General features: G+C 44.0%; 1 protein-coding gene across 1 annotated transcript; it reads right to left on the bottom strand.

Annotated features, from left to right (window-relative positions):
- Window positions 1-29,089: 29,089 nt before the first annotated feature.
- On the bottom strand, window positions 29,090-63,922 carry LOC132820926 (histamine H2 receptor-like). Its single transcript, XM_060833299.1, has 4 exons — window positions 63,918-63,922; window positions 62,462-62,749; window positions 32,279-32,455; window positions 29,090-29,771 (listed from the first exon to the last, which is right to left on the bottom strand). Exons 1-4 carry the CDS (start codon window positions 63,920-63,922, stop codon window positions 29,090-29,092), a joined length of 1,152 nt encoding a protein of 383 aa, XP_060689282.1.
- Between the last annotated feature and the right edge of the window lie 8,167 nt (window positions 63,923-72,089).

The raw sequence follows: 72,089 nt of genomic DNA, 5'->3' as shown, positions 1-72,089 counted from the left end.
AGTTTGAGATTATTTTCAACATGGACTTGTTAGACCAAAGATCTGTTTCTATGCTTATGATTCTATGACTCTATAACCTTAGTCAACCGAGAGGCGAACTGCCAAGAGTTGGGGCTAGTGTCGGTCTGTGTGGTATGGAGTGAGTGAGATTAAGTTTTCAGATGAGTTTTTTTGAGGACAATATCTGTGACAATTGAAATGTTTTGTTGACCGTCGGCAGTGAAGTTCTTTGAGATGGATGTTTCCCTTGTGATCATCGGAGGTTCAATGCATGCTAGCACTGAAAGCCACCTTGAGCTAGGTCAGGAACAATATTTCAGAAATAATCCTTACACTTTTCTGGAGTTGGAAGTTCCAGAGCTGAAAGTTTTCATTAGTATAGTGTAGAGTTTGGGATGACCTTAAGAAGGTAACACTGGGAGGCACTGAGACAGATGCCTAACTTGAATTGGAGATATATAACTACTTTAATTCATCAAAGACTGAGAGGGAGGCCTTTCCATTCCATTTTGCTGGTGTATTAAATCACCTAAGGATGGTGTAAGGAGGAAAATGGATCTCTAAAGCTGCATCTTTCTCTCCTCTCTCCATAATTTTCTTCATATCTCTAAAATCCAAAAAAGGCAGCCACACAAGTGGAGAAATTTGTGGTATTCTTCTCTGTGGAAATTAGGAATTGCCAAGAAATTCTTGCACTCCATGAACAAAAACCAATGTTAAAAATAGTTGAACTGCTCTGGAAGACCCAATTGCAGTTTGCAGCCTGTTAGGCTTTCCCAGCCACAAATTCCTCTGTGGCCATTGCAGCTGCAAACAGTGATGGTCTGCTTCAAGTGGCAAGGCCCTGGATTCAACCAGTCTGGGTCAGCGGCGGCTTCAGCACTGAGGTGGTTTCTGCCTGGCATCCGACTGCCTGGGATTCCCTGAGGCAGCTTCTGCAACGGTTTCTGGCCCAGAATCTGCAAGTAAGTGGATCCTTGGGTCAGCTTCAGGATTCTGTGGAGTCTTCTGGCCTGGTATTCCAGCAGCCAGCGTCTATGGCCTGTTCCGGCGATGACTTCTTCACCAGCTTTCTGCACTATGTTTTCCCAAACCCAGGAGCCACAAATTAAATTAAGATAGAATTTGTCTTAATAATGATTTGTTTTTTTCTCTATATCAATGTTATTAATGTAGGTGCCCTGAAATGGCGACTTAAACACTTTTTTCTATTTCTTTTTGTAAAAAAATGCAAGTGATAGTAAATTACTGTTCTGTTCTATTCACTTTGTTGCCAGGTATTAATTTCAAATCCCATGGTCTCCAGAAAGTATAATAAGGGCGATGTGTTTAAAATGCTGAAGGCAAACCAATTATGTTCTGACTGCAATCTAAGGAGACAGCCTGTGTTATTATTAATAAACCTGACTCATTGTGTTTATAATCTCAATGTTATTAACCTGCCAGTCAGAGAGAGCATGCATTTTATACTCGTAATGAAGGGCTTAGCAAATGTCCGTTATTGGTAAAACCTTTTGAGATGTTTTGAGAGCTAGGATGATCCAGATTCGAATGCTTCTGGTATTATTTCATCAACCAAAGACGTGGGCATGAGTTTTCCTTGCCCATGTTTAACCTGCCAGTATGAGACTTCTTGCGATTCTGAGTTAGTGTTGAGGACTCACAGGACAATGCTCTCTTGACCATTTGGCACTGTGTTACTGCCGATAAATGGTGATTGAGTTGTTGGGACAGTGCAATTTATAGTTCCACAATGTATTATGACAGACTGTTGCTTGACTAGACTTGGGACAGTTCCTAGTTTTGGCACAGGCCTCACATATTAGTAAGGAGGCTTTGCAGGGTCAACAGGGCTGTTTTCAATTGTCATTTTTAGTGCCTTGGTCAGTGCCTGGTGGTCCTTTCCTCAGACTTCATAGGGGTTTCACACAACTGAATAGTTTTCCAGACCATTTCAGAAGGGATTTTAAGATTCAATCACATTGCTGTGGGTCTGGAGTCACACATAGGTCAGATCAGGTAAGGATGGCAGGTTTCCTTCTATAAAGTAAATTAATGAACCAGATGGTCTTTTATTGCAGTCAGCAATGACTTTGTGGTCACCATTGGATTAGTTTTTCATTCTATATTTACTTTTGAATTAATGCTTGTGATGGGATATTCCCAGAGTCAAAGAGTGAGGTGCTGGAAAAGCATAGCCAGTTAGGCAGAATATGAGGAGCAGGAAAATCAATGGTTCAAGAATGAGCTGTTCATCAGGAATGAGGGGGTGGCCCAAGGGGGCTGAGAGATGAATGGGAGGGGGTGGGTCAGGGGGGAAGGGAGCTGAGAATGAAATTGGTAGATGAGGTTGGGGGTGAAGGTGATAGGCGGATAGGTGGGAATGAAGATGGACAGGTTGGACAGGTCAAGAGGGCGGTGTTGAGTTAGAAATTGAACATTACAGTGCAGTCCAGGCTCTTCGGCCCTAGATGTTGCCCCAACCTGTGGAACCCATCCAGTCTGCACTACTCCATTCTCATCCATATGCCTATCCAATGACCATTTAAATGCCCTTAAAATTGGTGAATCCACTACTGTGGCAGCAGTGCGTTTCATGCACCTACTACTCTCTGAGTAAAGAAACTACATCTGACATCTGTCCTATATCTATCACCCCTCAATTTAAAACTATGTCCTCTTGTGCTAGCCATCACCATCTGAGGAAAAAGGCACTCACTGTCCACCCTATCTAACCCTCTGATTATCTTATATGTCTCAATTAGGTCTCCTCTCAACCTTCTTTCCAACGAAAATGGCCTCAAGTCCCTTAGCCTTTCCTTGTAAGACCTTCCCTCCATACCAGGGAACATCCGATGAAATCTTCTCTGAACCTTGCCAAAGCTTCCACATCCCTCCTATAATGTGGTGAGCAGTACTGTACGCAATACTCCAAATATGGCCGCACCAGAGTTTTATACAGCGGCAGCATGATCTCATGGTTCTGAAACTCAGTTCCTCTACCAATAAAATATAACACACTATATACCTTCTTAACAACCCTATCAACCTGGTAGCAATTTTCAAGGATCTATGTACCTGGACACTGAGATCTCACTGCTCATCGACACCCCCAAGAATTTTACTATCAGCCCAGTACTCTGCATTCCTGGCATTACTTCGAAAGTGAATCACCTCACATTTTTCCGCATTAAACTCCATTTGCCACCTCTCAGCCCAGCTCTGCATCTTATCTATGTTTCTATGTACATTGCTCATCTACACTACTAAGAATCTTACCATTCGCCCAGTACTCTGCATTCCTGTTACTCCTTCTAAAGTGAATCACCTCACATTTTTCCACAGTAAACTCCATTTGCCACCTCTCAGCCCAGCTCTACAGCTTATCTATGTCCACTGCAACCTACAACAATCTACGTCACTATCCACAACTCTACCAACCTCAGAGTCATCCGCAAACTTACTAACCCATCCTTCTATGCCCTAATCAGGTCATTTATATAAATGACAAACAACAGTTACCCCAAAACAGATCCTTGTGGTACACCACTCATAAATGAACTCCAGGATGAATATTTCCCATCAACCACTACCCTTTGTCTTCTTTCAGCTAGCCAATTTCTGATCCAAACTGCTAAATCATCCTCAATCCCATGCCTCTATATTTTGTGTAATAGCCTACCACTGGGAACCTTATCAAACACCCTACTGAAATCCAGGCACATCACATAAACCACTTTACTCTCATCCACTTGTTTGGTCACCTCCTCAAAGAACTCAATAAGGGTTGTGAGGCATGACCTACCCTTCACAATTCATGTTGACTATCCCTAATCAACTTATTCCCCTTTAGATGATTATAAATTCTATCTCCTTATAACCCTTTCCAACACTTTACCCATAACCGAAGTAAGGCTCACTGCTTTATAATTTCCAGGATTGTGTCTATTCCCCTTGAGCAAGGGAGCAAAATTTGCTATCTTCCAGTTTTCTGGCACTACTACTGTAGACAATGACAACATAAAGATCAAAGCCAAAGGCTCGGTAATCTCCTCCCTGGCTTCCCAGAGAATCTTTGGATAAATCCCATCTGGCAGGGGATGTAGCTATTTTTATACTTTCCAGAGTTGCTAACACCTCCTCGTTATGCACCTCAATCCTGTATAGTCTAGTAGCCTGTATCTCAGTATTCTCCCCAACCACATTGTCTTTTTTTTAGAGGGAATACTGACGAAAAGCTCTTCCTATCTCTTCTGACTCCACACACAACTTTCCACTACTATCCTTGATTGACCCTAATCCTACTCTAGTCATTATGTTTTTCCTAATATACCTATAGAAAGCCTTAGGGTTTTCCTTGATTCTATCCTCCAATGACTTCCTGGCTCTTCTGAGCTCTCTCTTTCGATCTTTCCTGGGTAACTTGTAACTCTCAAGAGCCCTAGCTGAGCCATTACGTCTCATCCTAACATAAGCTGTCTTCTTCCTCTTGAAGAGAGACTCAACCTCTTTAGTAAACCACAACTCCCTCACTCGACAACTTCCTCCCTGCCTGACAGGTACATATTTATCAAGGATCCGCAGTAGCTGTTCCTTGAATAAGCTCCACATTTCAATTGTGCCCATGCCCTGCAGTTTCCTTCCCCACTTTATGCATCCTACATCTTGCCTAATTGCATCCCCCAGCTATAACTCTTGCCCTGCAGTATACCTATCTCTTTCCATCGTTAAAGTAAACATAACCGAATTGTGGTCATTATCACCAAAGTGCTCACCTACCTCCAATTCTAACACCTGGCTGGGTTCATTACCCAGTACCAAATCTAATGTGACCTCGCCCTTGTTGGCCTGACTACATACTGTGTCAGGAAACCCTCTGGCGCACATTGGACAAAAACTGACCCATCTAAAGTACTTGAACTATAGTATTCCCAATCAATATTTGGAAAATTAAAGTCCCCCATAACAACTACCTGTCACTCTTGCTCCTATCGAGGATCATCTTTGCTTTCCTATCCTCTACATCTCTGGAACTGTTCGGGCGCCTTTGAAAAATCCCAACAGGGCAACCTCTCCTTTCCTGTTTCTAATCTCAGCCCATACTACCTCAGTGGATGAGTCCTCAAACGTCCTTTGTGCAACTATAATACTGTCCTTGACGAATAGTGCCACACCTCCCCCTTTTTGACCACCTTCCCTGATCTTACTGAAACATCTAAATCCTGGAACCTGCAATAACCATTCCTGTCCCTGCTGTACCCATGTCTCTGAAATGGCCACAACCTCAAAATTTTAGGAACCGACCCATGATGCAAGTTCACCCACCTTATTCTGGGTGCTCCTGGCATTGAAGTAGACACACTTCAAACCAACTTCTTGCCTGCTGGTGCCTTCCTGCAGTCTTCAAATCTTAGTTCTGACTTCACTATTCTCATCCTCCGTAAACTCTATTTCAGTTCCCATCCCCCTGCTGAATTAGTTTAAACGCACCCAAAGAGCATTAGCAAATTCCACCTTCCCCACCCCCACCCCCAGAGGGTATTGGTACCCTTTTGGTTCAGGTGAAGACCATCCTATTTGTAGAGGTCCTACCTACCCCAGAAAGAGCCCCAATTATCCAGGTATCCAAAACCCTCCCTCTTGCACCATCACTGAGTTCAATTCCTCTCTCTCCCTGTTCCTCGCTTCACTAGCACATGGCATGCGCAACAAACCAGAGATAACAACTCTGTTTGTTCGAGTTCTAAGCTTCCACCCTAGCTCCCTGAATTTCTACCTTAGATCCCCACCTTTCTTCCAACCTGTGTCGTTGGTGCATATGTGGACCACGACTTGGGGCTGCTCCCCTTCCCCCTCAAGGATCCCAAAAACACGATCAGACATCACACCAACTGTGAGTCCCTCTCTCATTCCCGCAGAACCTCCTATCTGTCCCCCAACTATGGAATCCCTAATGACTAAAGCTCTGCTTCTCTTCCCCCTTCCCTTCTGAGCAACAGGGATAGAGTCAGTGCCAGAGATCTGTGCCCCATTACTTACCTCTGGTAATCCATCCCTTCCAGCAGCATCTAAAGCAGTAGCTGAAAATGTGTTGCTGGAAAAGCACAGCAGGTCAGGCAGCATCCAAGGAACAGGAGATTCAACGTTTCGGGCATAAGCCCTTCTTCAGGAAATCTCCTGCTCCTTGGATGCTGCCTGACCTGCTGCACTTTTCCAGCAACACATTTTCAGCTCTGATCTCCAGCATCTGCAGACCTCACTTTCGCATCTAAAGCAGTATACTTGTTGTTGAAGGGAACGGCCACAAGGAATCCCTGCACTGCCTGCCAGTTCCCTTTCTGTTCCTTGACTGTAACCCATCTACCTTCTTCGTTTACCTGAGGTGTAACTACCTCTCCATAATCTCCTCCTCCTTCAGAATGATCCGAAGTTCATCTAGTTCTCTAATGCTGTTTTCAAGGAGCTTGAGTTCGGTGCATTTCCCACAGATGACATCGCAGGGACACTAGAGATGACCCTTACCTCTCACATTCTGCAGGAGGAACATTCAATTGCCCTAACCTCCATTCCTATTATTCTAAATTTCCAATGGGACTACTGATAAACTAAAATTAAGAAACCAGTCACCTCACCAATTGGCGCACAGAACCTTTTTGTTGGTTTGAGGAGGACGACGGCTGGGAGACACTACCTGGGTAATGTATCAGGTAAAGCAACCACCCAAATATAAAGCCTCACTTACCCAGCAGTCCCGTGTCTGCTCCTTCTCAGTGTGCGCTCCGCCTATACACGAGGTAAACCTTTATATCTTTCAAAATTTTATCTTCCCGTCGGGCTTCTGGTCCTCACGGTCACTCCTCCCAATCCAACTGCCACCGAAAAAGTTGGAATGTTGGATCTGGTAAAAGGTTGGGGGAGAAGAAATTTGGAAACAGGTGAAATCCATATGAATTCCGTGTAGTTGGAGAGTCTCAAGGCAGAAGATGAGGCATTCTTTCTCCAGGCGTCAGGTGGTAAGGGTTTGGCAGGGGAGGAGGCCCAGGACTGCATATCCTTGGTGGTCCTGATGTGGTCTCCTCTACACTGGGGAGACAGGTCGCCGACTTTTGGATCACTTCAGAGAACATCTCCAGGACACATATACACACGAAACAACCTCACCACCCTGTGGCCGAACACTTTAACTCCCCCCTCCCAGTCTGTCAAGGACATACAGGTCCTGGGCTTCTCCATCGCCAGACCCTCACCAACTGATGCCTGGAGGAAGAACACCTCATCTTCTGCATCAGGACCCTCCAACCTCATGGCATCAATGTGGATTTCACCAGTTTCCTCATTTCCCCACACCCCACCTTATCCCAGATCCAACCTTCCAACTCAGCACTGCCCTCTTGACCTGTCCTACTTGCCCATCTTCCTTCACTCCCAACTTCATCCACCCCCAACATCATCCAACTTCTTAGTCACCTGTTCCCCTGCCCCACTGCCCCCCCATTTATCTCTCAGCTCCTTTGGGCCAGACCCTCATTCCTAATGATGGGCTTATGCTCAAAACGTCGATTTTCCTGCTCCTTGGATGCTGCCTGATCTGCTGTGCTTGTCCAGCACCACACTCCTCCACTCTGATCTCCAGCATCTCCAGTGTTTACTTCCATCCATATTCCCAGAGTGTCAGCCTGGGCCTCTGGATTGTCAATTCAATGATATTAAGGCTGTGTCACTGCCTCTGAAATTAGGAGGCTGCTGCTGGTCTTGTTGTTGCCGGCTTTGGATTTAGAACCTCTACATAGAACATAGAACATGACAGCGCAGTAAGGCTCTTTGGTTCTCGATGTTGGGCTGACCTGTGAAACCAATCTGAAGCCCATCTAACCTACACTATTCCATTTTGATCCCTATTACTGTTCAATGACCATTTAAATGCCCTTAAAGTTGGCGAGTCTACTATTGTTGCAGGCAGGCCGTTCCACGCCCCTACTACTCCCTGATTTAAAAAAAACCTCTGACATCTGTCCTATATCTACCACCCCTCAAAGTAAAGCTACATCCCCTCGTGCTAGCCATGACCATCTGAGGAAAAAGGCTCTTACTGTCCACCCTATCTAACCCTCTGATTATCTTATACGTCACGATTAAGTCTCCTCTCAACCTTCTTCTCTCTGATGAAAGCAGCCTCAGTGCCCTCAGCCTTTCCTCATAAGATCTTCCTTCCATACCAGGCAACATCCTTGTAAATCTCCTCTGAATCCTTGCCAAAGCTTTCACATCCTTCCTATAATGTGGTGACCAGAACTGTACACAATACTCCAAGTGCAGCCGCACCAGAGTTTTGTACAGCTGCACATGATCTCATGGCTCCAAACCTCAATTCGTCTACCAATGAAAGCTAACACACTGTATGTCTCCTTAATAACTCTATCAACCTGGATGGCAACTTTCAGGGATCTATGTACCTGGACATCGAGCTCTCTCTGCTCATCTACACTACCAAGAATCTTACCCCAGTATTCTTTATTGCTGTTGCTCCTTCCAAAGTGAATCACCTTGCACTTTTCCGCATTAAACTCCATTTGCCACCTCTCAGCCCAGCTCTGCAGCTTACCTCTGTAACCTACAACTTCCTTCGGCACTATTCATAACTACCGACCTTAGTGTCATCCGCAAATTTACTAACCCATCCAAGTCATTTGTAAAAAAAGAGAAACAGCAGTGGACCCAAAATAGATCCTTGCGGTATACCACGAGTAACTGAACTCCAGGATGAACATTTCCCATCAACCACCACCCTCTGTCTTCTTTCAGCGAGCCAACTTCTGATCCAAACTACTAAATCACCCTCAATCCCATGTCTCTGTACAGAGGAACCCCGATTATTCAAATATCAATTATCTGAAAATCGTATTATCCGAAGGTGATCTTAAGGTCCCGATAGAAACCTTACGTCAAAAAGCTGTTTTAACCCTGATTGCGTCTTTTGATTAATGATTAAATGATTAAAAATGATTAAAAATGAACTCGGCTCACTGAAATGCTGCTGAGAACAGTCCTGAACAGTCCGGGCACTGTCTCTAAATGGGTAAAAACAAGGACTGCTGATGCTAGAAACCAGAGTCTAGATTAGAGTGGTGCTGGAAAAGCACAGCAGGTCAGGCAGCATCCGAGGAGCAGGAAAAATCAACGATTTGGGCAAAAGCCCTTCATCAGGAATAGAGGCAGGGTGCCTGAAGGGTGGGGAGATAAATGAGAGGGGGGTGGGGGTTGGGAGAAAGTAGCATAGAGTACAATAGGCGAATGGGGGTGGGGATGAAGGTGATAGGTCAGAGAGGAGGGTGGAATGGAGAGGTGGAAAGGAAGATAGACAGGTAGGACAGGTCATGAGGGCGGTGCTGAGAAGCAAATGTGGCTGTGGTAGCGAGTCTATTTCAGGACATGGTTGAAGATCTTCAGGGCAGAGGAGGTAACCTGGGGGTGCAGTGAGAGAGAGACTCACTGAGATTCTTGTAGAGAGAGGAGGAAAACTTCTTCAATGCAGGCATCCTTGCAAGAGGATTCGCCGTAGGGTTAAAATCAACGAGGTAAAAACAAGGACTGCACATGCTGGAAACCAGAGTCTACATTAGAGTGGTGCTGGAAAAGCACAGCAGGTCAGGCAGCATCCAACATTTCAGGCAAAAGCATTTGGCAGCCTCTTGTGTGGCACTTGTGTGGCACCTTATCAAAGGATTTCTGGTGTAACCTAAACCCCCTTCCCCAGATAATCTCTCCAACATTATCCTATACAGGGCAGAGGTGAACTTATCAAAAAGTTGTGTGTGTGTATATGCACGGGATTTGGGGGGTCGGGTAGGGGGCAGAGTGGGAGCGGCCAGGGTGTGAGCGGACAGGGTTGTGGGTGGGCGGAGGGGTGCGTGGGGTCAGACAGGGTTGGGGGTGTACGGAGGGGTGGGGTGGGGGTTGTTGGGGTTGGGGGGTGGGCAGACGAGGTTTGGGGTGGGGAGGGGGCAGGCAGGGGGTGGAAGCGGATGGGGGTGCGGCATCCCGCGTACAGTGTGCTGCTGCCTAGTCTCCTGAATGGGGAGCAGACATCACAGAAAACTCCAAGCCCCAGAGGAAATCAATTAACCGAATAATCAATTATCTGAGCAAAATAGTGCCTGCCCATCTCGTTTGGATAATCGAGGTTCCTCTGTATTTTGTGCAATAGAGTACAATGGGGAACCTTATCAAATGCCTTACTGAAATCTATATAGACCACATCAAACGCTTTACCCTCATCCGCCTGTATGTTCACCTCATAGAGTCATAAAGCCAGAGAGATGTACAGCATGGAAACAGACCCTTCGGTCTAACCCGTCCACGCCGACCAGATATCCCAACCCAATCTAGTCCCACCTGCCAGCATCCAGCCCATATCCCTCCAAACTCTTCCTATTCATTTACCCATCCAAATACCTCTTAAATGTTGCAATTGCACCAGCCTCCATCACTTCCTCTGGCAGCTCATTCCATACACATACCACCCTCTGCGTGAAAAAGTTGTCCTTCAGGTCTCTTTTATATCTTTCCCCTCTCACCCTAAACCTATGTCCTCTAGTACTGGACTCCCTGACCCCAAGGAAAAGACTTTGCCTATTTACTCTGACAAAAAAATGATAAAAATAGAGGACCCATCACCGATTCTTGTGGCACTCCATTGGTCACAGGCCTCCAGTCTGAAAAACAACTCTCCACCAGCACCCTCTGTCTTTTACCTTTGAGCCAGTTCTGTATCCAAATGGCTAGTTCTCCCTGTATTCCATGAGATCTTGCTAATCAGTCTCCCATGGGGAATCTTGTCGAATGCCTTACTGAAGTCCATATAGATCACATCTACTGCTCTGCCCTCATCAATCCTCTTTGTTAGTTCTTCACAAAACTCAATTAAGTTTGTGAGACATGATTTCCCACACACAAAGCCATGTTGACTATCCCTAATCAGTCCTTGCCTTTCCAAATACATGTACATCCTGTCCCTCAGGATTCCCTCCAACAACTTGCTCACCACTGAGGTCAGGCTCACCAGTCTATAGTTCCCTGGCTTGTCTTTACCGCCCTTCTTAAACAGTGGCACCACGTTTGCCAACCTCCAGTCTTCCGGCACCTCACCTGTGACTATTGATGATACAAATATCTCAGCAAGAGGACCAGCAATCACTTCTCTAGCTTCCCACAGAGTTCTCGGGTACACCTGATTAGGTCCTAGGGATTTATCCACCTTTACCCATTTCAAAACATGCAGCACTTCCTCCTCTGTAATCTGGACATTTTGCAAGATGTCACCATCTATTTCCCGACAGTCTATATCTTCCCTAGCCTTTTCCACAGTAAATACTGATGCAAAATACTAATTTAGTATCTCCCTCATTTTCTGCGGCTCCACACAAAGGCCGCTTTGAGGGGCCTTATTCTCTCCCTAGTTACCATTTTGTCCTTAATGTATTTGTAAAAACCCTTTGGATTCTCCTTAATTCTATTTGCCAAAGCTATCTCATGTCTCTTTTATGCCCTCCTGATTTCCCTCTTAAGTATACTCCTACTTTCTTTATACTCTTCTAAGGATTCACTCGATCTATCCTGTCTATACCTTATATTTGCTTCCTTCTTTTTCTTAACCAAACCCTCAATTTCTTTAGTCATCCAGCATTCCCTTTCACCCTGACAGGAATATACTTTTTCTGGATTCTCGTTATCTCATTTCTGAAGGCTTCCCATTTTTAAAGAACTCAGTAAGGTTTGTAACACATGACCTACCCTTCATAAAATCGTGTTGACTATCCCTAACCAACTTATTCCATTCTAGATGATAATAAATCCTAACTCTTATAACCCTTTCGAACACTTTACCCACAACCGAAGTAAGGCTCACTGGTGTATAATTACCAGAGTTGTCTCTACTCCCCTTCTTGAACAAGGGGACAACATTTGCTATCCTCCAGTCTTCTGGCACTATTCCTGTAGACAATGACGACATTAAGATCAAAGCCAAAGGCTCGGAAATGTCCTCCCTGGCTTCCCAGAGAATCCTAGGATGAATCCTATCCAGCGCAGGAGATTTATCTATTTTCACACATTCTAGAATGGCTAACACCTTCTCCTTGTGCTCCTCAATCCCATCTATTTTAGTAGCCTCTATCTTAGTATTCTGCTTGGCAAACATTGTCTTTTTCCAATGTGATTACTGACTCCATGCACAACTTCCCACTTATCCTTGATTGGCCCTATTCTTACTCTACTCATTCTTTTATTCCTGATATACCTATAGAAATCTTAGGGCTTTCCTTGATCCAATCTGCCAATGATTTCTCATATCCCCTCCTGGCTCTTAGCTCTCTCTTTAGGTCTTTCCTGGCTAACTTGTAACTCTCAAGTGCTTTAAATGAGCCTTCATGTCTCATCCTAACATAAGCCTTCTTCTTCCTCTTGACAAGATTCAACTTCTTTAGTAAACCCCACGGCTCCCTTGCTCAACAACTTCCTCCCTGCCTGACTAGTACATACTTATCAAGGGCACACAGGAGCTGTTCATTGAATAAGCTCCACATTTGAGTTGTGCCCTATTTAGAGATTGGTGTCCAGAAGCCCATGAAGATATCCTGCCTGATTATAATGTTTATCTCTTTAATATTCCCAGGCCAGTGATCCCTTTCATCTATCCTGAAGCTTGTCATTGACCATGACAAACAGAAGCTGTGCCATTAACATTAATAAGAAAACATTCGGCTCTCAGGGAGATTGCTGCACTGGAGAAATTACAGAAATGTTTAAAAGAACTGAGTAGTTTATACTTGTTAGGATTGATAAAACAAGGAAGGCACTTTGTTCTATTTAAGAGAAAACTGAGGAGAGGTCTGATAGAGGTCTTGAAGGTGTTAAAAGTTCATATAAGGTAAATATTGGGAAAATTCTTCCCAATACAAGAAACTGCATCACATGACAGGAAGAATGTGATTGCACTGGAAGGAGTTTAGCCAATGAGAGCATGTAAAAGGATCCGGTTTATAATGGTATGAAATTCCACAGAACTAGAGCACAGGTTTGCAGACATGAACATGAACCAAAGGATATGGGATTGAGGATTGAGTTGCGATTGACAATTCTAAAGTATGTCTCAACATCTGAAAATGTACAGAAGTGTCGGATGATGGCAAGCACAAAGTTGTTGATATCAGTAAGTGCAGCAGAGAAAGCAGACTTGGACTTCACAGAAGAGGTGAAAGCCTTGTGTCAGAAGTCACAAACATTTATTGGCTACAGAAAGATGATGAAGAAATCTGTAAGATGTGATGAGACGAAGAGGGTATGAAGTCAAAAAAATACTGTCTAGAGGGCTGGCCAGACTATAAACCTAGTTACGTACATTCCTGAAGAAGGGCTTATGCATGAAACATGGATTCTCCTGCTCCTTGGATGCTGCCTGACCTGCTGCGCTTTTCCAGCAACACATTTTTCAGCTATAAACCTAGTAATGTCATATTCCAACAATATTTCAAGCATCCTGTACTTCTTAGTATTGGCAAAGACTTGCTAAGAACAGATATCAAGAGGATTTAAACTTGAAATTCTCTTAACTGACACAGAACATGTTTAAACTTGTTATGGACTGGACCAGGCCCCCTCAAAATATTTTAAGGAAGCAGCCTAGACCCTAACCTTTTCTTATTGTAAAGATAGATGTGAAACGCTGTGTTCCAGACGTGATGCAACTGGTCAAACTACTCAATGTTAAGCAAAACACAATTTATTTAAACCTGTAGTTAAAAGAAAGAGGAGTTTAGAATAACTTAACTATGGGAAAGCTTAACTGAATAACAACCTATAACTAATTAATTGTTCCGATATAGTAACATCCCATAACCACACTCCTTGGCAAAAAAGTAAATTCAGACACAGATTCTTACGTACAATTCTCCAATCCAGGTGGAAACAACATCAAGAGAGATTTCAGAGAATATAGCAGCTAAGAATCATTTTACTGAAGCTCCAACCCTTCTGGGACCCAAACAGCTTCTGACTGCTACAGCTAAAAAAAAACTAGAAAGCCTGATCTGTGAGAACTGCCCTTGCCCACCCCCTTCCATTGTTACAACCGTTTTTAAAAAACCCAAAGGCCTCCTAAGTTATTGACTTAAGCTGTCACAAGTAGCCACTTCGGCATTTCTGCCTTTACAACCTCGCTCCAAAAAACACAGGACAATATAACTTTTATAAAGTGACAGCATCATCAGATCAGCATTCGTCAAGGTCTTGTAGGCATCACAAAATGCTGTGTAAGAGCACAACAGTCAGTGTGATAGCCAGGGTTTACAAGCTCTATACCAATTGTTACATTTTGTTTGTGGTGACCAGTCATTTTTTATGGCAAGACTGACATTTAATTCCTTGCTGAGTGGCTTTCTAGATTACGTCCAACCAGCCCACACCGACCCTCTGAAGAGTAACCCACCCAGACCCATTTCCCTCTGAATGATGCACCTAGCACTATGGGCAATTTAGCATGGCCAATTCACCTGATCTGCACATCTTTGGACTGTGGGAGGAAACTGGAGCACACGGAGGAAACCCACGCAGACACGGGGAGAATGTGCAAACTCCACACAGACAGTCGCCTGAGGCTGAAATCGAAACTGGGACCCTGGTGTTGTGAGGCAGCAGTGCTAACCACTAAATCATGGTGCCGTCCCACATGTTCTGTGTCAGTTAAGAGTCAACCTTTGTTTAGGAGAAATGAAATGAATATTGAACTTTCAGGGAGTTCTTCTGTGCTAAAATAAATGTTTTGCTTACTGTCTCTATCAGTGTAACTCTGTTTTGTGCAGCATTAGCTCGGTGGTGTTTCAAATCATTACTTCAGTTCACGTTTCACTGGACTCATCTAGTACTGCGGGATGCTTAATGTCACAAAAAGAATTGATCTCCAGTGAATTCTTATTTATACTGAATTGCCAATAATTGACCCAATGAAGGGAGGGATGAAAATTATTTGAAGTCGAGCAGTTTGTAATTTGTGCTTATTCTCAAAAACCGACCAAGTACTCTGAGCACTTGCCAATGATAATATCTTACTTTAGAACAAAGAACATAGAACAGTCCAGAGTCAAAGAGTGTGCTGCTGGAAAAACACAGCCAGTCAGGCAGCATCTGAGGAGCAGGAACATAGAACATTATAGCACAGTACAGGCCCTTCGGCCCTCAATGTTGTGCCAACCTTTTATCCTATTCTAAAGTCAAATACTTTATTTGATACTCAGATCCAAACTCAAAATATTTAAGGTATAATTGATGATATCTGGGCAAAATCCATTGTATCTTAAGTCGCAAAATAGTTAAGCAAGGAGTATGGTCAGTGTGAGTGAGACTTTGCCTCAGTGGACAGAGGGCAAGCAAGTTTTTCTGGGATTTTGGTTCAAAATGGGAATTTAACTCGTCAAGCTTTTGCTTACTGATACCATGAGTGCCTTTGATTGATTGACATTTGCATGAGGTTGTAAGATACCCTTTAACAATTTGAAAAAAACAAGTTTATTTCCTTATGTTACAAATTTCAGAAGTATTTCAAAAACTTACCAGGCTCTTTTGTTCTGTCCATTGTGTATACTGTTAGAGTGGGTATGGAGGATACATGGAGCATGAGAATAATGGAAGGGGTCAGGGGTATGGAGCAGACATAAAGGGTTAGAGAACAAACGTGGGTTACTTAGAGCTGGCGTGAGGAGATTTTGTGGGTTTAGTGTTAATGTCACGGGACTAGGAATCCAGAGGACAAGACTCTGGGACATGCAATCAAATTCCACCAGGACGACGACTGGAATTCAAATTGTGTTAATAAAATCTTGAGTTGGAAGTTAGTTTAAAGTAATAATGACTGTGACAGTTATCATTAATTGTAATAAAACTCCATCTGGCTCACTGATCCTTGATAGGCAAGAAAATCTGCTATTGTTACCTTGTCTGGCCTACATGTGACTCCAGACCACAGCAATGTGTTGACTCTTAAACACACATACCAACAGATTCAAGAACAGCTTCTCTCCTGCTGTTATTAGAGTAATGAATGAATCTTCACTGTACCTAGAGTTTTCACTGTACCTAGGCACATGATAATAAAAAATCAAATCAAATCTTAACTGCCCTCTGAAATAATCACGCAAGGCACTGATTCAAGGGTAATTAGCAAATTCTCCCAATCCCTGATGAAAATCTGGCATCTACAATAGTTTTAAATGGGGAACTTGTGTTTAGTTGTTTTGGAATACAAACATGACAGCTGAAAGTTTGGAAGATGTGAGTTGTAAACTGGAGTTAAGAGAGCCTGCTGGAATGTCTCAATTAGAGAGGAGGGGACCGAATCTGGGCCAGATTAAGGTGCTTCTCAGAAGATGGAGCTAAAGTAACACATACTGCATTGACACACTCAAATCTTACCCTCTGTAGGGTGGATAAAAGGGTCTGTACAGAAATGTACGGTTTAAGTGTTGTTATTTGCTCTTGGAGCATCGGTGTCTCTGGCTGAGACAGCATTAATTGCCCATCCCTAGTTACCTTGAGACAGTGACAGTGAGGCTGCCTTCTTGAACCACTGCAGTCCATTTGTTGTGGGTTGACTCACAATGCCCATAGGGAGGGAATTTCAGGATTTTGACCCAGCAACAGAGAAGGAACAATGATATATTTCCATGCCAGGACAGTGAGCGACTTGGAGGGGACCTTTCAGGTGGTGGTGTTCCCATGTATCTGCTTTCCTTGTCCTTCTAGATGACAGAAGTTGTGGGTTTGGAAGGTGCTGTCTCAGGATTTTTGGTGAATTATTGCAGAGGATCTTGTAGACAGGACACACTGTTGCTACTGAATACTCCCCACTTCTGACCTCACGATGAAGGGAACAAAGGAAGGGGAGTAGGCCTTTCAGACTATTCCACCGCTCAGTGTAACCCTGGCTGATCTGTATCTCAACCCTTTTTTCCCTGTCTTCTTTTACTGTCGAAATAAATTGTAGAGGAAAACAAAATGAGTTAAATACTCCCTGATAGGAGAGTGTAACAAAAAGATCAAACTCTGAATGGAAATTTGTAAATGAAGAAACTTAGCAAAATTAAATGAATATATCCTTTTCAGGGGTAATGTGTGATGCCAACCTATCACAGGAGGGTTCACTGCCTTAATTCTATACCCACTGGTGCCATTAGCTGACAAAAATTCATTTATCTCCATTTGATAATAAATTTTCAGCTGAATTATAGAAAGTACGTTCATGTGGTGGGAAAGTGGCTGCAGTTTCTCTGCATTCAGTGTGCGTATAATAGTCTGCTATCCATCCTGTTCATCAGATAATCTGAAGGAAAATTTCATTTGAATGAACTAATTACTGAAGTATAAATGAAAGATGTTTTATAGCTTAATTTCCTGGCAATGTAAAAGCCTTTCATTTTTAATCAACATTAATGATCTTACATGGCAAAACAATTCATTAAAGCAGACCAAAGGATGAGTGTTGTGAAGCAAAGAGTACATTTTAGGATCTGTGTTTTTTTCACCCTTCTTGTGTTTGCTTACAGCATGTTGGCGGAGTGTATTCAAACATTTATCAATGCACAGTCCCATGAGAATATGAAAAATTTACACCTTATTTCTTTCATTATCAGTTACTTCAATGTGTTTTTTTTAATCAGGCAGAGGGTGAGAACAGTTTGAAGCAAATTAATAGAGTGTTATTACAGCATAGGATGGCCAAGATATTTCAGTGGATATCTCTAGTTTCTTTTTAAGTCATTTAATCACTTATATAATCATCTGACTTCGACTCCATGAACACATACTGTTAACAGGAGTAGACTATTTAGCCCCTCAAGCAAATAAAAAACAAAGTCAAGAGATGAAATCAGGAGAATTATTTTTACTTTGTTATGATCTGAAATGCAGTAAAAAGATGCCGGCAGCAGATTCAATAGTAACTAAAAGGAAATGGATATATACTTTGAAAGTTTTCAGAAACGATTTACCAGGATGTTGCTATAGGGAGACGTTGAACAGGCTGGGGCTGGTTTTCCTGGAGAGTCGGAGGCTGAGGGGTGACCTTATAGAGTTTATAAAATCATGAGGGTCATGGATAGGATAAATAGACAAGGTCTCTTCCCTGGGGTGGGCGAGTCCAGAACTAGAGGGCATAGGTTTAGGGTGAGAGGGGAAAGATATAAAAGAGACCTGAGGGATAACTTTTTCATGCAGAGGGTGTATGGAATGAGCTGCCAGAGGATGTGGTGGAGGCTGGTACAATTGCAACATTTGACAGGCATCTGGATGGGTATATGAATAGGAAGGGTTTGGAGGGATATGGGCCAGGTGCTGGCAGGTGGGACTAGATTGGGTTGGGATATCTGGTCGGCATGGACGGTTGGACTGAAGGGTCCGTTTCCATGCTGTACATCTCTATGACTATATGACTTCAAAATGGGATTAATTTTACCAGTGTGATGAAGGAAGAGCAGAAGAATGCGACTAATTGGCTTGATCTTTCACAAAGTCAGCACAGGCAGTGTGGGCAGAATGGCCTCTTTCAAATCTGATTCGGTTTGTGGGGGGTGGGAGAGATGTATAGACAACAGAATCATCTAACAATTTGTAGTCAATTGATTTTTCAACAGAGTCTGAACAATGTGATCCTTATTATCCTGTTCTTTTTCATGTTGTCTGAAGAGCCAGCACTTAGATGGTTCATGCTGGGTGGCTACTTTACCCTGTCAGTCTTTGCACATCACAAACAGTATCTGATTTGAAACAAACTGAACTCCATGACAACACAAGCATAGTCAGTCACTTTGTGTTTTTTTTTGGTTAGGTGACAAAATGCAGAATCCAGTCATGATGCATTTGAACCACCCCCTCTTTTCCAACCACATTAACCCCATCACACTTGCACCTCTCTATTCAGTTCTGAAGAGCCATACTGGGCTCAAAATGTAATCTGTGTTTCTCTCTCTCCACATGCTGCCAGGCCTGCTGTATTTGTTCAGAACTTTCTGCTTTCATTCCAGACAATTAAAACATTAGACTAAGTAGGATCACATTAAATTTATAGCTCAAGGAAGAGTCCATTTACTTAACCACTCTATTTATGCTTTTCATCAGCCTCATTCCAGTCTACTTCATCTCATCCCATCTCATCCCTCATGCGCTTATCTAGATTCCCTTTAAACACATCTTTGCATGTAGGTTGTCAGAGTCATTCTTGTGGTACTATTCCCAAAAGTCAATTTCATGCCTGAATCTAATCCGTGGATCAGTAATCACATCTTGGCTCGCTCTTTTACTCGGATCGCAACAGCAGTTCATCATAATATTCTGAAGGAAACCATATAGATTTACTTCGAACACTGCATTTATAATAAGCACCAACAGCTGAATAAATGGTCTGAGATTAAAGGTTTTCTTTTAATCTCGACTCTAAAATGAAGTGAGCCAAGTATCGTGAGCATTATACTTGGCATTTGGTACATGTGATAATGCCCATCTTTGTTCTACAGCATCTGATACACAGCAATGGGATGAGTTGTCATTCAGTTTTGTCTGATTGCACCCCTTGGTATGATTTGTTATATTAAAGATGCTATAAAAACACACATTGCTGTTTTGTCTAGTGTTGGATAAGTACGTGAATCAGAAAGGTTTGGAGGGATATGAGCCAGGAGCAGGCTGGTGGGACTAGTTTGGGATTGGGATTATGTTTGGCATGGACTGGTTGAAGTGAAGGGTCTATTTCCGTGCCGTATGATTGAATGACTTTATGCTCACTGATGAGAGAAATGTTGGTCAGGAATGGCAGCTATTCCATAACTCCAATTATCACACCTCTTCTTTGGCATTCTTTGCCTCCGATACTGAGACATCTGTTAGGGTAGTGCTTGGCCAGTTTACATAAATCTGGATTTTACGCACCTAGACAACCTTAGTCACAACAGTGACGAACCAGCTTTCTTTCAGGAAGGCAAGGATTTTGAGTTTAAATGTTGCTTGTGTCAAGTGATGGCTGGAAGTGAGATCATTAGCATTGTAGTCTCACTATGACCAGGTGAATCTCTGACCTTTGCTTTCGTAAGAAAACAACTACAGTATTTATCAGTCTGCCCAATCACTCCTTCCACTCCACGTTTTCCTTCTACTCACTCTGCCCAACCTGCTCATTCTCCTTGACGTGGCTCCCATTTTCATTCCTTTAAATCTTCTGAACAATTGTGGGACAGCACACCTTAGAAAGTACATATTGCCCATGAAAACAGATTTTCTAGTTTCTGTGGAATCTTTGGCTCTCAGCCATTGGTCAGCTTGGAGTCAGGAGGGGTACTTCATGAATGAGGCAGGGAAGCCTCGGCCTTCCCACCTTCACCCGAACTAACTTCAAGCTTCCTGCCCATTGACAAGTGAGGCCCTGTAGCCATCAGTTGAAGTCCATTAAGGCTCACATCGTGTTGCTGCTGGAATTGACCCTGGTGTGGGCATGGTGGAGCATAGATCCTACCATCAAGACCAATCAATGTCCAAATGAGGGGCTGGGCAGTGAACTGCCACTGGAAGCCACCACCCCTTCCTCGTGCTTCCAAGCTCCCATGCCTCCTTTGACTCTCTGTGACCCCCAATCTGGGAATCTGTCCACTCCATATTCTCTACTGCAAGGAGTACTCTCCCAGCAGTGGCCATGGGTTCCTCTGTGGAACTGCTGAATGTAAGAATCAGGTCTGATTGGGAGGGTTTGTGTGTAACTTCCTCTGGGGATCTTAATTCCAGGGGAAGGCCCACAAATAGTCTCACCATGGCATGTGGTTCTGTTCATCAAGACTGGAAGAGGCAGTGAGTGGGTGCTTCACTGGCCTACCAACTGAATCCAAGACTTGAAGATGCCCAAAGAAGGTTCTGCCCATGGACTCCAATGACTAAAATACAAGGAGAGACTGCATAATCTCAGTTGGAATTCTCAAATGTAAATTGGGTAATTTTGTTAAAGTTATAAAGATATTAGGGGGAGCAGATAGAAAGTTTCTTTTTCTATTGAGCTCTAGGGAGCATAATATAACATAGAGGTAAAAACAATGACTGCAGATGCTGGAAACCAGATTCTGGATTAGTGGTGCTGGAAGAGCACAGCAGTTCAGGCAGCATCCGAGGAGCAGCAAAATCGATGTTTCGGGCAAAAGCCCTTCATCAGGAATAAAGGCAGAGAGCCTGAATTGTGGAGGGATAAGCGAGTGGAGGGTGGGGGTGGGGAGAAAGTAGCTCAGAGTACAATGGGTGATAGGTGATAGGTCAGGGAGGAGAGGGTGGAGTGGATAGGTGGAAAAGGAGATAGGCAGGTAGGACAAGTCCGGACAAGTCATGGGGACAGTGCTGAGCTGGAAGTTTGGAACTAGGGTGAGGTGGGGGAAGGGGAAATGAGGAAACTGTTGAAGTCCACATTGATGCCCTGGGGTGAAGTGTTCCGAGGTGGAAGATGAGGCATTCTTCCTCCATGCATCTGGTGGTGAGGGAGCGGTGGTGAAGGAGGCACAGGACCTCCATGTCCTCGGCAGAGTGGGAGGGGGAGTTGAAATGTTGGGCCACGGGGCGGTGTGGTTGATTAGTGCGGGTGTCCTGGAGATGTTCCCTAAAGCACTCTGCTAGGAGGCGCCCTGTCTCTCCAATGTAGAGGAAACCGCATCGGGAGCAATGGAAACAATAAATGATATTAGTGGATGTGCAGGTAAAACTTTGATGGATTTGGAAGGCTCCTTTAGGGCCTTGGATAGAGGTGAGGGAGGAAGTGTGGGTGCAGGTTTTACAGTTCCTGCAGTGGCAGGGGAAGGTGCCAGGATGGGAGGGTGGGTTGTAGGGGGGTGTGGACCTGACCAGGTAGTCACGGAGGGAACGGTCTTTGCGGAAGGCGGAAAGGGGTGGGGAGGGAAATATATCCCTGGTGGTGGGATCTTTTTGAAGGTGGCGGAAATGTCGGTGGATGATTTGGTTTATGTGAAGGTTTGTAGGGTGGAAGGTGAAAACCGGGGCGTTCTGTCCTTGTTACGGTTGGAGGGGTTGAAGTCTGAGGGCGGAGGTGCAGGATGTGGGCGAGATGCATTGGAGGGCATCTTTAACCACGTGGGAAGGTAAATTGTGGTCTCTAAAGAAGGAGGCCATCTGGTATGTTCTGTGGTGGAACTGGTCCTCCTGGGAGCAGATACGGTAGAGGCGGAGGAATTGGGAATACGGGATGGCATTTTTGCAGGAGGTAGGGTGGGAGAGGTGTAATCCAGGTAGTTGTGAGAGTCGGTGGGCTTGTAAAAAATGTCAGTGTCAAGTCGGTCGTCATTAATGGAGATGGAGAGGTCCAGGAAGGGGAGGGAGGTGTCAGAGATGGTCCAGGTAAATTTAAGGTCAGGGTAGAATGTGTTGGTGAAGTTGATGAATTACTCAACCTCCCCGCGGGAGCACGAGGTAGCGCCAATGCAGTCATCAATATAGCAAAGGAAGAGGTGGGGAGTGGTGCCAGTATAATTACGGAATATCAATTGTTCTACATAGCCAACAAAGAGACAGGCATAGCTGAGGCCCATACGTGTGCCCATGGCTACCCCTTTGGTCTGGAGGAAGTGGGAGGATTCGAAGGAGAAATTGTTAAGGGTGAGGACCAGTTCGGCCAAACGAATGAGAGTGTCGGTGGAAGGGTACTGTTGGGGACGTCTGGAGAGGAAAAAACGGAGGGCTTGGAGGCCCTGGTCATGGCGGATGGAGGTGTAGAGGGATTGGATATCCATGGTGAAGATGAGGCGTTGGGGACCAGGGAAACAGAGGTCTTGGAGGAGGTGGAGAGTGTGGATCGTATCTCGAATGTATGTAGGGAGTTCCTGGACTAGGGGGGATAGGACAGCGTCAAGATAAGTGGAGATGAGTTCAGTGAGGCAGGAGCATGCTGAGACAATGGGTCGGCCAGGGTGGTCAGGCTTGTGGATTTTGAGAAGGAGGTAGGACCGGGCAGTGCGGGATTCCCGGACTATGAGGTGGGAAGCTGTGGGTGGGAGATCTCCTGAGGTGATGAGGTTCTGTATGGTCTAGGAGATGATGGTTTGGTGATGGAGGGTGGTGGGTTCATGGTCAAGGGGGCAGTAGGAAGAGGTGTCCTCGAGTTGGTGTTTGGCTTCAGTGGTGTAGAGGTCAGTGCGCCAGACTACCACTGCACCCCCTTATTCCGCTGGCTTAATGGTGAGGTTGGGATTGGAACAGAGGGATTGGAGGGCTGTGCGTTGTGAGGGTGAAAGGTTGGAGTGGGGGAGGGGGGTAGACAGATTGAGGCGGTTAATGTCCCGGCAGCAGTTGGAAATGAAGAGGTCGAGGGCAGGTAATAGGCCAGCGCGGGGTGTCCAGGTGGATGCAGTGTGTTGGAGGTGGGCGAAGGGGTCCTCAGAAGGTGGGCAGGAATCCTGATTGTGAAAGTAAGCTCGGAGGCTGAGGCGACGGTGTGTATCAAATTCATTGATGTGTGGACGGAGGGGGATGAAGGTGAGTCCTTTGCTGAGGACTGGTCGTTCATCCTCAGTGAGGGGGAGGTCTGGGGGGATGGTGAAAACTCGGCAGGGCTGGGAGCTGGTGTAGGTGTGGAGCTGGTAGTGGGGGCGGAACCAGTAACTGGAGTGGCTGTGATGGTGGGGGGAATGGGGGATGGAATCATGAGCAGGGGTAGTGTTCCCCTTGGGGTTCTGGGGGGTGGGGATAGTGACAGTGGGGTCTGTGGGGGGCGTTTCAGCAGAATGCAGGTGAGTGGCGCTGTTGGGGGCGGAAGTGGTGGTGACCACGGCAGTAGGGGTGGCAGAAGTCACTGAGCGTGTGGCATCAGCGATGATGTGAGGGGCAGAAGTGATGTCACGTGTGATGCATGAGGAATTGTGAGGGGCGGAAGTGATTGTGGGAGTGGCCATGATGGGGCGGAAGTGACATTATCCATCAGCGTGGGAGTGGCAGCTGCATCAGACACATGGCTAATGGCGTCTGAGTAGTTTCCGAGGCCAGGGGAATCTTCTGGAATGTTTGAGGAGCGCTGGTTATGGAGGTGGGTAGATAATAATTTGTTGTACTTATAATATAACAATTGGAACCTCATTTCAGAAATAACATTAGGAAATTTTTCTTCCTTCTTCGGTTGATACAAGTTTGGAACTCATTTCCAAAATTGGCAATAACCGCTCAATCAATTGTTCATTTTAAATCTAAGATTGATAGATTTTTATTAACCATAAGTGTTAAGGGATATGAGGGAAGGATGGGTATATGAAGTTACATCAGAGTTTGGTCTCAATCTCACTGAGTGGCAGAACAGACTCATAGAGTCATCGACACTTACAGCAGAGAGACAGGCCCTTTGGCCCAAACTGGTCCATGCCGACCAAAATGTCCATTCACTCTAACCCCATTTCCCTGCACTTGGCCCATATCCTTCTAAACCTTTCTTATCCATGTATTTGTCCAAATGTCTTTTAAATGTTGTTAATGTACTCACCTCAACCACTTTGAGGGTGGCATGGTGGCTCAGTAGTTAGCACTGCTGCCTCACAGCACCGGGGACCCTGGTTCGATTCCCGCCTCGGGCAATCGTCTATGTGGAGTCTGCACATTCCCCCCGTGTCTGCGTGGATTTGCTCCGGGTGCTCTGGTTTCCAACCACAATCTGAAGATGTGCAGGTCAGGTGAATTGGCCATGCTAAATTGGCCACAGTGTGAGGTGCATTAGTCAGGGGTAAATATAGGGTAGAGGAATGGGTCTGGGTGGGATACTCTTTGGAGGGTTGGTGTGAACTTGTTGGGCCGAAGGGCCTGTTTCTATGCTGTAGGGAACCTAATCCAATCTAATCACTTTCATTGGCAGCTCATTCCATATATGTACCATCCTCTAAGTAAAATTGTTGCCCCTCAGGTTCCCTTTTATTCTTTCCCCTCCAACCATAAACTGATGCCCTTTCATTCTCGATTCCCCAATCCTGAGAAAAAGATTGAGTGCATTCACTCTATCCATGCCTCTCATGATTTTGTATACCTCTACAGAACAATATAGCGCAGAACAGGCCTTTTGGGGTGACCAAAACTATACACAATATTCCAAGTGCGGCCACACTAACGTTTTGTATAGTTGTAGCATGACATTATAGCTCCAGAACACAATTCCCCTACCAATAAAACCGTATGCCTTCTTAACAGCACTATCAACCTGGGTGGCAACTTTCAGGGATCTGTGTACATGGACTCCAAGATTCCTCTGCACATCCACACTACCAAGAATCTTTCCATTGAGTCAATACTCTGTTTTCCTGTTATTCTTCCCAAAATGAATCACCTCACATTTCACTGCATTGAACTCCATTTACCATCTCTCAGCCCAATTCTGCCGTTTATCCAAGTTCCCTTGCACCCTGCAACATTCTTCCCCACTGTCCACTACTCCACATTTGCAGTGTCATCTGCAAATTTACTAATCCATCCACCAGTGCCTGCGTCTAAGTCATTTATAAAAATGACAAATAGCAGTGGTCCCAAAACAGATCCTTGTGGCACACCACTAGTAACCAGACTCCAGGCTGAATATTTTCCATCAACCAACACTTGCTGCCTTCTTACAGAAAGACAGTTTCTAATCCACACTGCTAAATCACCCTCAATCTCATGCCTCTACATTTTCTCCAACAGCCTACCATGTGGAACCTTGTGGCTTTACTGAAGTCCATATATACCACGTCAACTGTCCTACCCTCATCCACATGCTTGGTCACTTTCTCAAAAAACTCAATGAGGTTTGTGAGACATGACCTTCCCTTGATGAAACCATGTTGACTGTCTGAAATCAAATTGTTACTTGCTAGATGATTATAAATCCTATCTCTTATAATCCTTTCCAAAACTTTTCCTACAATAATCGTAAGGCTCACTGGTCTATAATTACCTGAGTCATCTCTACTGCCCTTCTTGAACAAGGGCACAACATTTGCAATCCTCCAGTCCTCTGGTACTAAATCTGTAGACAATGACGACTCAAATATCGAGGCTAAAGGCTCCAACACCTCCTCCGTAGCTTCCCGGAGAATCCTTGGTTAAATCCCATCCCAGGGGATTTGTCTACTTTCACACCTTCTAGAATTTATAACACCTCTTCCTTACTAACCTCCATCCTTTCTAGCCTGATATCCCATATCTCATTCTTCGCCTCTACAATATTCTCTTCTTCCTGAGTAAAAACAGATGAAAAATATTTGTTTAGCACCTCTCCGATCTCCACAGGGTCCACACACAGCTTCCCACTTAAGTCTTTGACTGGCCCTATTCCTAACCTAGTCGTCCTTTTATTCCTCACATAGTTCTGAACCAGATTGGGTGTCAGTCACATGTACTCCACCAGATGTACATTTAACTGGCTCTCTGATGGAATGACTAGGACACAATACCACACTGGTTCATTGGAAATTAATCATCATGGGATTAATCCTTGACCTTAAAGCATGAGTAACCTAAATGAATAACAGGTACAAACTGACAGAAATGAACCTCCAATGGAGTGGTCATAAAAGGTAATGTAATTATTATTATTTGTGCAAAATATATTTATTTAATCTGACAGATTACCATACAGTTAAACCAGAAACATCACTTTTACACTGCAACAAAACAAGAATTTCACTGCTACTTTCATAAACATGAGGGAGAGAGTTGCATGGTGCAGAGGTCTCAACAGGGAACACGTACAGTGACCATGAAAACAGATTCGGAACACCAAAAGCTGTCTACTTGAGGCATTAGAGATGTTCTAGCCATTTAAATAAAGGAAGATAAAGGATTACTGGCACAAAGGATACCTTGTCATCTGCCTAGCCCTGGGTGGGGAGGGAATGAGGAATAAGTGCTTGGAAGAAATGGGTCTGATATCTACATCTATCCCTCAGACTGCAGTAATAGAGAGGGACAGGTGTTGAATGAAGTTTAGACTCTCAGGACTCTTCTGTTGTGCTGCTACAGGTCTGTCATGGGGAGGTAGATCGACCATAAATCTGAGTGTCTTTATACCAAGACTGTCCCAGCTAAAGTTCATATAAACTGAGCCTGTTATGCTAATCTAGGTGAATATAGAAGGGAAAATCTCTATTAAAAGTCACCTTTTGATGTATTCAGTGTAGATAAATGAAACCTTTGTGCACATCAACATCTTGAAGGCAGATGACAGAATCTACTGCTATGGTTTGCCTTGTCATTGGGTAAAGATTTCCAACTGATATACTAGCTGTATTTGTTGGCAATCAGACAAGATCAGCACTGGCTAGTGATTCAACATGATCCTTTTCTATCTGTTCTATATGGCTTAGTTCTACACTGAACTTACCTGTTACCACAATAAGACAGCACGCTATGGCATTCTTATGTCAACCTGAAAATTAAACCCTACAGCAAGCACCACTCTGATTAGGGAAGATGAACAAACTTTCTGAGAAGAATGGTGATCAAGAAGACAAAGCTACCTGGGAACACGTTAGGCAGATAACATCAGCAGATTCAACAGAGAATTGGATGGACAGTTGCCCGTGGAAAGAATTGCAGAATGTGAGAGATAGAGCAAAGTGGAAGTGGGCAGAGGGACATGGGACTTCCCAGTCTATCTTCTTTTGTACAATCTCCCTCTGGTTATTTGACTCCCATTGTCAGATAACTCTTGTCAGACAGTAATGCACAAACAGCATGAGGAGCTAACACAATATTATTTTCACATCATGTTGCCAAGCTGCTTAGAGTCTTACATGAATTGTACTTTAGTCCATGGCATCACTATTCTAATAAAAGAGTGTCTAACATTTAACACACCATCACATGTAATATCCAGAAGTCATAAAATTTGATTTTACAACAGACTGTATATAAATATATTCAGAATGTTTTTCTACCCTCCACGCCCACATCCCACCGAAATATCTTTATTGGAGGAGCCTAAGTTCATGGTGTTGGACATCACAAGACTCAACAAAGCAGCAGAGAATACGAATGAAATCAGGAAATAGTGACAGCAATTTGGGGTTTCAGGAATAATAGCCTGCAGAAAGATGGAAAGGCTTAGGAGCAGAGAACCCACACTTCTGAGGATCCAGGAGAATGATGTGGAGCAAGAAGCGTGCCAAATAATTGCATTACAACACAATAAGAAAGGAAGTAGATAGTGTAGACATTTGGAACTTACAAGGAACAAGGGAGAAATGCCAAGGAATAAAATGGTCACAGTAATATCAATCAAATAGTGGAAAACAGGATATGGTGTAGTCAGACTGATGGTACAGATTTTGGAGTTCATATATTTGCAGTTGGAGACGGAAACTGAAAAGTTGCTCTTGGACCCAGTTTTTGTGCTGGGTTAGCTGTTAGATTCCCTGCAAATGTAAATGTTCTGAGCACTGGATTTAAGGTAATCTTCCACTTTTACGCTATTACTCCCGAAGTAAAAGCTCTTGGAACTGATATATCTGCTTCAAATGAAGAGTAACTGGATTTCCAATTGCCTATTTTATTCAGAATTATTTCTGAATAACCTCTCTGTCACTAACAGTACCACTTTCAGATGTGTGGAATCTCAATTATTTTCAATATGAAAAGAAATTAAATAAAATTAATTTTTAAAGATTGTTTTGTTGTTGAAAATTATGATTTTTCAGCTTCTACTTTAATCCATTGTGTTGAGCCCAATCTCTATTTTGCCATCTATAAAATTATTAAAAATGAAAAATATTCTGTGGTTTTTATTTCCTGTTTTGCTGTCTGTGAGAATTCTTCAATGCGATCAGCTGCTTGATCTCCTTGAAGACATTGCTGCTGCTGAATGCTGGAGATCCTCTTGAGCTGAAGGCAGGATGATAGTAAAAGGTGAAACCAACGGCCACAGAGATCCTATGGACAAAGTTCTTCAAAGCTAATGGCAAAGGACAGGCCATGTTATTTATAGTGCAGAAACAAAACATTTGGTCTAACTGGTTCAGGTCAGTGTGCAGACATCACAGGAGCCTCCTCCACCTGACCTCAACTATTGCTTGGATTTGCTTTTGTTTCCATTGGGAACGTTGGTCACCTTAGTATTGTACTCAGCATCCTGGGCTGTCTTAGAGAAGGTTACAATGGATACCATGTCCTCACCAATGTCCACCTGTGTCCTCCAGCGCCGGCAGATGAGCAGCTTCTTCAGTGCCCGCTGGAAGTCACGATTGAGGAAGGCGTAAAGCATGGGGTTGATGGTGGAATTGCAGTAGCCCAACCATGTTATTACTTTAAAGACATGGGTGATGACATCGCTGGTCGACTCGGCACCATGGACTGCTAGCCAGACATTAAAGACAAAGTAAGGGAGCCAGCACATGACAAAAACGGAAATGATGATGCTCATTGTCCGCGTGGCTTTGTTTTCCAGCTGTAGGTTATTTGGCCGCTTGCTATTGGGGTGGTAATGGAGGTCCAGAGTCTGTGCCATAATCCGGCTGGATTTCAGGCGGGATGCCCGGTAGATGAAGAAGTACATGCTGCACATGATCAGGAAGGGGATGTAGAATGCCAAGGCGGATGCCACGATAGCAAACGCCCAGTTGGTCACAAAGACGCATTCTGTCCCGGCATCAAAATTGACGCCTGGTATCTCGTTCCATCCTTGCATCACGGGTAGAAACGATATTAATGATGAGTAGACCCAAATTGTCACTGCCATTATGATGCATCTGCAAAAATAAAACATTTTTCTTAGCAGCAGGAAAATGCTATTAAACTTGACAAGGCAGCTGGGCATCTCTGAGGCACTTGGGTAAGTTTGAGCATTGGGAAGTGGGAGAAATGATAGAAGGGCATGGGCAGGATCGGGAGAATGCTCTTTTCTTTAGTTACCCACTGTTTGACCTGAAGAGGATTGCAGAGTTGTTCCTTTCTAATAAATCAACATTTAAGCAGAAAGGTCTGTTGATAGTGCGGGAAGGTTTCAGAAAATTCAGTTTTTTTCTGTTGATTTCAATTCTGCCACCAGCTGCTCACATCCCTCAATCTAATCCTCATTCAGAGGCATCGAGTTATTAGATTTCCTAAAGGGTAGAAACAGGCCCTTCGGCCCAACAAGTCCATACTGACCCTCCGAAGAGTAACCCACCCAGACCCATTTCCCTCTGACTAATGCATCTCATACAATGGGCAATTTAGAATGGCCAATTCATCTTTGGATCGTGGGAGGAAACCAGAGCACCCGGAGGAAACCCGCACAGACACGGGAAGAATGTGCAAACCCCACACAGACACCCAAGGCTGGGATCGAACCTGGGACCCTGGTACTGGGAGGCAGCAGTGCTAACCACTGAGCCACCATATCTTTTGAATCCCTCAGATTCATGTCCAGGATTGTAAGGAAAATGCAGACAAGTGGATTTGAGGATGATCAGATTAGCTATGATTTCATTGAATGGCAGAACAGACTGATTGGGCTGAATGGCCTTCCTATGCACCTCCATCTTAAATGCTTTGCATAACTCCCCTTCTGTCTAAGGAAAACCTTCAGTTCTTTACTTATTTTTAAAATTTGCACACCCCACCATTTAAATCTGGTCTGTATTAAATTAGTAAGATGGCTGTCTGTGTTTGTACCCATGAATTTAAAAAAAAGGTCGAATTTTTGAGTCATTAAATGCAGCTAGGCATCACAACAACAACTACTGACATTTAGATAACAGCTTTACTTAAATTCCTCATAAGGAGGGATGTAGTTGTATTGGAGCTGTATTGTTCAGGGTAGGTTCACAAAATTGATTCCAGAGATGTATGGTTTGTTTTACGAAGATGGATTGAGCGGTTTAGGCCTATCCTCTGTGGAGTGTAGACAAATAAGAGAAGACCTTATTTAAAGGTAGAAGATTCTTAGGAGACTTAACAGGATAGATACAGAAAGGTTGTTCCCCCTTGTGAGAGAGTCCAAGACAAGAGGATATAGTCTCGGAATAAAGGTCGCACATATAATCAAAGATGAGCAATTTCTTTTCTCGGGGAGTACTGAATCTATGGAATTCTTTACCACAGAGGGCTGGTATGTGTGTGGGCCATGAAGTACATTCACAGCTGAGAAAGACAGAGTTTTAGTCAATAAGGGAATCAAAGGTTAAAGGGAAAAGGCAGGAGAGTGAAGTTGAGGATCGTGATCTCATTGAACAGTACAGCAGACTCAATGGCCTGGATGGCCTAATTCTGCTCCTATGTCTTATGGTCTTTTGATTTTGATTTGATTTTGATTTGTTGTCACATGAACTGAGACACAGTGACACATTGCAACCATATCTGCCTCCTGAGGCCAGAGCCTGCTCTCTGGGCAACATGACACTTGGCAAAGGGATCAGTGGATGAACTTCAGTAATTGAGGAGAATTAGCTGTTGAGAAATTACACACATAGCTCGCAGCTAAGATTCTGCTGTCATTTTGACAAAATCTTTTGTTCCCCTCCTGATTACCCTTCACCCTAACAGCTATGCTTGTCAGTTCAGGGATGAGGCCAAAAGCATAGATTTTATAAGGGATGTGATCAGAAAGGGACGAAGCGATTTAGGATTTATCCTGGGCTTCCCTGCACTAGAATGCTGAGCCTGTTGATGGCAACAACAACATCAAAGAGTTGTGATGAATTAGCATCTTTGAAATTGTAAAACAACCCCAAGTGATTCACAGCAGGGTTATCAAATCGAATTTGCCACCAGGCCATACAAAGAGATAGCAGGGCCTCTGACCACAAGCGTAGCCAAAGAATTACGTTCTAAAGAGCATCCTAAATGAGCAGAGACGGGGAGGCAGAAGCCTCAGAAGCAAATTCTGGACCTTAAGGATCTAAAATCTGCCAGATCTCAATACTTTCAGTGATTTCGACTCTCTTTCTACAACCCTGGGAGGGAGGACCATCTCACTCCACCCCGCTTCATATTTACAAAAACAGCAACTGCTCCATATTGATGCCAATAGTTAAAAGTAACTGCAATTTCTACATCCTCTTTGACAGAGCAGTGTCTAACAAAGGTACCAGGCCTTTGACAATACACATCAAAACCATGATATTCTACAAGTAATTGGAAGGCACCGTCAGCACTTATGAGACATCATGATTACTATTATTTCAGAGAAAGGATTTGAATGATCAAAAATGCCAAATGCACCGACAATTTTCTCACTGAAAGCCTGAGCAGGGAGTGAAAGAGTTTCACTGACCTTTTGCGGGACATCCTCTTCGGGTAGTGGTAAGGAGTGACGACTGAGCAGTACCGGTCCAAGCTGATGAAACACAGAGTGACGATGGACGCCGTGCAGAACATGACATCGAAGGAGATCCAGACTTTACAGAACTGTCTACCAAACATCCACACTCCAGTTACTTCATAAATAATACTGGAAAAGGAGGGACACGTAGGTTTGACAGTGATACAATGTGGCACTTGAGTACAAGAACTCTGCCTCCATAATATTTCATTTTGATTATTCTTGACTGAACTACCTTTAAAATAGTAAAAGTCTCAAAATGGCTCTTTTTTCCCGATGGGACTCAATAAAGTAGATGCAGTAGAAATGTTTGTATCAAAATCCAAAACTAAGGGCAATAAATGGAAGAGTCACGAATGAATGGAATAAGGAATTTGGAAGATATTTCTTTAATCAGCAATGTTTGAAATGTGGAATTTTCAGATATAGAGAGTCATTTAAGCATTGGTCCATTTAAAGGGAAGTAAGATAAGCAAATGTGCAAAGGACGAGAAGGGGATTTTGATATATTTAGGCAGAGCGTGAGGAATCTATTCCAGAAACTTTCATTGGCCTCCAAAATCACTCGGGCGCCATTAACCACGTGGCCGCTGCAGTGCCCACGGCAGCAACCACCGCCGCGAACCATGACGTCATTTCCGCCCCCACCGATCTTGCAGCCTCCCCGATCGCTGCCCAGACAACCGCTTCCACAATCGCCAGGAAGACCATCGCCGACAGATTCGCGGCCTCCGCGGGGTCCATGGCCATCGGGAACAACACCGTTTCTGCCGTCGCCACAGCCACTTCCTCCCCAGTGACATCACTCACCTGCACAACGACCACGCCGCATGTGTCTCCGCCCCCATGCCGATCTCCGTCACCACGCCTAACCTCGCCCCCACCCCAATCTCCGTCACCACGCCTAACCCCGCCCCCCACGCCGATCACCATCCGCACGCCTAACCCGACCCCCACGCCAAACCCCATCCCTGCCCCGATCTCCGTCCCCGCCCCGATTCCTGCCCCCACGTCTAACCCCGCCCCCACTCTCAGCTCCAGCCTCACACCAGGTCCAAGCTCCCAGCCCTGCCGTGTTTTCACCATCCCTCCAGAACTACCGCTCTCTGAGGATGAAAGATCAGTCCTCGGCAGAGGCCTCACCTTCATTCCCCTACGCTCTCGGATTAACAAATTCAACACGCGGCGAGACATCGAACAATTCTTCCGCCACCTTCGCCTCCGTGCCTACTTCTTCAACTAGGATTCTTGCCCACCCTCTGATGATCCCTTCTCCTGCCTCCAACACACCCCATCCGCCTGGACACCCCGTGCTGGCTTCTTACCTGCCCTCGATCTCTTCATAGCCAACTGCCGCCGTGACATTAACCGCCTCAACCTCTCCACCCCTCACACCCACTCCAACCTCTCACCCTCAGAACGTGCAGCCCTCCACTCCCTCCGTTCCAACCCCAACCTCACTATCAAACCGGCAGACAAGGGAGGCGCGGTAGTAGTTTGGCGCACCAACCTTTACACCACTGAGGCGGACACCTCCTCCAACTGCCCCCTTGACCATGACCCCACCTCCCACCACCAAACCATCATCTCCCAGACCATCCATAACCTCATCACCTCAGGGGATCTCCCATCCACTGCCTCTAACCTCATAGTCCCACGTTAAACAAATAGTAGACTGGAGGCTTTACACCTCTGTCCCAGAAGTGTGTCAGGAAGATTTGATCTGCCAGGTATTTATTAGAATCTATCAACACATTTCACTGCCCACCCACGCTGTTCACAACTTAGTGCTTGCATTATTCAAACACCAGCCATGATGTGAAGAATGTACATTTGGAGAGGATGCTGAAAGAACAAGACAGCAATACAGAATTTTTATTTTTTTAATAATCTGTTCCCAGAATACAGGTGGCAATAGCTTGCCTGTTGTTATTCACCATCCCTAGCTACCCTGACAACCAACTAGTTTGCTTGGCAACTTCAGAGGTTGCTTCAAATCCACAGACAAGGACAAAATAAAAATATGTAAAAAACATGAGCAGGAGTAAGCGATTTGGTGCTTTGAACCTCTTCTGCTATTCTGTTAACATGGCCGAGCATCCAACTGAAAGCAATTAGCACAGCTACCTCACAGCTCCAGGGATTTGTTTTCAGCCTCGGGCAACTGTCCTGTGGAGTTTGCATATTCTCCCTGCGCCTGCGTGGGTTTCCTCCACGTGCTCCAGTTTCCTCCCACAGTCCAAAGATGTTCTATATGCAGGTCAGGTAGATTGGCTATGCTAAATTGTCCTATAGTGTCCAAGAATACACAGGCTAAGTAGATTAGCCATGGAAATGTGAGGTCATAGAGCTTTGCAGCATAGAAATTGATGCTTTGGTCCATGCCAGCCAGGTCTCCCAAACTAAACTAATCCCACTTGGCTGCATTTGGCCCATATCCTTCCTCACCTTTCCTTTTCATGAACCTGTCTACATGACGGTTAAATGTTGTAACTGAAACTGCATCTGCCACCTTCACACACGAACCATCCTCCAGATAAAAACATCGCCCCTCAGGTCCCTTTTAAATCTTTATCTTCATACCTTAAAAAACATGCCCTCTAGTTTTGAACTCTCCTCGCCTGGGGAAAACATTTTTGCTATTCTCCTTATCTATGCTGCTCATGATTTTATAAACCTCTATACGGTCACTTCTCAACCTCCTAGGCTCCGGTGGAAAAAAGTCCCAGCTTATCCAGCCTCTCCCTGTAACTCAAACCCTTCAGCCCCAGTAACGTCCTTGTTAATATTTTCTGCATCCTCTTCAATTTAATAATATTCTTCCTATACTACTCAGAAGGGTGGAGAGGGGTGGGTCTGGATGGGGTGGGTTGGTGCAGACTTGATGGGCAAAATGGCCTCTATCTGTTCCTGCTTTCTCCCTGTGGGGGAGGATTGTATAATTCTGTTTTCTCCCTATATCCGTTTATCTGTCCTTCTTGAAAACATTCAATGTTTTGGCCTCAACCACTTGCTGCTGGAGAGAACTCCAGAGAATTGGATGAGAGTTCCTCTATCCACAACAGGAATGAGTCCATTTTAATGGTTCTTAAATTTTCTTATACAGATGCCAGACCACAAATGTACCAGTTTATTGAGTTCAGTTCCCTAGTGGGACTCATGAGCTGGGACCCCAACTGTTTATGGTATATATTACAAATATGCTACACGTATGCCTCGGTACACGTGACAATAAATTCAGTTCAATTCAATTCGATATATATTAGTGAACTGGAGGAAGGAAGTGAATTTGCAGACAACAGTAAATTAGGTGGAAATGCAAGAAGGAGGCGAACAATTTACAGTGAGATATCGATGGGTTAAGTAAATGGGCATAAAGTTGGCAAATAGAGTTTAATGTGGGAAAATGTGAAAAGTTGGAAGGCAGTGCAAAAGAACAAAATATTATTTAAATGGTGAAAAACTGCAGAAAACTATAGAAGAAAGGGACTTGGAGGGGCTTGTGCACGAAACACAGAAAGCTAGCATTCAGATGCAGCAAATAACCAGGAAGGCTACTGGAATGTTGGCCCTTATTTCAAGGGAGTTGGAGTGTAAGAGTATGGACGTCTTACTGCAACTCTACAAGGTGCTGGTGAGACCACATCAGGAGTATTGTGTGTAGTTGTGGACGAAGTTCAGAGAAGATTCACTGTGATGATCCCCCTGTTTGGAGGGACTGTCTTGTGAACAAAGGCTAAACAGATTGGGACCCTACTCACCAGAAGTTAGAAGAATGAGAGATTATCTAATTGAAACATACAGGGTACTTAAGGGTTATGACAGGGTTAATGCTGAGAGGATGTTTCCATTCGTGGGAGAATCCATGACCAGAGGGCACTGTCTCAGAATAAAGGGCTGCCAATTTAAGATTAAGATGAGGAGGAATTTCTTCCCTCAAAGGGTTGTGAGTCTTTGACTTCCTTGCCACAGAAAGCTGAGGGTGGAGGGGGAGGCAGAGTCTTTTTGTGTATGTGTGTGTGCATATATATATATATCTATATTTAAGGGAAGTTAAGGGTTAAGGGGAAAGGGTAAAAAATTAAACATAAGGAATTTTGGAGTAGCCATTATCATACTGAATGACGGAATAGGCTCGATGAACTGAACAGCCTACTCCCGTTCCCATTTTCTATGATCTTGTGGACAGAATTATTCCCTGAGGCCCATTCCTACAGGGCAGCTGCTTGGTTTGCCAAGTGCAGGGGTGTGCAGGAATTACTGCACCATGAGGAAGGCTCAGTGGCCTATAGGAGCCCTTTTGCATGGCTAGATAAGTGCAGAGAAAACCCAAGCAAATGCAGGTGGCTGGCCTCACAGTTAGTAAGGGGAGTTTGTCAGCATTGTAAGTGCACTGAAATCAGAGCATCATTGTGTTCACACCTCAGAATCACTCCGACTGCAATACAGAGATGATTTGTGCCCCTTGTTCCATTTGCTGGCAAAACTGCTCTTAGCACAAACCAATTTCCGAACACTTCAGATTTTATCAGTGCAGTAAAATGTTCGAAACCAGCTGACATAACTGAGAGGCTCTTCAGGGATGGTTCAATTAGTTGCAAAATGCTCTCGGCATGAATTTCCAAAAGACATAAGACAGGATCACAAGTACATTAGCTCCACTTTTAAAGGTCTGTTTGATTTGTGACCATGCTGAATAAAGTATGTTCATTTCATAACTGAATTTATTGATTGCAACACTTCAAAATTCCACACGATACGTTGGATACTGCCAACAATGACCGGATCTACTTTTCAATATCCTCAGAGCTAGATCTAGAAAACATCAATGGGTTTAAGTTAATCCAGGAGATGATTGAGTTTCTGACATTTATTTCTGATCCTAAGTCTCCCTAAAATGGTAGTACTGTCCCTAATTCTTCAGCTGCTGAAGTCTACATGGAAAAAGTACATGCTGTGAACCCATTTTTATAGAGTCACTTTTATCATTTTAATTATATTCAGATGTATAATCTTGGTTTTAAGAAGGATTTCCACAACTTTACGTATGATGGACGTCAAACTCATTGAACTGCCATTATTATTTCGCTAACATTCCAAGAATAACATCTGCTTGAATGTCTCTGCAACATTGAATATTTTATGGATGATCTATGTTATTATTCCTGTAATTTTTCCCTCTTGCCCTTTCTTAATGCTCAGGGTCATCTTTCAGGGCTCTGAGATTTCGTCACTCTGAATCTTCACCATTGTCTGGCCACCAGACTAATGGTCACGTGAGCAGTGCCATAACTTGTAGGAGGGCTTTCAAGAAGGTTCAGAGGTTTACCAGGAAACTTTGAAGGATGAAAGATTTCAGATATGAAGGGGATTTGGAAAAATTAGAATCCTGACAAAATAGACTCCTCTCTTGCATAGGCACTGGGTGGTTAGCCTTATTTATAGGGGATTTTAGGTATCTCTGTCCATTAGAGAGAGAGAATGATATGGTCCACTGATCTTGACAACACCACACAGTCATTTGACCAAGTCTAAGCTTCTGGACTGAGATTGGATACAGCCCTCGACATACTGTTATCCTGTTGTGCTGGATTCCTATTGGAACAGGGAACAGAAAACTGCTTACCCTCTTGATTGATCACTGCTGATAACCATGACGTGCTTTTTGCGTACACTAAGGAGTAGAGCAAGACAGAAACTGTCAATCTTTAAGTATTTGAAGTGTGACGCTAGAAAAGCACAGGAGGTCAGGCAGCATCCGTGGAGCAAGAAAATCGACATTTCGGGCAAAAACCCTTCATTCCTGATGCCTCCTGACCTGCTGTGCTTTTTGCAGCACCACACTCTTGACTCTGATCTCCAGCATCTGCAGTCCTTACTTTCTCCTTACCTTTAAGTACAGAATGAGGCAGCAAAACACAAATGAAGGAAGGCAGAGATGCTGTGAGCATTCAAGTAGATGCAAGGTAAGTAACAAGCAAGTGAGATTTCCTGAGATGCACCCTGGTCCAATCCATGAGGTGTTTGTCCTGAAACACAGTACAATAAAACCAGCCTATCTATTCGAAAGTGGAGAACTGTATTGTAAGTGAATTAGATGTGTGCCCGAATGGTGCAGTGAGGCTGGTACATGTCCGATGCCAACATTTGGATGGGGATTGTATGCAACCTCAGTCCTTGGAGTGTACCCTGCAATGTTGTGGCTCCCCAAGATGGAGAGCTGGAGAAGCAAGTGGTGAACTGGAGCCACCAGATACCTGCACTGACATTCATGTTGGAAATTGACTCTGTCTAGTTTGAACCTGTGCATGGGTGAAAGGAAATATTAATGAGGCAAGATTAGATAATAATGGCATGTAAATACCCATTCACCACAAACTAGCAAGATTGTCATTTCACCATTCAAAACTTGGTCGCAGATTCAGACTCCTTTTTCTGACTGCCAAGAATCTCATTTTTCTGATTTTGCCATATTTTTCCAATTGGCTTGCCATTACCCTTGTTTATTCAGGCACTGAATCATTCCCCCTCTGTCTTATATTAGTCCTTGTATTCTCACATACTAAAATTACAGAATTTTTCAGGTTTGCACATAGCCCTTGTTCACAGTTACTTCAAAATTCACGCATGTTCTGCCTGTACCAAACAACTCTGTTCCATAGCAACCCAACATTTACCTTGGTTACTGGCTGCTCTCCTCTGACAGATAATATTTGTTAATGTTCCTTTATACTCCTATATTTCAGCTTGCAGTTTAATGTGACTTAACTATCGTTCACGCTCAGGTTTTTAATTTGTTCACATCATGGTCAAGGCCAACATCTCATCCTCATTCCTAATTGTTCCTGAGAAGATGGTGCACAGCCATTGCAGTTGGTGTGCAGTGGATATATTCATAGCGTTGACAGATTACATTATTCAGAATTCCAGCTTTCACATTGTGTTACTTTTGCACAAAAGTTCATGTTGTGAAGGATGTTTAAATTAGGTTTATCTCTTCAAATTTCATTTGTATTTTATTTTTCTCTTAGTGTAATTAAAAACACCTTACTATTATGTCTTCTAATGACTTGAGGCTGATAAGTCAAAGGCAGGAGGTAAAAACAATGACTGCAGATGCTGGAAACCAGATTCTGGATTAGTGGTGCTGGAAGAGCACAGCAGTTCAGGCAGCATCCAACGAGCAGCGAAATCGATTTCGCTGCTCATTGGATGCTGCCTGAACTGCTGTGCTCTTCCAGCACCACTAATTCAGAAGTCAAAGGAAGGGCCTAAGTGCACTTTGCAAGTTCAAGAGGTTAAAGTCTGAAAGCTGAAATCTGGGGAAACAGTTTCAGCCACGTTTTTCTGTCCTAAACACTTCACCCTGTTATCTCCTCGCTCACCTTTATGCAATCACGTGACAGCATTTTCTTGCTTATCACCTTTATCTTCTGCCCTGTCACTAATTATCCCAAAACATATTCACCTGAATTTTCCAACAACCTGACAATCATTTTCCCAGTAATAATTGGAGGTGGGATTGATGCTCCAGCTGAATTCCCATCACAGTACAATCTGAAGGATTTTCCCAAGAAATCAAACTGCCTCCTCAGTAATTTCTCTATGTATGCAGCCTCCAATTAATTTGTAGAAATGGATGGTTCTGATGAAACTAAGCAAATAGTTACTCAGAAAAAGTGAGATTATTGAATATATAGTCTCGCTAGTCTTATTCAGTTTCTATGTAACTTGCTGGCTTTCCCTCAATTTATTGTTTCCTTTATTAATTTTTGTTCATTTTTAAGTCTTGCAGAATCCTAATTTATCACTAAACTTTGATACTATTTTTGTAAGTTTAGCGTAATTGTTTCCATCCTTAGTTTCCTATTCTCAAAACTTAAATGCTGAATTCTACCAAGTTATGGTCACTGCTCCCTAAAGGATCTTGTATTCTGAGATCATTTATTAAACCTGCCTAATTACATGATTGCTCGATCCTGCTGTTGGATCCACAGTATCCTATTTCAGGGAACTGTCCCCCAGACACACGATGAATCCTTCCTCATGGCTATCTTTGCCAATTTGAATTTTCCAGTCTATATTGACATTAAAGTCAAACTGGAGATCCAAACACAAACTGAAAACCTTATTTTCTCTTTGAAAACAACCAGCTGCTTTGTTGAGAAAGCAAAAAATCAACCAAACCCTCTAACCAATGGACTCCCTGAGATGCCTTAACTTTCATGAGTCATCCCTTGACTCTGGGTATTTTGTAATCAACCTGTTGTAATAATAAAGATGTGGAGATGCTAGCTTTGGACTAGGGTGGACAATGTTAGAAGTCACATGATAGCAGGTTATAGTCAGGTGACCAAGGAACAGTGCCCTGAAAGCTTGTGATTTAAAATAAACCTGTTGGACTCTAACCTGGAATAATAAAGATGTTATTGCACACCTTGGAAGCAGTTGGGACTTTAACCAGACCGCTTGGCACAGAGGTAGGGACAATACCTCTGCATCAGAAGGATCTCTAAACTCCTGCACTCTATTGTACTTAGGCGCTCCATTCCTTGGAGTTAGATACTTATACTTGTTCCACATGAAGAGCCTACCTCACTCAATAACACAGGTTCCAGTTTCAGCCAATTCTTAATGAGGCTCCTCTCTCAATGCAGCTCTTGAAAATGAGCCAGCTTCAAGGCTTGCAACCACAGAATTTAAAAGCTGTCTCTTTCCCTTTGAGCAAACTATAAATATATATTAGGTTGGCACAGATTGAAGAGTGAGACACTTTCGTACCCCAGTCAATGCACAAACCTGGTTTGAAGTTGTGTGTTCCCAACATGAAGGCTCACTCAGAAATAAGGTTCCAGTTTCAGCCAGTTCTTAATTGGCTGTTCTCTCAATGCATAAAAGTATCTTTAATTGTCCATGCTGATCCTCACAGCTCTTGATCCTATTTCCACTGGACTATTGCCTCAGCATTCTTTTTTAAAAAAGGTAATAAATGATGTATTATTAAGCACATGACCGAGTATTAATTCTATGCAGGAACTCGGGTGCTTTTAATCTTACATTTTGCCTTCCTGTGGTTAAAATTGCCTTATTCTGTGCTAACATTTCACAATGAAAGGACATCTTCCATCCATTTTTCACAGTTCATTGTTTCATAACACCATCATTTGAAATTATAAATGCTCTGTAAGAACAAGGTTGAGAAGTACTGAACCAAAAGCACTATTTTCCACTGCAGTTAGCTGGTCTGAAAAAGGGATAAGATCGAGAGGGCATAGGTTTAAAGTGATGTGCTAAAAGAAGCAATACTGAAGTAAGGAAAAACTTTTTCACACAGTGAGTGGTTGGCATCTGGAATGTACTGCTTGGAAATGTAGTGGAGGCAGCTTCAATTGGGGCACGTAAGAAGACATTGGATGATTATTTGGATTGAAATAATGTACAATGGGAAGGGGGAAAAGCAGCAGCTTGGCACCAGCTGATGACACTCCTTTGAAGAGCTAGTGCAGACACAATGAGCTGAATGACCTTCCTCTGCAATAACAATTCTATTATTCTGTGAACTTGGATCTGCATTTTCCCCATTGGCCTATATTCTGTGAAGTGGACTGGAAAATAGTGCGCTGATTTAATGGAGGTCTTTAAAATGATGAAATCATTTGATGGACTTGATGGAGAGAAGCTATGCCTGCTGTGGGGGTGGGAGAGGATTTCAGGACAATAGACAACACCTTAAAATGAGTGCTGGGCCATTTAGCAGTGCAACCAGGAGGCACTTCTTCACATGTTAATGGAATATGTAACTGAATATTTCAAATTTGAACTCAGATTTCTCCAGTTTCCTCATTTCCGCTCCCCCATCTTGTCTCAGTCAAATCCCTCGAACTCAGCACCGCCCTCCTAACCTGCAATCCTCTTCCTGACCTCTCCGCCCCCACCCCCACTCCGGCCTATCACCCTCACCTTGACCTCCTTCCACCTATCACATCTCCATCGCCCCTCCCCCAAGTCCCTCCTCTCTACCTTTTATCTTAGCCTGCCTGGCACACTTTCCTCATTCCTGAAGAAGGGCTCATGCCCAAAATGTCGATTTTCCTGCTCCTTGGATGCTGCCTGACCTGCTGCGCTTTTCCAGCAACACATTTTTCAGCACAGAATAATCATACTCTGCAAATGTGATTATAAGTCAATGTTTGAAAAAGCTCTAGGGTATAGAAAATATGCTCCTGTTTCCACGGAACAAAACTGTTCTCCTCCACTCCTGGAGGGTGACTTCTGCATTGACTTCTCTCTTCCAGGCTGTTAGTCCAAACAGACTGGCTACCTATACCAGCGAGAAGTTTAAGGGCAATAGATATCATGGAGAACCAAGACCCGCAGGCTCCCCTCCAAACTACACATCATTATATTGCATTCCTTCACTATCACTGGGTCAAAATCCTGGGACTCCCTTCCTATCAGCACTGCGGATGTACATGCACCAAAATCCTGGGTCTCCCTTCCTATCGGCACTGCGGGTGTACATGCACCAAACCCCTGGGACTCCCTTCCTATCGGCACTGCAGGTGTACATGCACCAAAATCCTGGGACTCCCTTCCTATCGGCACTGCGGATGTACATGCACCAAACCCCTGGGACTCCCTTCCTATCAGCACTGCGGATGTACATGCACCAAATTCCTGGGGCTCCCTTCCTATCAGTACTGCAGGTGAACATGCACGAAAATCCTGGGAGTCCCTTCCTATCGGCACTGCAGGTGAACATGCACCAATATCCTGGGGCTCCCTTCCTATCGGCACTGCAGATATACATGCACCAAAATTCTGGGAGCTCCTTTTTATCGGCACTGTGGATGTACATGCACCAAAATCCTGGGAGTCTCTTCCTATCGGCACTGCAGGTGAACATGCACCAAAATCTTGGGACACCCTTCCTATCGGCACTGCAGGTGTACATGCGTCAAAATCCTGGGACTCGCTTCCTATCGGCATTGTGGATGTACATGCACCATAATCCTGGGACGCCCTCCCTATCGTCACTGCGGACGTACATGCACCAAAATCCTAGGACTCCCTGCCTATCAGCACTGAGGATGTACATGCACCAAATGACCTACCACAATTCCAGCTTGTGCTGAGCTTCACTGGAGCAGAAAAAGAGGGATTTCATCATTGGCCAGCTCCGTATGGAAACTACTGACAGACTCAAAACTGCCTTCCAGTGAGTAAAAGTCAAGTCGATCCCGTAAGGAGGATTGTCACACATGTACACCTTGGGACCCAGCAAGCTGCAAGCCCCACTGCAGATGTCTCCCACAGAGCCAGAACCTTGGTTACCTATCTGAAATCTGAATCATATTTAAATGGAGAGACACTGCAGAATGCTACAGCAGTGGGGGACTTGGAAGTCCTCATATGAATCACAAATAGGTAGCATCAAAGTTTAGGGTTTAATAGGGAAGGCCAATTTAAAAGGGAATGGAGGATAAAGATAGGCAGGTTTATCTACAACCGTGCAGACACTTAGAGAGTCAGAGAGTCACAGAGATGTACAGCACAGAAACAGTCCCTTTGGACAACTCATCCATGCCAACCCAGATATCCTATCCCATTTGCCAGCATTTGGCCCATATTCCTCCAAACTCTTCCGATTCATATACCCATTCAGATGCCTTTGAAATGCTGTAATTGTACCAGCCTCCACCACTTCGTCTGGCTGCTCATTCCATACATGAACCATCCTCTATGTGAAAAGCTTGCCCCTTCGGCTTTTCCCTCTCACCTTAAACCGATGCCCTCTAGTTTTGGACTCCACCACTCCTGGGAAAAGTCCTTGGCTATTCACCTTATCCATGCCTGTCATGATTTTATAAACCTCCATAAGGTCACCCCTCAGCCTCTGACACTCCAGGGATAATTGCCCCAGCCTATTCTGTGTCTCCTGTCTCCCTCTAGCTCAACCTCTCGCAACATCCCTGTAAATCTTTTTTGCACTCTTTCAAGTTTAACAACATTGTTCCTACAGCAGGGAGACCAAAATTGAACATAGTATTAAAATTACTATGAATAATTTTGGGCCCCTGACCATAGGGAAGCTATACTGGTATAGGAGGCATTCAGGAAAGGTTCATCAGGCTGATATCAGATATTAAAAGAGAAAATGCTGGAAAATCTCAGCAGATCTGGCAGCATCTGTAAGGAGAGAAAAGAGCTGACGTTTCGAGTCTAACTGACCCTTTGTCAAAGCTAAAAAGAAATAGCAATAAACCTTTTTATTGCTACCTTTGCTTCTGGAGCCATGACTCACCTTCTCTCAGGGAAAGGCCTTTGTCTAGTTATCCTACTCCCCAGCCTCCGACGCTCCAGGGAAAACAGACTCAGCCTGTCCAGCCTTTCCCTATAGCTCAAATCCTCCAACCCTGGTAACATCCTTGGAACTCTTTTCTGAACCCTTTCAAGTTTCACAAAATCTTTCTGCTAGGAAGGAGACCAGAATTGCACGCAATATTCTAAAAGTAGTCTTACCAACATTCTGTACAGCCATAACTTGACCTCACAGCCCCTGTACTCAATACTCTGACCAATTAAAGAAAGCATACCAAAAGCCTTCTTCACTATCCTATCTACCTGCGACTCTACTTTCAAGGAGCTATGAACCTGCACTCCAAGGTCTCTTTGTTCAGCAACACTCCCTAGGACCTTACCATTAGTGTAAATGTGCTGCTACAACTTGCTTTCCCAAAATGCAACACCTCACATTTATCTGAATCAAACTCCATCTGCCACTTCTCAGTCCATTGGCCCATCTGGTCCAGATCCTGTTGTAATCTGAGGTAACCCTCTTCGCTGTCCACTACACCTCCAATTTTGGTGTTATTTATATAAATGATGAAAAGTAATGGACCCAGCACCGATCCTTGTGGCACTCCATTGGTCACAGGCCTCCGGTCTGAAAAACAACCTTCCACCACCACCCTCTGTCTTCTAACTTTGAGCCAGTTCTGGATCCAAATGGCTAGTTCTCCCTGTATTCTGTGAGATATAACCTTGCTAACCAGTCTCCCATGGGGAAACTTGTCGAACACCTTACTGAAGTCCATATAGATCAGGTCCACTGCTCTGCCCTCATCAATCTTCTTTGTTACATCTTCAAAAAACTCAATCAAGTTTGTGAGACATGATTTCCCATGCACAAAGCCATGTTGACTATCTCTAATCAGTCCTTGTTTTCCAAATGCATGTACATTCTGTCCCTCAGGATTCCCTCCAATAACTTGCTCACCACCAATGTCAGGTTCACTGGTCTATAGTTCCCTGGCTTGTCCTTACACCTCTGTTAAATAGTGGCACCACATTAGCCAACCTCCAATCTTCCAGCACCTCACCTGTGATGATTAATGATACAAATATCTCAGCAAGGAGCCCAGCAATGACTTCCATAGCTTCCCACAGAGCTCTAGGGTACACCTGATCAGATCCTGGGGATTTATCCAAGACATCCAGCATTTCCTCCTCTGTAATATGGACATTTTTCAAGGTGTCACCATTTATTTCCCTGCATTCTATATCTTCCATATCCTTTTCCACAGTAAATACTGATGCAAAATACCCGTTTAGTATCTCCCCCATCTTCTGTGGCTCCACACAAAGGCTGCCTTGCTGATGTTTGAGGGGCCTTATTCTCTCTCTAGTTACCCTTTAGAACTTAATGTGTTCGTAAAAACCTTTTGGATTCTCCTTAACCCTATTTGCCAAAGTTATCTCATATCCCCGTTTTGCCCTCCTGATTTCCCTCTTAAGTATACCCCTATTGTCTTTATACTCTTCTAAGGATTCACTTGATCTACCTTGTCTATACCTGACATATGCTTTCTTCTTTTTCTTAACAAAACCCTCAATTTCCTTAGTCATCTGGCATTCCCTCCACCGCATTTCCTACACCTACCAGCCTTACCTTTCACCCTGACAGGAATATACTTTCTCAGGATTCTTATTATCTCATTTCTGAATGCTTCCCATTTTCCAGCCGTCCCTTTACCTGTGAACATCTGTCCCCAATCAGCTTTCGAAAGTTCTTGCCTAATACATCAAAATTAGCCTTTCTCCAATTTAGAATCTCGACTTTTAGATCTGGTCTATCCTTTTCTGTCAGTATTTTAAACCTGATAGAATTCTGATTGCTGGCCCCAAAGTGCTCTCCCACTGACATCTCAGTCACCTGCCCTGCCTTATTTCCCAAGAGTAGGTCAGGTTTTGCACCTTCTCTAGTAGGTCCATCCACATAATGAATCAGAAATTTTTTTGTACACACTTAACAAATTCCTCTCCATCTAAACCCTTAACACTATGGCAGTCCCAGTCTATGTTTGGAAAGTTAAAATCCCCTAGCACAACCATCCTATTATTCTTACAGATAGCTGAGATCTCCTTGCAAGGTTGTTTCTCAATTTCCCTCTGACTATTGGGGTGGTCTATAATACAATCCCAATAAAGTGATCATCCCTTTCATATTTTTCAGTTCCACCCAAATAACTTCCATCGATGTATTTCCGAGAATATCCTCCCTCAGCACAGCTGTAATGTTATCCCTTATCAAATGCCACTCCCCCTCCTCTCTTGCCTGCCTTTCTGTTCTTCCTGTAGCATTTAGGGGTATGGGTGGGTTTCGCTTCGGCGGGTCGGTGTGGAGGGCGGCACGGTGGCACAGTGGTTAGCACTGCTGCCTCACAGCGCCTGAAGACCCGGGTTCAATTCCCGACTCAGGCGACTGACTGTGTGGAGTTTGCACGTTCTCCCCGTGTCTGCGTGGGTTTCCTCCGGGTGCTCCGGTTTCCTCCCACAGTCCAAAGATGTGCGGGTCAGGTGAATTGGCCATGCTAAATTGCCCGTAGTGTTAGGTAAGGGGTAATGTAGGGGTATGGGTGGGTTTCGCTTCGGCGGGTCGGTGTGGACTTGTTGGACCGAAGGGCCTGTTTCCACACTGTAAGTCTAATCTAATCTAATTTGTATCCTGGAACATTAAGCTGCCAGTCCTGCCCATCCCTGAGCCACATTTCTGTAATTGCTATGATACCTCAGTCCCATGTCCCTAACCATGCCCTGAGTTCATCTGCCTTCCCTGTTAGGCCCCTTGCATTGAAATAATTCCAGATTAATTTATCAATCCTCCCTTGTTCTCTGTTTTGTCTTGCTTCTTTTCTCAACTGTACCAGTCTCAGATTGATCTTTTTCCTCACTATCTCCATGGGTCCCACTCCACCTCCTTACCCACTTAATTCCTCCTAGGCAGCTCCAGCAAATCTCCCTGCCAGTATATTAATCCCCTTCCAATTCAGTTGCAATTTGTCCTTCTTTTGCAGGTCACTTCTGTAAAGAGATTCCAATGATCCAAAAATGTGAATCCTTCTCCCAAATCCCAGCTCCTCAGCCATGCATTCTTTTATTCCCACCCTCACTAGCTCGCAGCACTGGGAGTAATCCAGATATTAGTACTCTCGAAGACCTCCTTTTTAAATTCCTACCTAACTCTGTGTATTCTCCCTTCAAAATCTCATCCTTTTCCCTTACTATGTCATTGGTTCCAATGTGCACAATGACCTCCAGCTGGACCCTTTTCCCCCTTGAGAACATTCTGCATCCTCTCTGAGACATTCTTGATCCTGGCACCAGGGAGGCAACACACCATTCTGATTTTTCGCTGCTGGCCACAAGAATGTCTGTCTGTGATTTGAACTAGAGAGTCTCCTAACACACTCGATCTCTTGGAACCCAACGTACCTCTCATTGCATCTCGATATCTGAAACTTGGCTGTTCATGCTACATTCCCCTGAGAATCCATCATCCCCTATATTTTCCAAAACAGCATACTTGTTTGAAATGGGCATAGCAACAGAAGACTCCTGCCCTACCTGCCTACCTTTCTTACCCTTCCTGGAGTTAACCCATCTATGTGACTGTATCTGTGACTTTTCTCCCTTCCTATAACTGTCATCCATCACATTCCCTTGCTCTTGTAAATTACCCATTGCCTCTAACTGTCGCTCCAACTGATCCATTTGATCTGATAGGATTCGCAACCAACGACATTTATTGCAGATATAATCCTCAGTAATCTGTAAACTCTCCCTCAACTCCTACATTCGACAAGAAGACCCCCAGCCTGGGAAAAGACCTTGTGTATTTACCCTGTCGATGCCCCTCACGATTTTTTAAACCTCTACAAAGTCATTCTTCAGCCTCCAGCTCAAGCCCTCCAATCCTAGCAACATCCTTTTCTGAACTCTTTCAGGAGAAGTCAAGTAGATTGAATCTGGAGTCATTGAAATATAGGAAAATGAGAGGTGACCTTGTTGAAACATACATGATATTTTCGAGGATAAACATAAAGAACTGCGAATGCTGGAAATCTGAAACAAAAGCAGAGTGTGCTGGAGGAACACAGCCAATCTCGCAGCACTTGCTGAGAGAGAAACAAAGTTAATGTTTCTAGTCCAGTGACCCTTCGTCAGAACTGGACAGTCATCAGAAACTGTTTGTGTGGATAATGGAAAACAGACACCGTGTTTACCTGGCGGAACCCAGATTGCAATAATGTACATTTAGTCATGCCCATTCTGATACAGCCTCAATCTGTCGGTCACTGAGACTCAGAGGGAGCAACGAAGGAAGGACTCTGTATAAAATTCACCAGCAGGTGGAGAATTGGACTAGTCTTTACCTACCAATTTGAGAACAAAGTCATTGTTTGTCAGGGATGTTGAACTGATCTCGACTGGACTGAAGCCAGAAATCTGCTGCTAAAAGCAGGAAGCGTCTGTCATCAGAAACTTCCAATATTGAATTTTTCAGTGAATCAAAAGAGAATCAGCAGGGCTTTCAAGCTTTCTTCTCGAATATAACAGTAATTTTTTTCGACTCTTATAACCTACATGCATGCTTATCTTGTAATCACCTTTTATTCTGCATGAATACCAGCGTGTGTGGGTGATAGTGAGAATACAGTTAAATGTTGAGAAATAAATATTCACCTTCTATTTTTTATAATTACAAAAAAACCTGTATTTTGTCTGTCGCTGAGGTACAGAACTAAACGAGCTAAAGCACGTCTGGCTCCACTCATTCTCATTACATAGCTGTGACCAGAATTGAAAGGTAATTATTTGGCTGTGAAATATTTGGGGATAAACCAAGGTGATAATAATTATTGGAACAAGAATAAACTGTTTATTCTTGCAAACAGTGTTAGTTATTTAATTAGATCATAGGTGATCAGTAACTAAACTTCATTTATCCTGCCTTTAGTTCTATAACTCTCAATCTCATTATCTAATAGAATCCATCAATCCCAATTTTCAATTGGTGCCCAGCCTCAATGATGTTTTGACAAAGTGAGTTCCAAATTTCTACCATTCTTTTTGATGCAGTGTACTGCTCCTGAATTATATTTTAAGGTGGTAACCCTTACCCCATGTTGTCCGACCAGAAGAAATAGTCTTGCTCTATGTTTAGAGTATCAAATCCTTTAGTTACCTTAAATACTTCAGTTGGATCATCTCTTCAGTACTCACAGAATGTATGTCAAACCTATACAGCCTTTCATACCTGCAGTACTCTATAGAATCCATTTTTATCTACTCCTAGGCCGATATATCCTCCCTAAATTGAGGTGCCCAGATTGGAGTGCAGTATTCCATGAAAGTGCTAGCTAGAGGGCGGCATGGTGGCACAGTGGTTAGCAGCGCCAGAGACCTGAGTTCAATTCCTGCCTCAGGCAACTGTCTATGTGGAGTTTGCACATTCTCCCCGTGTGGGTTTCCTCTGGGTGCTCCAGTTTCCTCTCACAGTCCAAACACAGGTTAGGTGAATTGGCCACGCTAAATTGCCCGTAGTGTTAGGTAAAGGAGTGAAATGTAGGGGAATGTGTCTGGGTGGGTTGCTCTTTGGAGGGTCAGTGTGGATTTTTTGGGCCGAAGGGCCTGTTTCCATGCTGTAAGTAATCTAAGTTATAATATGACTACCAGTCATTTGCATGCCAATTCTTGAGGAGGTGGTAATATCACGAAGCTAGTAATCTAAAGTTACAGACAAATGTCCTGGGGGTATGAGTTCAAATCTTATCATAGCATATCATGAAGTTTGAATTCAATTAATAAAGCTGGTCTACTGGCATCCATATAACCATTGTCTCTATATAACCATTGTTGGGGATGGAATTCTGCTACCCTGGCCAGGCAAGGGGTAATTTCAAACAGGTTGTGCCTGCTTGCCCCCCTCCCCCATCACAACCCTGCACCTTCCCACCAAACCACAGTGATGTGATTGACTCCAACCGGTCTTCTGAAATGATCCAGGCAAGCCACTCAGTCCAAGGTCAATACAGGATGGTCAACAAATGCTGGCTTTGGAAGGGTTATCCACATTCCAGGAGCAGAGATTTTTAAAAAATAAATCTTCAGGAAAATGCTGCTCACATTATGAAATTTAACCTAAATGTAACATAACTTTAACATTGCAGACAATTGTAGAATAATATAGCTCTAATGGGCCACCTTTAATGGAAAAACAAGTTATTGGACCAAGTATATTTGCTGCATGTTCCTCTTCAACTATTGTTTTAAACTGTCTCGCAATGTGCCAGCCAATTCAGTATTTTTTTTCCTTGAGTTTTTAATCAAAGAATTTTAATTATTCAATTCAATGGGAGAGCTACAAGATAGTCATTCTATAAAATTGATAAAATGTTTGAAAATTGAAATTTCAAGATGCTGCATTCAGATGATAAAATCCATCAGGGTTTCAGGTAGAGATACTATTGATTGATGTTTTAAGTTTAATTAATTGACCTTTTTGCTGCACATCCCAGTCAATTTTGATTCTTCATGTTGCTTTGTCATTGTATCTGATAACTTCACCACAATTAACTGTTGAGCTACTTCTGTAAATTGATGGAAGCTGCAATATACTAACAATGTGGTGGGTCACAGACAGAACACATATCAGTCTGGACACTAGATGTTACACACCAGCGTTGGAAAGCGAAAGGGATAGTATTGTTTAAATGGTGATATATAGGGAAATGTAGAAGTAGGAAGAGATCCAGGTGTCTTGTGCAACCATCAATGAAACTAGTTGTGCAGATGTAGCAAATAATTAAAAAGGCAAAGGTACATTGACCTTCATTACAAGATGATTTGATTTAGAGATGTCTTGATCCAGTTATATGGGCACTTGATGAAACTGCAACTGGAGTACTGCATGTAGTTTTGACCTCCCTACTTAAGGAAGTATATACTTGCCATAGAGAGAATGCAGTGGACAGACACTAATATTGAGGATGACAGGAATATCCTATTGTTCAACTGGGCCTCTATTCATGAGATTAGATGCAACCCAACCACCCCGTGGCTCAACACTTCAACTCCCCCTCCCACTCTACCAAGGACATGCAGGTCCTTGGACTCCTCCATCGCCAGACCATAGCAACATGACGGCTGGAGGAAGAGCACCTCATGTTCCGCCTAGGAACCCTCCAACCACATGGGATGAACTCAGATTTCTCCAGTTTCCTCATTTTCCCTCCCCCACCTTGATCCAGTCTAATCCCTCGAACTCAGCACCGCCTTCCTAACCTGCAATCTTCTTCCTGACCTCTCTGCCCCCACCCCACTCCAGCCTATCACCCTCACCTTGACCTCTTTCCACCTATCGCATTTTCAACGCCCCTCCCCCAAGTCCCTCCTCCCTACCTTTTATCTTAGCCTGCTGGACACACTTTCCACATTCCTGAAGAAGGGCTCATGCCTGAAACGTTGACTCTCCTGCTCCTTGGATGCTGCCTGACCTGCTGCGCTTTTCCAGCAACACATTTTCAGCTCATACTCTCAGAATATGGAGTAGAATTGAGGACTGAAGTAAGGAAACATTCCTTCATTCAAAAGTTGGTCAACCTGTAGAATTCACAACCACAGAAGGCTGTAGAGTCTGTGTCACTGAGTATATTTAAAGAAAGAAATGGATACATTTTTAGATTTCAAAAGCATCAAGGAGTATGGAGAAAAAAACAAGAACTGGCATTGAGATAAGAGGATCAGCCATGATCATACTGAATGGGAGAGCAGGCTGGAAGGACTGACTGGCCTACTCATGCTCCAGATACCTATGTTTAGGAAACAGAAATATAAGTAAATCATTGCTGGGGCAGGAAATATATTTCAGTCCAACTATCTTCAGCTGCTTCATTAATGGTCAATCCTCTGACATTAGGCTGAAAATGAGGATATTCACTGTTCAAAGTGTTCAGTTCCATGTTAAATCTCTCAGAAAAAGGTGTGATCACCTCCCTTTTGGGGCAAGATCTGGCTTATATCCAGGCTTGGGTTGATGAGTAGGCGAAAGTGAGGACTGCAGATGCTGGAGATTCAAGTCAAGAGTGTGGTGCTGGAAAAGCACAGCAGGTCAAACAGCATCCAAGGAGCAGGACAATTGACATTTTAGGCAAAAGCCCTTCATTGGGTTGATGAGTGACAAGTAACATTTGCACTAAAGAAATACCAGGCATTGACCATCTCCATAGGAGTTCCTTGGACAATCAACGGCAATATCATCATGAGCCCCTCATGAGGGCACAATTAGCCAGAAACTGGATCAGACAAGGAGGTACCATGTTTACAGAGATTGGCTGGCTCATCTCCTAACTTCCTAAAATATCACTACTTCCTCCAAATAACAGATCATGTGTATGATGGGATACTCTCTAGTCGGCTGGATGAGTGCAGATCCAACAATGACTCAAGAACTCAACACTATCTCGGTCAAAGCAGTCCATTTGATTCATATCTAAATTAGCATCTTCCATATCTACTATTGGAGCACCATGTCTTCACTGTATACCACTATGAACCAACTTTGGGAATATCACAGTACCTCTCAAACCCACTAATTTATTTTTATTTATTTTTGGCATGTGGGTATCAGCTAGCATTAATTTCTCATTCTGAATTGGCCTTGAGAAGTTGGCATTAATAGAGTCATAAAGTTGTACAATACAGAAATAGACCTTTCAGTCCAATTTGTCCATGCCGACCAGATATCCTAAACTGATATAGTTCTGGATTCTAAGTTTGCTCACTGAGCTGGTTGATTTATTCTCAGACATTTTGTCATCATGCTAGGTAATGTCATCAGTGAGCCTCTGATGAAGTGCTGGTATTCTGTCCTGCTTGTTATTTATGTGCCTTGGTCTGTTGTAGTGGGTGATATCACTTCCAGTTCTTTTGCTGAGAGGCTGGTAAATGGGTTCCAAATCAATGTGCTTGTTGATGGAGTTCCAGTTTAAACGCCGGGCCTCCAGGAATTCCCATGTGTGACTTTGTTTAGCCTGTCCCAGGATGAATGTATTGTCCCAGTCGAACTGATGTCCCTCTTTATCTGTATGTATAGATACCAGTGATAGTCGATCATGTCTTTTAGTGGCTAGTTGGTGTTCATGTATCCTGGTGGCTAGTTTTCTGCTTGTCTGTCCAATATATGCTTGTTACAATCCTTGCAGGGTATTTTGTATATGACGTTCGTTCTGCTGGTTGTTGGTACAGGGTCCTTTAAATTCTTCAGGAGCTGTTTCAATGTGGAGGGAGGTTTGTGAGCTACCATGATGCCTAAGGGTTGCGGTAGTCTGGTCGTCATCTCCGAGATATCCTTAATCTATGGCAGGGTGGCTGGAGTCTTGGGCATGTTGTGTCTTCTTGTTTAGGTCTGCGGTATAGGAGTCAGTGGAATATGCCTGTCGGGTAACCATTGTTCCTGAATATGGTGTGCAGGTGTTTTTCCTCGGCTTTTTGTAGTTCCTGAGTGCTGCAGTGTGTTATAGCTCATTTAAATAATATCTTGATGCAGCTCCATTTGTAGGTGTTGGGATGATTGCTCCTGTAGTCGAGTATCTGGTCTGTGAGTGATCTAGTTCCATTTGCCAGCATTTAGCCCATATCCCTCTAAACCCTTCCTATTTATAAAGCTATCCAGATACCTTTTAAATATTGTAATTGAATGCACCTCCACCATCTCCTCTGGCAGCTTATTCTATAAACACACCGCCTTCTTTGCAAAAAAGTTGCCCCTTAGATCTCTTTTAAACCTCTCTCTTTTCACCTTAAACCTATGGCCTCCAGTTTTGGACTCCTCTACCCTGGGAAAAAGACAGTAGCTATTCATCTTAACTCTGCTCCTCATGACTTTATAAATCTCTATAAAAGTCAGCATGCAGCCTCCGATGGTCCAGGGAACATAGCCCCAGCCTGTTCAGCCTCTCCCTACAGCTCAAATCCATCAACCTTGGTAACATCCTTGTAAATCTTTTTTGGACCCTTTAAAGTTTCACAACATCTTTCCTATAGCAGGGAGACAAGAATTGAACACAGTATTCTAAAAGTGGCCTCACCAATGTCCTGTACAGCCACAACATGACATCTCAATTCCTATACTCAATTCACTGACCAATAAAGGCAACTGTGCCAAATGCATTCTTCACCACCCTGTCTACTGCGACTCCAAAGAACAAAGAAAACTTACAGCCCAGTAACAGGCCCTTCAGCCCTCCAAGCCTGAGCCGATCCAAATGTAAAGTCGAAACCTGTCGGTCAATTCCTAAGCATCTGTATCCCTCTGCTCCCCACCTACTCATGCATCTGTCCAGACGCATCTTAAATGAATCTACTGTGCCTGTCTCTACCACCTCTGCTGGCAATGTGTTCCAGATGCCCTCCACCCTCTGTGTGGAGTACTTGCCGCGTGTATCCCCCTTAAACTTTCCACCTCTCACCTTGAAAGCATGACCTCTCTTGATTGAATCCTTCAACCTGGGAAAAGGCTTGTCTTTATCCACCCTGTCTATACCCTTCATGATTTTGTAAACCCCAATCAGTTCCCCCCTCAATCTCCTTTTTTCTAATGAAAATAAACCTAATCTACTCAACCTCTCTTCATAGCGAGCACCTTCCATACCAGGCAACATCCTCGTAAACCTTCTCTGCGCCCTCTCCAATTTCGTAATGTTGCGACCAGAACTGTACACTGTATTCCAAATGTGGCTGAACCAATGTCCTGTACAATTTTAACATGACTTACCAGCTCTTATACTCAATACCCCGTCTAAAGAAGGCAAGCATACTATGAGCCTTCTTGACCACTCTATCCACCTGGGCAGCAACCTTCAGAGTACAATGGACCTGCACTCCCAGATCTCTCTGCCTATCAACTTTTCCCAAGGCTCTTCCATTCATTGTATAATTCGCTCTAGAATTAGTCTTGCCTAAATACATCACCTCACATTTGTCTGGATTGAAAACGATCTGCCACTTTTCCGCCCAACTCTCCAATCTATATCCTCCTGTATTCTCTGACAGTCCCTTATGCTTTCTGCTACTTCACAAATCTTTGTGTCATCTGCAAACTTGCTGTTCATACCAATAGTGCTCTATTCTAGATCATTTGTGTATATTACAGACAACAGCGACCCCAACACTGACCCCTGCAGAACACCGCTGGTCACCTTTCTCCATTTCGAGAAACTCCCTTCAACTACCATTCTCTGTCTCCTGTTGCTCAACCAGTTCTTTATCCACCCAGCTAGAACACCCTGCACACCATGTGACTTCACTTTCTCCATTAGTTTACCATGGGGAACCTTATCAAACACGTTACTAAAGTCCATGTATATGACATCAACAGCCCTTCCTTCATCTATCAACTTGGCCACTTCCTCGAAGAACTCTATTAAGTTGATAAGGCACAATCCCCCCACACAAAACCATGTTGCCTATCACTGATAAGCCCATTCTTTTCTAAATATAAATAGATCCCATCCCTCGGTACCCCCCCAGCAACATTCCCACCACGACGTCAGGCTCCCTGGTCTGCGGTTATCTGGAAAACCCCTACTACTCTTCTTGAAAGGGGAGCAACTTTCAAGGAACTATGCACCTACATACCTAGGTCTCTTTGTTCGGCAACTCCCTAGGATCTTCTGTCATCTCGGAGGACAAGACGTTTTGAAGACCACAGCACCATTTTAGGATGACAATTCCAAGAGATAGAGAACAACATTTTATTAGCCATTTCAATTAGTTTTTGTACTTATGCATTAGCTATTTGTAAAATTTGGACTAGAACGATTCTAGAAGGCAGTTCACCACCGGCTTGTCAAGAGCAATTATGAATCACAATAAGTATTCTAACAGCTAGTGTAACCCACATCTCAAAAAAATAAAATAAAATACAAAGGATCATGGGCTGACCCCACCCCCCACCCACCCCACTTCTGATACATGATGGATGACTGAAGATAGAAAATCACATAGGTTAGATGGACAATCATAGATAGAGAGAAACATGCAATAGATGGATAACCAGAGATTGACAGATACATTGATCAGATGGATGTTAGGATTAAGGGTAAAATAATGTTTGCAGATGCTGGAAACCAGATTCTGGATTAGTGGTGCTGGAAGAGCACAGCAGTTCAGGCAACATCCAAGGAGCAGCGAAATCGAAGTTTCGGGCAAGAGCCCTTCATCAGGAATAAAGGCAGTGAGCCTGAAGCGTGGAGAGATAAGTTAGGGGAGGGTGGGGGTGGGGAGAAAGTAGAATAGAATACAATGGGTGAGTGGGGGAGGGAATGAAGGTGATAGGTCAGGGTGGAGTGGATAGGTGGAAAAGGAGATAGGCAGGTAGGACAAGTCCGGACAAGTCATGGGGACAGTGCTGAGCTGTAAGTTTGGAACTAGGGTGAGGTGGGGGAAGGGGAAATGAGGAAACTGTTGAAGTCCACATTGATGCCCTGGGGTTGAAGTGTTCCGAGGCAGAAGATGAGGCGTTCTTCCTCCAAGCGTCTGGTAGTGAGGGAGCGGCGGTGAAGGAGGCACAGGACCTCCATGTCCTCGGCAGAGTGGGAGGGGGTGTTGAAATGTTGGGCCACGGGGCAGTGTGGTTGATTGGTGCAGGTGTCCCAGAGATGTTCCCTAAAGCGCTCTGCTGGGGGCGCCCAGTCTCCCCAATGTAGAGGAGACCACATCGGGAGCAACGGATACAATAAATGATATTAGCGGATGTGCAGGTAAAACTTTGATGGATGTAGAAGGCTCCTTTAGGGCCTTGGATAGAGGTGAGGGAGGAGGTGTGGGTGTAGGTTTTACAGTTCCTGCGGTGGGAGGGGAAAGTGCCAGGATGAGAGGGTGGGTCATAGGGGGGCGTGGACCTGACTAGGTAGTCATGGAGGGAATGGTCTTTGCGGAAGGCGAAAAGGGGTGGGGAGGGAAATATATCCCTGGTGGTGGGGTCTTTTTGGAGGTGGTGGAAATGTCGGCGGATGATTTGGTTTATGCGAAGGTTTGTAGGGTGGAAGGTGAGCACCAGGGATGTTCTGTCCTTGTTACGGTTGAAGGGTGGGGTCTGAGAGCAGAGGTGTGGGATGTGGACGAGATGCGTTGGAGGGCATCTTTAACCACGTGGGAAGAGAAATTGCGGTCTCTAAAGAAGGAGGCCATCTGGTGTGTTCTATGGTGGAACTGGTCCTCCTGGGAGCAGATACGGCAGAGTCAGAGGAATTGAGAATACAGGATGGTATTTTTGCAAGAGGTAGGGTGGGAAGAGGTGTAATCCAGATAGCTGTGAGAGTCGGTGGGTTTGTAAACAATGTCAGTGTCAAGTCGGTCGTCATTAATGGAAATGGAGAGGTCCAGGAAGGGGAGGGAGGTGTCAGAGATGGTCCAGGTAAATTTAAGGTCAGGGTGGCATGTGTTGGTGTAGTTGATAAAATGCTCAACCTCCTCAGGGGAGCACGAGATGGCGCCAATGCAGTCATCAATGTAACGGAGGAAGAGGTGGGGAGTGGTGCCGGTGTAATTACGGAAGATCAACTATTCTACATAGCCAACAAAGAGACAGGCATAGCTGGGGCCCATACGTGTGCCCATGGCTACCCCTTTGGTCTGGAGGAAGTGAGAGGATTCAAAGGAGAAATTGTTAAGGTTGAGGACCAGTTCGGCCAAACGAATGAGAGTGTCAGTGGAAGGGTACTGTTGGGGATGTCTGGAGAGGAAAAAACGGAGGGCTTGGAGGCCCTGGTCATGGCGGATGGAGGTGTAGAGGGATTGGATATCCATGGTGAAGATGAGGCGTTGGGTGCTGGGGAAATGGAAGTCTTGGAGGAGGTGGAGGATGTGGGTGGTGTCTCGAATGTATGTGGGGAGTTCCTGGACTAGGGGGGATAGGACAGTGTCGAAGTAGGTAGAGATGAGTTCAGTGGGGCAGGAGCATGCTGAGACAATGGGTCAGCCAGGGTGGTCAGGCTTGTGGATCTTGGGAAGGAGGTAGAACGGGCAGTGCGGGGTTCCCGGATTATGAGGTTGGAAACTGTGGCTGGGAGATCTCCTGAGGTGATGAGGTTCTGTATGATCTGGGAGATGATGATTTGGTGATGGGGGGTGGGGTCATGGTCGAGGGGGCAGTAGGAAGAGGTGTCCTCGAGTTGGTGTTTGGCTTCAGCGGTGTAGAGGTCAGTGCCCAGACTACCACTGCACCCCCTTTATCCATTGGCTTGATGGTGAGGTTGGGATTGGAGCAGAGGGATTGGAGGGCTGCGCGTTGTGAGGGTGAGAGGTTGGAGTGGGGGAGGGGGGTAGACAGGTTGAGGCAGTTAATGTCCCGGCGGTAGTTGGAAATGAAGAGGTCGAGGGCAGGTAATAGGCCAGCGTGGGGTGTCCAGGTGGATGCAGTGTGTTGGAGGTGGGCGAAGGGGTCCTCGGAAGGTGGGCGGGAATCCTGATTGTGAAAGTAAGCTCAGAGGCGGAGGCGACGGAAGAATTGTTCGAGGTCACGGCATGTATTAAATTCATTGATGCGTGGACGGAGGGGATGAAGGTGAGTCCTTTGCTGAGGACTGATCGTTCGTCCTCAGTGAGGGGGAGGTCTGGGGGGATGGTGAAAACTCGGCAAGGTAGGGAGCTGGGATCTGGTGTGGGTGTGGAGCTGGGAGTGGAAGTGGAACCTGTAACTGGAGTGGGTGTGGTGGTGGGGGGAATGGGGGTGGAGTCATGAGCAAGGGTGGTGTTCCCCTCGAGGTTCTGGGGGTGGGGATAATGACAGTGGGGTCTGTGGGGGGGCGTGTCAGCAGAATGCAGGTGAGTGGCGCTGGTGGGGGCGGAAGTGGTGGTGACCACGGCAGTAAGGGTGGATGTTAGGATTGAGATGAGGAGCGATTTCTTCAACCCGAGAGTGGTGAGCCTATGAAATTCACTGCCACAGAAAGCTGTTGAGACCAAAACATTAAATGTTTTCAAGAAGGACTTAGTTCTTCAGGCTAAAGGGTTCAAAGAGTATAGGGAAACAATGGAAACAATGAGTTGGAAGATCAACCATGGTCATATTGAATAATGAAGCAGACTTGAATTGCTGGATGGCCTGAGGCTTCAATTGTTAATATTTCTATAAGAGAGTGCACAACATACGCGTCTTTCTTTGCACCTCCATTAAGGTGATTTTAAACGATGCGCTACGATTACCACTAGAAGCAGCAAGCTTCTCATAGGAGCACAAGATTAGAAGCAAGAATCAGCTAAATAGTCCATCAAGCCCATTCATTATGGTTTACCTTTAACTCCACTTGCCCAGCTGCATTCCTTGAATCCCTGACAGACCTAAAAACTATCCACCTTAACCTAATCAACAATCGAGCATCCATAATGCTCTGGAGCAACAGAATTCCAAAGATTCACAACTTCTTGAGTGAAATAATTTCTCATTATCCCAGTCCTAAATCGTCGTGAGATTATGGTGAGATAACCCCCATGTGTTTTAGACTTCTCAGCCAGAGAAACAATCTCTCAGTGTTGACCCTATCAAGCCCCTTCAGAATATTAGATACTTCATTGAATGTTGTGTGTTGGACAATCACTTACTGCCACTCTGTAAGAAGCATTTCAAGAGCAACTTTTGTTTTCTAGTAAAAGACTAGAGGACCTCAGAAAGTAACTCAAGGAACCTGGAGGGGCCCTGTTGGTGTAGATCTAAGTTCTATCCAATTGGTTTGAATGGGGTATCACAATTACTCTTACTCATTGCCTTTGTTTAGACAGAATTCTGAGAGACATAGTTCTGAAAGATTAAGGAACAGCATGGATGTCATTAGGTCAGTCCTGAGACTCTACAAGACTCTCTTCTCTGAAAGCTCTCATGTTGCAAAGGGTTTGACAACTGTCACACAAGCATTCGAAGATAGAGAAAGCATGACAGGAGCAGGTTTAAAAGAAGCGCATTCACACAGAAGGTGAGAACAGACTAAGCCTTCATGTTAAGTATATTGTATGTGATGCATATTAGTGCATGCAGTCATCGCTCTACCACAGAACCACTGCATTAACACTGCCAAGTCCAACTAGAAGATAAATTCATCAATATTCCTCAACAACCTTTTTTAAAATTCATTCACATCATTGGCCAGGTCAGTATTTATTGGCCATCCCTAAATGTCCAGAGAGCAATTGAGAGTCAATCTCATTGCTGTGGGTCTGGAGTTACATCTAAGCCAGACCAGATAAGGAAGGCAAATTACCTTCCTTTAGGAACATTAGCAAAGTAGGTAGATTTTTTCTGACAATCAGCAATTGCTTCACAACCATCATCAGACTTGTATTTCCCGGATTTTCATTGAATTATAACTACATTTGTCATGGCGGCATTTGAATCAGGGTTCCCAAGACATTACCTAGGTCATAGAGTCATAGAAATATACAGCATGGAAACAAACCCTTCAATCCAACCCGTCCATGCCGACCAGATATCCCAACCCAATCTAGCCATGGGAATTACTAGAGTCTAAAAGTACGGTACTGAAAAAGCACAGCAGGTCAGCAGCATCCGAGGAGCAGGAGAATCAACGTTTCAGACATAAGCCCTCCATCAGGAATATAGGAATTCCTAGTCCATCACCTCCCATTCAAAGTAGTGTTAGCACCCAATACAAAAGCGTGTTAGAAAGAAAGAATGCTGGAAATCACAGCAGTCAGGCAGCATCTTTGGAGGGAGAGCAAGGTAACATTTTGAGTCTAGACCCTCCTGATGAAGGGCTTTTGCCTGAAACGTCGATTTTCCTGCTTGTCGGATGCTGCCTGACCTGTTGTGCTTTTCCAGCACCACGCTAATCTTGATCCTAATCTCCAGCATCTGCAGTACCCACATCTGCCACTCTTCATCAGAGCTTATCAACTCTGAAGAGTCATCTCGACTCGAAACATTAGCTTGCTCTGTCTCTATGGATGCTGTCTGACCCGCTGTGACACCAGTATTTTTTTTTGTTTTCAGTACAGATTCCAGCATCTGCAGTAATTTGCTCCTACAACACTGTGCTAATAATCTGCTGTTGCTGCTAGCTGCCTGAGACTATTAGCTATCTCATTGAGTCCCTGTCAAGGTTGGAGATCCCAGAAGCCTTCCATGCTGACACCATTCATTTCCAACATTACCAAGCAGGTCAGATAGTGGTATCATGCTATTGTGATGGTCCTAGTAATCCAGAGGCCACTGAGAAATGTAATACAAGACTCTGAAAAAGCAGAAGTAACCTTCCTGGTTTAAAATTTAACAAAGCCTACCTGTCAACTGTTAATCAGCGTTAATGGGTGCATTGTCTATAGCAATGCCGCTACCAAGCAGAACCCACTTCCAACCAATCAATAACCTCCTCTCATGCAGTATAAATGTCGATTTCCTCTTGAATCTGTTTTCTAGTGAACTAGCTTGATCGGTTTGAGATGAGAAAGCTTTGGCAAAACATGTCTTCTTTTTCCCAGCGATATTGAAGAATAAGTATTACTACTACAACTTGCATTTATATAGCACCCTAATACAGCAAAACGCCCGCACGATGCCTCGGCAGTGCAACTGCACATTATGACTGACACCAGATCAGAATATGATAGGTGGCCAGATGTCTAGCGAGAGAGGTAGGCTTGAAGGCAGAACACTCCGTGACTACAATAAGTTGAGATTGAACTGAAGTTGTCAAAAGCATGTTAAAAAAGCATTCCCCCCCCCCCCAACCATCTATTGTAGCTCTTTAAAAATAGACTAAACTGTGTCCAAACTCTTACCTGAAGGGCATAACAAGACAAGCAAGGAGTAAATCTGCCATGGCCAATGACATGATGAACATATAAGTGACGGTCCTGAGTCTTTTCTCCAAAGCCGGGCAGATGAACACCACAGTGTTGCCCAAGAAGGTGACCAGGTCAATAACAGTGAGCAGCACTCCGACCACCACATCCTGGGGAGATAACCAGACGCTGCTGTTCCCCTTTCCCCCCGCCAGGCTGCAGAGCAGCGAATGGTTGGACTCCAGTGAGAGGTTTCTCTCCGGCCACATCTTCAGCACGGCAGCCCTGCAGCGGGGGCAGGAGAGGGGAAAAAATGGTCAGAGATTACAACTCAACGCTGGAAACCAGAGATTGCCATCCAGCTCCTTCTGTCTCGATGATGAGATGGCTGACTTTCATTTGAACTCTGTCCACCTGCGTTGGTTCCCTAACCCCCTAATGCAAGGACACAGCGACAACCTAGCTGCAAGCACGTTTTTTAACCCATATCTCACCCATCCCCTTCCAAACCAACTCTGAGGGGAGACAGTTCCAGATTTCCACTCAACTCGTCTCCGCCGGCCCTCCCTCCTTCAGTCTCTCCTCCCAAACTTGTGCAAGGCAGATGCCAATTCCACCATCGAAAGCAAACTCTTTAACAAAAGATGCCTGAATTGTGAATCGTTTGTTAAACTTAATTTTCTCCCTGTGCAGATACAGATCGATACTTCTGATCAGAACCTCGACAGACAGCAAGTCCAAAACGAATTAGCAGCTGAACAAAACAATTCTCAGGCGACTCTCTGTGTGGGGTTTGCACATTCTCCCCGTGTCTGCGTGGGTTTCCTCCGGGTGCTCCACTTTCCTCCCACAGTCCAAAAATGTGCAGGTCAGGTAAATTGGCCATGCTAAATTGCCCCATAGTGTTAAGGGCAGGGGTAAAGGTAGGGGAATGGGTCTGGGTGGGTTGCTCTTCGGGGGAGTTGGTGTGGACTTGTTGGGCCGAACGGCCTGTTTCCACACTGTAAGTAATCTGATAGTAATCTGAAAAATACAGGCGACCTAATTTAAACAAGTAGGAAAGAGCCCTCTTTTTCAGTTCATCCGATAAAATGTTTTGTGCCTGTGATGCTGAATGGTGTGAGCTTGGGAGGAATTTGACACACTACCGAAAATAAAACACCTACCCCAGAGAGGGAAGGGAGTGTGTGAACAGAGGGATTACCTACCGTCACGTTAAACAAGGTGGACTGCTGCTTTCCCCTTCACTTTCCCTTTGCTACTCTGTGGAACATGCTTCAGAGCCGAGAGACAAAATAAAAAGGCTAGCCTACTCTTATCTCTGCGCCCTCTGACAGCCGTTTCTTCCTGCAGCCCCAAATATACTCATCACAGTGCAGACTCCTGAGCCTGGAAAGGCGGAGTTCACCAACTACACTCCTCTCTCTCTCTCTCTTCCAGGCATGTCACCCACCGCATGCGGCGCTGCGCGACCCACCTTCTGGCTGGGAGGGAGAGAGAGAGAGAGGGAGAGAGAAACAGCTCTCATCTTTATCGTTCACAGTTTAACCTTCTCTGCAGCGCGCCATAGCCCGGAGAAATTCCTCTCGGAATTATTCTTAAATATCCCCTTTCACTGGTAAGAAAGCAAATGCAACCAAAGCCTGTGTGTAACAGGTGAGCACACCAACATTGCGGTGGGGAAATCGTGGGAAGCGCTGGCAGAGGACCGAGAGGAATATCTGTAAAGGTAGATTAGCCAAAATGGAATGCATCAGAAAATCTCGCAACTGTATCACGCCCCGGGATACACCCGAACGCTTTGTAGCCAGTGTGAAATTGTAGTTACTAAAACAGAAATTGCTGGAAAAGCTCAGCAGACCTGGCAGCATCTGTGGAGAGAAATCAGAAGGTTCTGAACAAGGGTCATTGGAGCTGATACAGTAACTCATGCACTCAATGACCAGCAGTCTCAGGCCGCTTGCCCAGCTTTGTTTTAGTCATAGTCATAGAGTCATAGAGATGGACAGCATGGATACAGACCTTCGGTCCAACCCATCTATGCCGTCCAGATATCCCAACCCAATCTAGTCCTACCTGCCAGCACTCGGCCCATGTCCCACCAATCCCTTCCTGTTCATATACCCATCCAGATGCCTTTTAAATGTTGCAATTGTACTAGCCTCCATCACTTCCTCTGGCAGCTCATTCTATACACATTCCTCCCTCTGTGTGAAAAAGTTGCCCCGTACGTCTCTTTTATATCTTTCCCCTCTCACCCTAAACCTATGCCCTCTAGTTCTGGACTCCCCGACCCCAGGGAAAAGACTTTGTCTATTTACCCTATCCATGCCCCTCATGATTTTGTAGACCTCTATAAGGTCACCCCTCAGCCTCTGACGCTCCAGGGAAAACAGCCCCAGCTTGTTCAGCCTCTCCCAATAGCTCAAAACCTCCAACCCTGGCAACATCCTTGTAAATCTTTTCTGAACACTTTCAAGTTTCACAACATTTTTCCGATAGGAAGGTGACTAAAATTGCATGCAATATTCCAACAGTGGCCTAACCAATGCCCTGTACAGCTGCAACATGACCTTCCAACTCCTGTACTCAATTCTCTGACCAATAAAGGAAAGCATACCAAACGCCTTCTTCACTATCCTATCTACCTGCGACTCCACTTTCAAGGAGCTATGAACCTGCACTCCAAGGTCTCTTTGTTCAACAACACTCCTAGGACCTTGCCATTGTGTGTATAAGTCCTGCTAAGATTTGCTTTCCCAAAATGCAGCACCTCGCATTTATCTGAATTAAACTTCATCTGCCACTTCTCAGCCCATTGGCCCACCTGGTCCAGATCCTGTTGTATTCTGAGGTAACCCTCTTCGCTGTCAACTACATCTCCAAATTTGGTGTCATCTGCAAACTTACTAACTGTACCTCTTGTGCTCGCATCCAAATCATTTATGTAAATGACAAAAAGTAGAGGGCCCAGCACCGATCCTTGTGGCACTCCACTAGTCACAGGCCTCCAGTCTGAAAAACAACCCTCCACCACCACTCTCTGTCTTCTATCTTTGAGCCAGTTCTGTATCCAAATGGTTAGTTCTCCCTGTATTCCATGAGATCTAACCTTGCTAACTGGTCTCCCATGGGGAACCTTGTCAAACACCTTACTGAAGTGCATGTAGATCACATCTACTGCTCTGCCCTCATTAACCCTCTTTGTTATTTCTTCAAAAAACTCAATCAAGTTTGTGAGACATGATTTCCTACGCACAAAGCCATGTTGACTGTTCCTAATCAGTGCTTGCCTTTCCAAATACATGTACATTCTCTCCTTCAGGATTCCCTCCAACAACTTGCCCACCACCAAGGTCAGGCTCACTGGTCTATAGTTCCCTGGCTTGTCCTTACCATTCTTCTTAAACAGTGGCACCACGTTTGCCAACTTCCAGTCTTCCGGCACCTTAACTATTGACTGTGCTTTTTGAGAGGCCCTTCCATGACTTTGATCCACTCATGGTAGTGCAATGGCTGTGAAGGATCTGGAATTCCCTTCCCCTATCCTCTCTTACCTTTCCTGTTCCCTCGTTTAAGACAACCCCATTGATCAAACTTTTGACCACCTTCCAAAATCTCTCTGTAGCTCAGTGAACCTTGTTGACTGATATTATCCTTGTGGCACTTCACTGTATTCAAGACAAAATGTAAAAAAAATGCAAGCTGTCATTTTACAGTTTGATATTGGCCATCAAATTCAGACAGGAAGAGTAATGGGAACAAAATATATCAAATAAACCTTGTTTTCACTTGGTTTTAAGGGGCTCCTCTTTTCATTCTCATGAATTTGTTTATTAGGTGTTGCATTCAAGTACTAATACCTTCAGTATTTGTGCTGATGCATGGGGTGTTTGATGAAAATTAGAAGCATTCATCAATATCTTTAATAATTAGCCACTCTTCATTATGATTTTAAAGGCATAATCTGCAAACAGGTAAGGCCGCAGCAAATGTTTTTAAATTGTATTTAACCAAAGGTAGAGCATTTTAATCAAAGATTTGATACGCGTTTGATTGCATCTCAGATCTCAGTCTCAGATTTAAATTCCATAATTGACGTAATATTCATTAAAATAGAATCCACTGCATGTTTCCCCTATTGTAGCTCCTAATCTTATTCTACTTTAACTTTAACTAGAAATTCCACATTCATGTACAAAAACTCATTACCTCAGTGTTGTCAAGTTTTCCTGGCTCCCAGCTGGTGGCAATTTTCTTTGTTGACAAGCTCAAAACTGCCGTTATTCCCTCATAGTCCAGTGGTATTGTCACTGGACTGTTAATCCAGAGACCCAGGTAATTGTAGGGGTTCTCAGATGGCAGATGGTGGAATTTGAATACAATTGAAAATAATCCAGAGTTAAAATTCTAATGATGTCCAGTTTTGATTGTCAGGGGAAAAAACACATTTGGTTCGCTAAATGTCCTTCAGGGAAGGAAATCACCATCTTTACTTGGTCTGGCTTACATGTGACTCCAGACCCACAGCAGTGTGGCTAAGTCTTAATAGTCCTCTGTGCCAGAGATGCCGTCAGCCCAGGAATGAATAAGAAGACTTTTTTTTAGCTTTTTGCTCCCCTCTTCCAATCCTCCACAAACTTCTTGCAGTTTCTCACTCTCTCATCCCTCTTTCATCTGTTCCTCTCCCCACCTCTCTTCTAGCCTCCTCTTCCTCCATTGGCAGGTGTCTGCAGCCCAAACCTCCTGCCTCCTGTGTATGACACTACCCAGAACCCAGAGCAAAAGGTATCTCCAACTCCCGTTGTGACTTCCTCACCACCAGCACTGATTTTCCAAACTGCTTGCTCCGCCTCCAATCATGGTTTGCTTCTCTCCTCCATTTGCTATTGATAGGCTCGATAGTGAACCTATCAGCTATGAGCATGGAAAAATCTGCCTTCGGATTGGTGAAACAATCTCTCAACAATTCTGTCATTTCTGTCACGGGATGAAGGGGATTTCTGATCCCCTGCCCCATGATCCATGGCAACTTTCCAGTGACTTCTGGGAGAAATTCTCTTCTAACAACCCCCCTCCACTATGCACCACCTCCAACCTATACATACCAAAACATACCCTGCCTATTTTGAACCCAGACAAAACTACAGCTGAGTTATAACAAGCACTTTGCAGCAGTATTTTGTTTTAATAATAATGGTTGTGCGGTGATCATTCTGCTAGAGCTGGATGTGGAGCAGCTGGTCAAGACAATAGAAGAAATAAATTCTGAATGAAAACTGATGGAATGTAAAACACAGGGTCCAATGATTTAAGATAAAATTGGGTGAGCATTCAGAAATTCATGGAGAAATGGATTTGATAAAAGCATGTGGCAAATTTAGTATCTTTTTCTTGTGAAGAAGTGAACCATTGGATACATGTGAAGTATCCTATAAGAAGTATAGGATGTCTCTTTTCAGATGGTAAGTATGGGGTCTTGCAAGAAGTTTCACGGAAATATCAAGTATCCAAAGAGAAATTGTCTCCCCAAGGATGTAAGCATATCTTGATAGAAACCAAAGAAGGGTGTTACTTGGAGTGGCAAAGGATGGTGTGGTTAACCCCCATGGAGCAGTGTCCTCTTGTTCTTATATATTTAAATAGAAATAGGAAGCGAAACCCTCAGATGGGCTGGGCCACCAAGTCGAAGGAGTTATCAGACAAGGAGAAGAACAGGGGAATCATTTTGAAAGCCTCTGACAAGTCAGCAGAAAGGAAGGGCAAGGTGTGCCGATATGAGTTAACGTTGGTAAATAAAAAAATTCTGTAGAAGTAACTTGGTATGGCTGTATAGATTCATGAAACGTTGCCCAAGGGGATGGTCAATCAGAGATGTTCCCACTGTGTGGGCAAAGCTGACAAAGCTGGTTGCCTTTTCCTAATTGCCATGTATTAAAAACAATAAGCAAGAAAATTGTGAGTAAGGATATTTGTTCACAAGCTATCAGTAAGTGCACCAATGTTTCTATGTAGTAGGATCAACCTTACTAGCCAGTGATTAGCAACAAGAACTCTATTCTTGTTCTTTCCAGTTCTAATTCCAATTGCAATAGTCTTCACTGCCATATGTTGGTGCTACCTTGCTGCAAACACAACTTCTAATATGATTGATATTTCTATGAAGCCTCTTACATAGCATTTCATCAAACATTTTGCCTTTCATTACACTGTGTGGACAATTGCCATACGTTACGTGATCCAGCGTATTCCCTAAAATAACAACAGCCACTGCACCTTGGAGTATTCTGTTGCATGAGAAGAATTTTGGGATGGGAGGTGAAATGATGTAAAATTATGATGTACAGAAGGAGCTCATTGTGTTTTTGCTGAAGTTTTAAAAAGGCTATGAATTAGTGCTCTTTACCAAAAGCTCTGAACATCCTTCCTACATATTCAATTCTATTTGACAATTATTATTGTAGCTGCTTTCACCATCCTTTCAGGTAGTGCTTTCCAGATCATAACAACTGACTAGGTGAATAAAGTTTATCTCCCACGTCCTCTTGATATTTTTGCTACGTTTCTTAAATCTCCAGGTGGAAATAGATTTTCCTTATTTATTCTATCAAATTATTTTAGTCACCTGTCTTAAAGATCCTTGAACCTTCCCTAAAAAGAACAATTCAAACTTTTGTAATCTTTCGAGACAACTGAAGTTCCTCATTCCATTCTGGTAAATCATTTCTGCACCAATTCCAAAGCCTTGAGATCTTGTCTAAAGTGAATGGCCCAAGATTGGACACAATTGTCAAGTTGAGGTTTGACCAGTGGTTTTAAAGTTTAAGTGTAGCTTTCTCACCTCGACACTCTATGCTTCTATTTACAATGCCAGCAATTCTTGTTTCACAGACTTTTCAATTCTCCCTCCTCCTTCCAAATGTTATCTAAATGCAAGTGTTTCTTTTAACATAGTAATGACAAACAGTTACGTTAGGCAGGGAGGAAGCTGTAGAGCGCGAGAGCCATGGTTTACGAAGGAAGTGGAATCTCTGGTCAAGAGGAAGAAGAAAGCTTATGTTAGGATGAGATGTGAAGGCTCAGTTAGGGCGATTGAGGGTTACAAGGTAGCCAGGAAAGACCTAAAGAGAGAGCTCAGAAGAGCCAGGAGGAGACATGAGAAGTTGTTGGTGGATAGGATCAGGGTAAATCCAAAGTCTTTCTATTGGTATTTAAGGAATAAAAGAATGATAAAAGTAAGGTTAGGGCCAATCAAGGATAGTGGTGGGAAGTTGTGTGTGGAGTCAGAGGAATATTTTTTGACAGTATTCACTCTAGAAAACGACAATGTTGTCAAGGAGAATACTGAGATACAGGCTACTAGACTAGGTTTGATTGACATTCACAAGGAAGAGGTATTAGAAATCCTGCAGAGTGTGAAAACAGATAAGTCCTCTGGGCCGGATGGGATTTATCCTAGGATCCTCTGGGAAGCCAGGGAGGAGATTGCAGAGCATTTGGCATTGATCTTTAAATTGTCATTGTCTACAGGAATAGTGCCAGAAGACTGGAGGATAGCAAATGTGGTGCCTCTGTTCAAGAAGGGGAATAGAGACAATCCTGGTAATTATAGACCAGTGAGCCTTCCTTCCATTGTTGGTAAAGTGTTGGAAAAGGTTATAAGAGATAAGATTTATAATCATCTAGAAAAGAATAATTTGATTAGGGATAGTCAGCACGATTTTGTGAAGGGTAGATCATGCCTCACGAATCTTATTGAGTTCTTTGAGAAGGTGACCAAACAGGTAGATGAGGGTAAACCAGTTGATGTGGTGTACATGGATTTCAGCAAGGTGTTCGGTAAGGTTCCCCACAGTAGGCTATTGTACAAAATGTGGAGGAATGGAATTGTGGGAGATATAGCAGTTTGGATCAGTAATTGGCTTGTTGAAAGAAGACAGAGTGTGGTGGTTGATGGGAAATGTTCATCCTGGAGTCCAGTTACCAGTGGTGTACCGCAAGGGTCGGTGTTGGGTCCACTCCTGTTCGTCATTTTTATAAACGACCTGGATGAGGGCGTGGAAGGGTGCGTTAGTAAATTTGCAGATGGCACTAAGGTCAGTGGAGTTGTGGATAGTGACAAAGGATGTTGTAAGTTATAGAGAGACATAGATAAGCTGCAGAGCTGGGCTGAGAGGTGGCAAATGGAGTTTAATGAGGACAAGTGTGAGGTGATTCACTTTGGTCCTTGAAAGTTACCACCCAGTTTGATAGGGTTGTTAAGAAGGCATACAGTGTTTTAGCTTTTATTAATAGAGGGATCGAGTTTCGGAACCGTGAGGTTATGCTACAGCTGTACAAACTCTGGTGTGGCTGCACTTGGAGTATTGTGTACAGTTCTAGGATGTTGCTCGGTATGGTGGGAAGATCTTGTGAGGAAAGGCTGAGGGACTTGAGGCTGTTTTTTGTTAGAGAGAAGAAGGTTGAGAAGTGACTTAATAGAGACATATAAGATAATCAGAGGATTAGATAGGGTGGACATGGAGAGCCTTTTTCCAAGAATGGTGATGGCGAGCATGAGGGAGCATAGCTTTAAATTGAGGGGTGATAGATATAGGACAGATGTCAGAGGTAGTTTCTTTACTCAGAGAGCAGTAAGGGTATGGAATGCTTTGCCTGCAATGGTAGTAGATTCACCAACTTTAAGTACATTTAAGTCGTCATTGGACAAGCATATGGAAGTACATGGAATAGTGTAGGTTAGATGGGCTTTAGGTTGGTATAACAGGTCGGTGCAACACCAAGGGCCGAACTGCCTGTACTGCGCTGTAATGTTCTATGTTCTGTGTAAATGAAGATATGTGAGAGAAAATAGTGACCTTTGAAATGAGGATGCTAAGATGGATGCTGAATATTCCACAGATCATAAGCCAATGAAGAGATATTTGAAATTGCAAGAGCGAAGAAGAACTCCCAGAAGGTGACATCTAGATGACATCCAGAAAAGAAAATGTTCGCATTTTGGCTGCTTGGTCAGGGCAACCACCCATCTCCCCACATGGTGCCAACACTGCCTTTAATGGGGGCTCCTTTGAATTGAGTTCTGTTGCCAGTGTCCAGGCTAATCTCTGGCAATATCGCTGTGATTATCAATTCAAGCCACTACAAACATATCATTAGAGAGAAAAAAAACATAATTGACATAAAATTCTTTACATAACCTTAAAAAACGCCATAATAACTTTGTCAATTATGTTCAGCATTCTTTCTAAATTCATTTTCATATAACGTGGAACCATTAGTATCTTCTCTAATCAGTGAATTACTCAAAAAAGGAAGGTGGGTGCTGTTTAATCTTGAGTGTTATCTCATTTCAAACTAAGTGCTCTGTTCACTTCCAATATCTTATTTAAGGAAGGATGTAGATGCATTGCAAGCAGTTCAGAGGTGATTTACAAAACTGTTACCTGGAATAGGTATTTAGAAGGTTAAGTCTAGAAAAACTGTTACCTGGGTTGGAGCACTGCAGACCAAGTGGATTTCAATTGGAGCTGAAGTCAAGAAGTGGATGATGGGGGGATAGTGGAGGGGGATGGGCTTAGAATAGTTCACAGGTCAGTGCAACATTGAGGGCCGATGCATTGTG

This window comes from Hemiscyllium ocellatum, chromosome 1, assembly GCF_020745735.1.
Source record: "Hemiscyllium ocellatum isolate sHemOce1 chromosome 1, sHemOce1.pat.X.cur, whole genome shotgun sequence".
Classification (NCBI taxonomy): Eukaryota; Metazoa; Chordata; class Chondrichthyes; order Orectolobiformes; family Hemiscylliidae; genus Hemiscyllium; species Hemiscyllium ocellatum.
Note: the sequence above shows the minus strand (reverse complement) of the source record. Positions and strands in the feature narration are given on the sequence as shown.

Excerpts from the sequence above, each read along its gene's own strand:
- LOC132820926 (XM_060833299.1), bottom strand. Across the intron at positions 32,456-62,461 it reads TGTCTTGTTATGCCCTTCAG|TATTATTTATGAAGTAACTG; the intron begins GTAAGAGTTTGG and ends CTCCTTTTCCAG. Across the intron at positions 29,772-32,278 it reads AAGAGGATGTCCCGCAAAAG|ATGCATCATAATGGCAGTGA; the intron begins GTCAGTGAAACT and ends TTATTTTTGCAG.